Raw genomic sequence first — 72,089 nt, 5'->3', positions numbered from 1 at the left:
CTCGACAGACGCGTCCAACACGGGTTGGGGCGCGGTCTGCGAGGGCTCACCGGTGTTTGGCCTATGGTCAGTGCAGGAACAGCTCCTTCACATAAATTGTCTGGAAATGATAGCGGTCGAGTACGCGCTCGTGCGCTTCCTCCTGGTCATTCAGGGTCACCACGTCCTGGTCCGGTCGGACAACAGATCTGTGGTATCCTATCTAAACCGTCAAGGCGGTGTCAGGTCCAGGAACCTCTTCCACCTGACAGAACGCATACTGATTTGGTCCCAGTGCCATCTGCGCTCGCTGAGAGGGACCCATGTGCCAGGCCACCTGAACGACGGCCCAGACAGACTGTCCAGAGACAATATTCCCCCAGGGGAATGGTCCCTGCACGCTCTAATGTTATGGCGCCTATTCGGCAGAGCAGAGATAGACCTCTTTGCGTCAGAGGAGAACTCTCACTGCCCAGTATTTTTCTCGAAAAGCGAGGGCGCGCTGGCCCAGGACTGGCCCAACCGCCCGCTTTACGCCTTCCCTCCCGTCTCGCTATTGCCACAGGTAATACAGAGGATCAGGGAAACGCGCTGCTCGGTGCTCCTCATAGCCCCACGCTGGTTGAGTCAGACATGGTTTCCGGAGCTTACGCAGCTGTCACTGACAGCCCCGTGGCCCATTCCAGTGAGATCAGATCTCCTCTCTCAAGCTCGCGGCACGATCTGGCATCCCCACCCGGAGCGCTGGGCGCTGCACGCGTGGGTGATCAACGACTACCCGTCGCTTTGCCAGAGGGAGTTATGAACACTATCATACACGCTAGAGCTCCTTCCACGAGAAGACTCTACGCGTCCAAATGGTCTGTGTTTTTAAAATGGTGCACCGACAGAGATCTGGACCCACGGACATGTGGGGTTTCGCCGCTGCTCGTGTTCCTACAAGAGCTATTGGATAAGGGCAGGTCCCCATCCACGCTCAAAGTATACGTGGCGGCCGTCGCAGCGTTCGCTGAACCCCTGCACGGCCAGTCACTGGGAAAAAACGAGCTGGTCATCCGTTTCCTTAGGGGAGCTAGAAGGATGAACCCCCCGCGCCCCCCATCGGTTCCTATCTGGGATCTTTCTATAGTTTTCGAAGCTATGAAAGCCCCTCCTTTCGAACCGCTATAATCCGTGGATGTGAAATACCTTTCACTCAAAACCGTTTTTCTGACTGCCTTGTCATCAGTCAAACGTGTGGGAGACCTTCATGCGCTGTCTGTCAGCCCCTCGTGTCTCGAGTTTGGACCAAATGACTCCAAGGTCATTTTAAAGCCTAGACACGGCTATGTCCCCAAGGTGATCGGTACCCCGTTCAGAGCGCAGATCATTTCCCTATCGGCTCTGCCAACATCCGATAGCGAATGTGACGCCAATCTCAACAATGGCGTCAGGTGCTTGTGGAGCTCTGGTCGCAATTTTAGTTTATATGCTATTTTTAAGTGTTTTAGGATTTAGATTTGAACATCGTTGCGAGTATAATGGAAATAACGCATTTGTACGGGAGACTTTTGCTAAAGATTACGGATTTTCTGGGAACACAGATTGTGAGGATAAACGCTAAAGCTGTCGCATGTGACCTTTGTGATGCTTTTGTTCACATAAAATGTGGAAATATTGCATCTAATATCTATGATCTGGCCGTGAGGAGTAATTCTGACATTCCGTTAGTATGTAACAGGTGTTGTATGAATGAAATGTGTCATGCGAACGTCACTGACTGTCTGGAGGAGACAATGCATTGTTCTGGGGACAGTTTGGCTGATGCAAGGAATGACTGTGAGGTTGTTTTTAATCGGAAAGGGCTGCATTTTATTCATATTAATGCAAGGAGCTTGCTGCCTAAACTTGAGGAGGTCAGTCAACTTGCAAGTACCTCTAAGGCTGCTGTGATTGCCGTGTCAGAAACCTGGCTTGATGGATCAATACAGGATGTTGAAGTTGAGCTTATGGGTTACTCCATCTACAGCCACGATCGGAGCAGAAACGGAGGAGGAGTGTGCCTATTTATAAGGAACGATTTGACATATAACTCACGGGCTGATCTCCATGTGGATGGTTTGGAGAGTGCATGGATTGAACTGTTGCTTCCTAAAACTAAGCCCATTATTATTTGTGTTTGTTATAGACCTCCTAAGCAGACAGATTTTTATGAACTATTTGAAATGGTTTGTTGTAGGAGTAACGTATGTATCGAGAACGAATGTATCATTATGGGTGATTTTAACAAAAATGTCCTACAGCCTCGTAGTAATAGCTTGAAAGAATCTTTTTTAACTTTTTGCAAGGTGTCTGGCCTACAACAGTTAATCACTGAACCTACTAGAGTGTCTGTTAACAGTCAAACGCTATTGGACTTAATATTAGTTTCAGAACGTGAAAATATTTCTCAATCAGGTGTCCTTGATATTGCTTTGAGCGATCACAACGTCACTTTTTGCACTCGCAAAATATCTAAATCACTATTGAAGACTGGTAACCATAGTTCAATTAGGTACAGATGCACAACACATTATATAGCTGAGGAATTTAAAGAAAGTCTTTCCAGGAGGGATTGGTCAGATGTTTTAGGAAGCAATGATGTTGATGGGGCTTGGTCTTTGTTTAAACAGCACTTTTTAGCCGCTCTGGATAATGTTGCACCAATGAAGGAGACCAGAATTAAACAGAGAAGTGCAATTTGGATGACTTCTGACATTCTGGATCTCATTAGACAACGTGATAAATGGTTCAGAAAGTTTAAGAGGTCAACTTTGTCTTGTGATTACGAAAAATATATATATTTTCGTAATCAGACTAGTTACAAGGTACAGAAAACAAAGTCCGAATTTTATGCCAATGCTATTACGGCAAACTCACATCAGCCCAAAAAGCTATGGAAAGTTCTTAGTGATATGGCCGTTAAAGGAAAATCTAAATCTAAGTCTGGTAATATTGGGTTAGTTATTGAGGATAAAATGATTTTTGACAAACAGCAGGTTGCTTGTGTTTTTAATACCTTTTTTACAACAGTTGCTGCCAGTCTGGTTGATAAGTTGGCGAGTGTGTCAGGTAGATATGGCCCATCGTTTGTAAATTCTTTCTATAAAAATAAACATGTTACTCCTGATGCTTTTGAGATTGGCCCTGTCTCAGAGGAGAGGGTGAGATTGTGTCTATTAACATTGTCAACTAACAAAGCAACTGGACAGGACCTTATTCCGTCCAGATTTTTGAGTGATAGTGCAAATGTAATTTCTAGGGTACTCACCCATATAATAAATTTGTCTTTAAGTCAGGGTATCTTTCCAAGCGATATGAAAAGGGCTAGGGTAGTCCCCCTTTTTAAGAAAAATAGTAGGTCAGATGTTGGTAATTATAGGCCTGTATCAATTCTGACAGCCATATCGAAGGTGTTTGAGCGTTTGGTGTATGAGCAGGTTGAAGAGTATCTTGTCAAACAAAATCTACTGTATGAACTTCAGTCGGGATTTAGAGCAGCATACTCTACTGAAACCTGTCTTATTCATTTATATGATTATATTCGACAAAACTTCGATGAAGGAAAGTATGTGGGCATGATTCTTCTTGATTTGCAAAAAGCCTTTGATACTGTAAACCATGCAATATTACTATCAAAGCTACAAAGTATAGGCTTCAGAAATACTGCGGTGAAATGGTTCACCTCTTACCTCACTGGACGAACTCAAGTATGTGATGTTGATGGGACCATATCGGATCCTCAGGATATTACTAGTGGGGTGCCCCAAGGTTCAATCCTTGGGCCCCTTTTATTTTTAGTTTATATCAATGATATGCCAGCTGCAGTGAAATGTAAGTTGCTTTTATATGCTGATGACTCTGCATTGTTGGTCTCTGGGGATGATATCAGTGAGATTGAGAAGACTCTAGGTAATGAATTAAATAGTGTTAGCAAGTGGCTTATAGACAACAGACTTTCAATACATCTGGGAAAAACTGAGTCCATTTTATTTGGAACAAAAAGTAAGTTGTCTAGAAAAAATTCACTTACGGTCACATGCAATGGCACTGAAATAGTGTCTCAGAAAAGTGTTACATACCTGGGGTTAACATTAGAGCAGTCATTAAACTGTAAATCCATTGCTGACAAAATATTATCCAAATGTGCAGGTAAACTGAAATTCTTGTATCGCAGTACAAGGCATTTAGATTTTTCTATCAAGAAACTACTGGTCGTATCATTGATTCAATGTCATTTCGATCATGCTCTACTTGGTACTGTGGATTATCAGTTAAACTTAAAAACAGTCTACAAGTGATGCAAAATAATGTTATCCGCTACCTGTTAAAAGCACCCCCCCGGACCCATATTGGTAGAGATGCTTTTAAAAGGGTGGGACTGCTGCCAGTACATGTTAGAGTGGAGCAGTTAAAGCTGAATCATATGTATAATGTCATTAATGGCTCTGCTCCCAAATATTTATACTCCCATATAAAAACTGTTAATACACAGCATAATCATAACACTAGGGCCAGTGTTCGTTCTTGTAAAGTGCCCAGAGTCAATAATGCAGCTAGAAGTTCTTTTTTTTATACAGGTATAATATTATGGAATAACTTACCACTTTCCCTCAAAAATGTAAATACTAGAGGGGCTTTTAGACATCAGGTTAAGGCTTTTTTATGGAATAGAGTAGCCAATCTTTTTAATTAGAGTAGACTGATTATTTTATGTGATTTAAGAATTTATGATTTTAGAATGTTTTTTGAATTTTGGATGATTTGTGCTAAATGTTTTTGTCTTTGACTTGTAATAGGTATTTGTTTTGTGTTAAGTGTTTTAACACCAAGGACCATGTTGGAAATAAGTGTTTACACTTTAACATGTTTATCCTTTGGATTATGTTGTCTGTTAAATCCGAAATAAATCAAATCAAAATCAAAATCAATCTCCTCTGCCCTGTGAGAGCACTGAGATTGTATACTGCGCGCTCTGCCTCTTTTAGACGCACTGAGCAGCTTTTCGTTTCGTTCGGAGGGCGCACCAAGGGTCTCGCCGCCTCGAAACAGACACTGTCTAGATGGATAGTGGACGCTATTGCTGCTGCGTACGCGTCAAAAGAACCTGCCATGCCCGTTAGGCATTAGGGCTCACTCCACTAGAGGCATGGCCTCCTCGTGGGCGTGGTCCAGCGGGATTTCCATTCACGACATATGTGTGGCAGCGGGCTGGGCTTCCCCCTCCACCTTTGTCAGATTTTACAATCTGGAAGTACCCGCCCTGCAGGCAAAATTACTAGCGGTCTAAAACGCTACAGCTCTCCTGGTGAGCTGCACTGATGGGAAACTCTCCACAGACCGACACTGCCGCTCTGTCTCTCTTCCCACTATGTGCTTATGTATTACATATACACTGGCCCGCGCTCTTGCTGGCCAAAATGCTTTCCCCACTCATAGGGCTCCCCGGGGTTTTCTCCCCCTGGGCTCATGCTGTGGATGCTTGGCGCGCACGGCGTTGACAATGGGTTCCCGTAGCGTAAGCTAGCTTACGCAATACGAGAGAACCTCTCGTAAGAGAACGAATCGGTTACCTAACGTAACCTCGGTTCTCTCTAGATGAGGGAACGAGTATTGCGTAGCCGGCCGTGCTAGCGCCACGATCGATTTTCGCTTCATTCTATAAAAACCAGGGAAGCAGCCTTCGGACCTTGCTAATATACACTCTAGCCACGCCCAGTTTGGCGCGCTGTGACGTGATGAAGGCGCGAGCGCCTCTCATTGGACGCGAGTTCATTCTGTCCGTCCATAGGCTGCAGCAGTTGCCGCAGAGCAACCAATGAGCTCGCTAGCTAGCCCGCTCAAGGTCTGCAGCTGCTGCACTGCGTTGACAATGGATACAAAATTAAGGATAATTTTTGGCTTCAATATTTCAGAAAAGATTAATCTTTCCCGTAGCGTAAGCTAGCTTACGCAATACTCGTTCCCTCATCTAGAGAGAACCGAGGTTACGTTAGGTAACCGATTCGTTTTGACTGTTATGCCGATGAGACTCAGCTCTATATTTCTTTGCGCCCCTACGAAACTTACCAATTCACAAAATTAACGGGCTGCAGAGCTGATATAAAAATTTGTATGACTTTTTTTCTTATCAGTGCAAAAGAGACTTAAATAACTCTGTTGATTTTTGACATACATATAAGTGTTATGCATCATTCAAAACTGTTAAATGTCTAGTTTTATTTGTGTACACTCATAATAAAAACAATGTTGTGATTTTCGTAAAATAAAGAAAATAAACATGATGCATGTTCTGCCATCTCTCAGTGTGAAGTCTATTCTGAAACGTGACAGAAAATGAACTGTAACTCAGCAAATATTTGCAACACAGACATGAGATATGTCTTTAGAAAGCTTGAAGTGTATATTTCTAAATGATGTAATTCATGTCAAAAACAAATATTCTCTGTTTAAGTAATCCGTATGAAACCAAGGATAGAGTACAGCTTCTCAAGCGTTTGCTCTAATGTCACGACACCCATATGCGCGCACAAGCGACTCACATGCTAATTGTCCACGTGAAGGAATTCGAACCTGTAAACACCCCATCACCTCAAAACAGTTCATCAAACTTCATCAGTCCTTGGCTTTTCATCGAGTTTGGAAGACACGCTTTGAGTTTACCTTGGATTTACCTCAGAAGAAGAAGAACGCGATTTGAAGATAAGACAGATTTTTAAGGTAAGAAAAGTTTTTCACTTACATTAGATAGCGTGTTATTGTTGAATAAACTTCACATTGTACTAGTTGAATTGGTGCCAGACTAAAATGTATGAAATCTACAGAAACATGTTGAAATATGAAATATAGACAACCTTTAAATTCTAAATATACATGTTTTTATACCCTAAAATATAAAACACAGCATGATATAAAAGTAGGCTAGTATGAGTGTTTACACTACCATGATTGTTAGAATTTTTATTGCTTCGGTAAATCGCTTCAGTAAATGGTCTCTGCAAGCGCTGTGAGTTTGAGACACTCGTACTGTGTATTTGAAAAGCAAAACACACCAAACAGTAGTCTATGTTTTTAGTCTCTGTTTGACAAAAAACGGAATTCCTGCATAGTTTGCCTTTAAATGCTGCTTGACCAACCTAAATTTGGATGTCTTACCTCTGTTTTAATTTAATGTTACTTTAGATAAGTGTACGTGGGAAACCACGGCATGGCCGTTTAGTGACCGAAAACTGACGAGTTTGTGATCGTGAGACCCATGTTAAAGGCGTGAGGACCTCAAAGCGACATAGTTCCTAATATGAATGGGTAATATATAAGTAAAGAGTTGAAAAGAATAATCAAACATTCGCTCACATGTAATGATGCTCAGATATCATTAAAATATTTTTCATTTATGGAGTCAGATGAAATAACGAGGTAGGTGAGAAAATGTATTTAATTTAATCTTGTTGTGTTGCACGAAAGGAAAGGCAGTAACCTTCACCCGCTTATCGGAAACCGCCATTGGACCATTAGACGGGCTTACACTTGCCACCATGGCCGTAGCCAGCTATGAGGTCACCGAGGTCCGGACCTCGGTCATTTTTTTTACATTCAAAAATAAAATGTCAAGCTCTCTGAATGATTAATTAGCAGTGTTTAAACCACCTCATATGAGTGTTTGCAATTCATGTTGCTGCGAGAAGCTGGCGCAGTGAACTGAACGGGGCTTGAGAGCGCGTTGTGAACGCGGGTGCAGCCTCCGTGTTGCCAGATCCACCTAATAGAAAGGTGGCAGTAGTCACCTGTTTTTCTGATTTAATGTGACACTTTAGGAAGTTATTAATGTGGGAAGGTTTAGTGATATATTAACCTTATTTCCAAAACACAAGCTTTGAACTTATTTCGGATTATTATTATTATTTTGTTTTGCTTGTTTTTCGTAGCAATATCTGGCAACATTTAACTGTCGGCATTAATACATTTAAAAAAAAAGAAGCTTATAGACAAACTGTAATTGCATAAAGCTACCACATTCGGTAAGACAAACGCAATGACAATCGATTATCTGTAAGAAATGTATAACACTATCAAAAACAATAGCATAAAACAGATCTGTATGTTAGCCTACAGAATGAAATTTGCCAAATAACTTACTGGCCAGCTGGAAGACGGCTCATGCTGTTTAGTTAACCTTTCACAAAGCCATCATAAAAACATTAATTAAAGCAGTGTTTCTCAACTAGCAATCTATTCAGTCAGCATATTTGTGTTTGATCTGTGTGAATTTCGTCCGAATTTGACGAGTGATTAAAAGATGGCTAATTCGTAACAGTTCGTACGACCTCACTCGTACGAATTAGTACGATTTTTGCTAAAACGTACATATTTGACGAGTTGCCCAATTCGTATGAATTCGTACGAATGACCCTGACCCCGCCCCTAAACCTACCCATCACGTGGGTTTAGACAAATCGTACAAATTCGTACGAATGAGGTCGTACGAATTCGTACGAATTAGCCATCTTTTAATCACTCGTCAAATTCGGACGAATTGGTCGTGAGATTGCGTTGAACTTGCTAGACCTACTTTTTCTTTGCACAAAACTCTCCAGAAAGTGCCATTTTGGTTTATTTTTCACAAAAAAAATCCCGGGGGGGCAAACCCTCGGACCCCCCTAGTGAGAGACTACCCCACACATAATTAAATCCAAATTTAACCCCTGTATATATATATATATATATATATGCCAAATTCCATAAAAAAAAAGGGTCACAGCTTAATGTCCATTGGGAAATGTGGTTCCAATGGCCAAACCATTATTATAGCAAAATTCTTTACACAACACCCCGGACCTCACTAATTTTCAAACCCTGGTTACGGCCTTGCTTGCCACTGTCACCTTTGTCACCTTTTTTCCGCCTTTGTCACCTATGGCTTTTGGCTTGCTTAATTGGAGACATTTAATTTAATATTTAACAATATTATTGATCTGCCTGCATTGACACCTGTAACGTACTGCTCTGAGACACGAAGGGTTGAGAGTCCAAATGCAGTTTTTAATGGGAAAATCCAAGATCATAAACCGTACAGTGGTCAAAAGCACAGGGTAATCAGTCCAAACAATGACAGGGCACAGGAACACAGATGAACAGGGTAATCCAAGAGACAGGCGCACAGGGAAAAAAAAACAGAGAACAGGGAGATGATCAAAATGAACAAACACTGGAACGCTCAGAAATGCAGTGTTACACGTACAAGACTTTGTAGGGAATGAATGTGAAAACCAGGCTTATATTGGGTGAATAAACAAGATAATGACATACAGGTGTATACAATGAGTGCTTATGAGTCCAGGCAGAGAATTATGGGAGATGAAGTTTGTGAGGGAATAACAACATTCTGATGTGGACTGCCCTCTGGTGGCTCTCAAGGGCACTCCAGCTGGTGACCGTTACAGACATCATTATGCGAACGGAACTAAGCTGGACGATGACATCACGGTTTTCTCCAGAGCGGCTATATATATATATATATATATATATATATATATATATATATATATATATATATATATACTGTATATATATAGCTATAAGTAAACTAAATGAATTAAAAAAAAAAAAAAAATTTTACAACAAAAATTAACCATCACTAAACTTACTTAAAGGTGCTCTAAGCGATGTCACGCATTTTTTAGGCCAAAACATTTTTGTCACATACAGCAAACATCTCCTCACTATCCGCTAGCTGCCTGTCCCCTGAACACACTGTAAAAGACGCGGTCTCTGCAGACACCCCAGGCGTCACACACGGCAACAAAAACAATCTGTAGCGACCCGCGCCACGAAACATAACAAACTGATCCAGCCAATAACCGACAAGAAGGGTTTGGGGGGTTAGTGCGCGGATAGGGTTGCCACCTTCAATACAAAAAAATAAGGGACGCCTGCCGGCGGCCGCAGCGGGGGCCAAAGCCCTCAGGGCCACAATGACCACAGGCCCGACGGTATGCCAATGGTATCATAACTCAAAACATATTTTTCAGGAAAGTAATAAGATCATACCAATGGACATTATAATAAGCTATCTGCTATTGAAATCATTGTGAATAAATCACTCTCTATCACAAACAACGTTAACAAAGTGTGACAATGAGATTACAAAAAAAATGGCCTTTCGTCGGAGTTGTATGTGAGATGTTAACTTATTAACTTATTAAATTAACAGATCCATAACTTATTCACTATAAATTAAACAAATGTGTTGATACTCAAACAAATACTAAATTTGATTGGAAAAAACTATGACTTTAGCAAAGGATCTTGAACATCAAAAACATCAGTAGACCAGTAGTACTGTGCAGTATTGGACTATAGGCGTTAAGTGTACTTGTCACTCCATGCAGCACTGAGTAGCTGTTTCTTTCAAACATGTAACACCATCCAAACAGTGATACCACACATAAATAACCTATAATCTACAAACATTTCTAAATTTAATTATAACACTATTTTTATTATTGGTAAGAAAATCTATTTATGTATTTATTTATTTATGTATTCAGACCTATTGACCTATTCTCTAGATTTGTTAAGCATAAGTCATTTTCTTCACACATGCACATTTTTATTATTAAATATGTAGGCCTATTAAATATCTCTCTCTCTTATTTAAAAAATGCATGTGTCTGACTACCTTAACTATAATAAACAAATCATACCATAATGTATGGATATAATTCATTTACATTGAAACATTATTTCTTAGCAAATGGGCATAGGGTATGGAGCATATGAAAACGTAATCAATCAGAACATTATTGAGCTGATTAAAAAACTGTCATTACACTATGACTATCTGCTTCGGGAGATCCTTAACGTATGAAGAACTGTGAGACGGTGCTTTGATTTCTCTAAGCTAGCATTGCTATCAACTCTCTGCCAAAAGACCCGCCCTCCTCTGACTCTGATTGGCCCTGAACCTGATGTTATTAAACAAACCAATCAAACCAACAATGGCAGCGAGTATTACCCAATCAAGGGTAGAATAGGACGAGTCTTCACAGAATGCGGGTGTTATGATTTGCATGTGATGATGCATTTAAGACAACTCGGAAATACGGGACAAACCGCGTCCCGTATTGATTCAAAACGGGACGCGCTGTTTATTTCACAAATACGGGACGATTCCGTATTTTAAGGGACGGGTGGCAACCCTATGCGCGGATGAGGAGGAGGGAGGGTCTAGCTAGCCTCCGTTTTGTTTGACAATACTTTAAACGTCAACAAGTGACGTCACCCGACATCGCTTAGAGCACCTTTAAGCTGGACTATGACGCTATTTTCTTCTAGATCTGCTGTACAGCAGAAACAAACTTTGTAGCATTATTTTCCTGTTATCACTGTGTGAGATGTTGTTTCCTCTCACTTGGAAAATCCTTGGCCCAGTGTCTTCTTTCACCACAGTGTATAGCCGCTTTGAAACAATCTGTATTGTAAAAAGCGCTTTATAAATAAAGGTGACTTGACTAAATGTGGCCCTCAAGTTACCCTTCAAACTTAGGGAGAAATGGGATGCAAATGCATTTGAGCTGCAAGGCCGGCAGACAAGAAGGCAATGCTTGACTAAGTCTACTTCATTAAAACCCTGGTGAGCATAATTTCTGACCCAATTTTTGGAGATATACAAGATTAAAACACAAAATCAAAGTCCAAAGCAGCAATACAACCCAAATCAAAAGGCAGTTTCGCTACTAGTGTAACTAGTAAGTGCCAACAGTAAGTGCATGCATTTCAATAATATTGTTGAATATTAAGTGTCCCCAACTAGGCAAGCCAAAAAACAAAGGCGACAGTGGCAAGGAACCGAAACTCCATCAGGTGACAGAATGGAAGAAAAAAACAAAAACCTTGGGAGAAACCAGGCTCAGTCGGCCAGTTCACCTCTGGCCAACGAACAAACAGTGTATGATTATGATTCAGGCAGCATTAAAGGTCTTTCATTGTCAGGATCTGGTTCCATCTGGTTGAAGATCGGAGTCATCACGCCGGTATGGAGACTGGTTTGTTGAGGATCAGTGCCGATGGCTGTCATGTCGATGATCAGGAAGATTATTTATAAAGTAATCTTAAGTGGCAAAAGTGATACTTCTACCATATTTGTAACAGGGAGTCGGCTTTGCAGCCTTGGGTAAATTAAGTCAAGTATTTTAGTTTTTCCATTACGTTGCAACAGCCTCTAAGAAACAGTGCAAACTCCTGGTTAGCTCTTTGGTCTTCAGATTTAATTGTTGGCCATTTAATTGTTCTCTCCATATTATGCGCAGGAGATCTTATATTCATTGCCAAACTGTTCCTTCAATAGAACTTTTGCCTTCTTCTAGTCTTGTTCTGGAGACATGTGTTGAAAACTTTTAATGAGCTCTTGAGCTTTCTCTTTTGTGAACTGAAGGAGGAAGAGTAATCTGTCTTGGTAGTTGTCTGTCTTGCTTTCTACCATGTGCTCAAATGAATGTATAAAATTCTTATATAGAAAAATGTCTCCTTCAAAGACTTGCAAATTATCTTTAGGCAAAGTGGTTAAACTTTGTTGTTTCACTGAATGCTTGTCAATTCAATTTGTCTTTTTAGGATTTCTGTAACACCATAATTTCTTGAATCATGTTTTTGACATTCTTGTGTTGTGCCAGGAGGCCGATGTAAAGCAGTTTGATGCTCTTTTACGTTCACAATACTGCTGCCTTCTGCAGATGTCTGCTGTGGACTTGTATTATACGAATCGGGAAAATGAACTGCAACATCTTCTGTCAGGCATGTAACTGGAGCTTTTTCACCAATTGAATAGAACTCCATATTCTACATTTCAACAAAGTAAGCATTTGCACCATCAGTGTCATTAGGACCCGAGCACCAATGGTGTGACGACCCTATTGGAATTGCTCCGTTTATTATACAATGTACTTCCTTTAGCAGACATTTCTTCATTTTTTAAATAATTAATTTTGGCTGTAGTAGCTGCAATTTTTTGTTTGAATTTCAAGAACTTCTCTTATTCATGCAGAGGATTATTGCAGAGATGTTGATGATATACTAGTTCTTGATTTGTCAGATTTACTAAACACTGACCCAGCCACTGACACCTTGGCTTCTTCCTCAAAAAACTCATTTGATTTATCAGCAACACTGATTTCAGGTCAGGACGTTCTATTGCAGATAACCATTTTGTAATATCGTTGAGAAATTGATTTGTTCCAGTCTTGGTTCATACCAATTTTTCACATCCTCCATTTTATCCTTTTCATCTAACATTTCAACATACGATGACAGCAACAATTTGAATTCGTGAAACATCTGGTTGAATTTCAGCAGATTTCCTTCCACTTCATCATAGCACTCCTTGTAGAGAGTTAATTCAAATTCCCGAAGGACTGGCCGAGATGACGAGAAAGGCCACTGATGGCCTGGAGCTCGTGTCTAAACAGATTGTAAAATAGTGTCCCAAATATCTTCCAAATTAAATACAGATAATTTAATTTATAAAGGTCTCAGAAACAAAGTACAAGAATTACGGAAGTCAAAAGTATCATATTATACACAATTAATAGAGAGTGCCAAAGGTCAAAGTACAGCCCTATGGAAACAATTAAATAATTTTACAAATAAGACTCAAAAGCAGCAAACAATCAAAGAATTACAAATAGATGGAAAAGTAATTGATGATAAAGCTACTCTGGCACATGAGTTAAATACATATTTTATATGTTCAGTAAATGAACTGGCTCAAAATTTTAAATCAATACCATTAATAAATAAGGTGGAGGATGAGCTATCAAATTCATTTTTTATCAAGGAGATTGAAAAAAATAGAATTACTGAAATTGTAAAGATTTTACCAAATTCAACAGCAAAGGGTGTTTACAAGATATTAATTTGATAAAAAAATATAGCTCCTTGATGATAGCTCCGTTAACTCATTTGATAAATTTATTGATGTGTTTTCCCGAAACTTTGGAAAAAGGCTGTAGTTACACCACTCTTTAAATCAGGGGATCCCAGTCTGATTTCAAATTATCGACCAATATCAATTTTTATGTCAACATTTTTGGAGAAGGTAATAACCTCCTTCACCAACATCAATTTGGTTTTAGACCACAGCATTCCACAGAAACAGCTATTTGTTATTTCTTGGAAAAAACTAGGCATTCTTTGGATCAGGGACATGTGATGGGAGCAGTATTCATTGACCTAAAAAAGGCATTTGATACAGTTAACCACACTATTATTTTATCTAAATTAAGTGCATTTAATTTTAGTAAACTTTCAATCGAGTGGTTTACCTCATATTTAAATCTAAGAGATCAGTGTGTTAAAATTGAGGATACAAAATGTTTGTTAGTTTGTTTATAAATGATTTACCATGTTGTTGTCCAGATGTTAAATGTCAGCTTTATGCTGATGATACAGTAATTTATACATCTGCTAAGTCATCTCCCAAGGTTGCTGCAATTTTAAAGGAACAAATGGAAAGGATATCTATATGGCTCCAGGAAAATCATCTAACTCTGAATGTTAAAGCTGCAGTCCGCCATCTCTTTGTCGCCATCTCCGTTCGAAATCTGCAATTGCAGTCATTCGGAATTATCAACTTTACGTGAGTTGTAGTTCGACACGGCACAGCGCGGATGAACACAATGTTTGAGGAGAGTGCGCAGCTGTCAATCACCGCGCCGGTGTCGATACTGGCATTCAGAATCACAGATTATTCTTTTTGGAAGTATGACCAACATAATAATTTTCACCGGAAAATGTCATCTGAACAAGTAAGAAACATCCACTTTTGTTCTGGTTCTGACATTGCAGTAAATCGCGCTGATTAAATCTAACAATCGCTTATAAGTTATCATATCACGCAAAACCGTGCAAATTATACTTTGTTCTCAAATTGTAAATGTTAACAACGCCAGCATTGCGTGACTACATGTATTGTCCTTCCGATATTTATCATTGTTTTCGCATGGGTCCGGTTGCAGTCTCTTTTTTTCTGTAGCCACTCCGAAGTCCGAACGAAGTCTTTTGCATTTTACAGCGGGTGAATCTGTTGTCACTGGTGATTGTCGTTTGAACCTTTCTGGATCCGCCATCAAATTGATAAGTTTAATTATATCAAGTGCTGTGAGAAAAGGCTATAAATCTCCACCTCCAACATCCTCACACGCAATATAGCCTACTAGCCGAGACTCCTTCTTTATGTGATGTGACGTAATGACGCAAAGACATGCTCGAATCTCCCGCGGAAATCCACCATTACCACTGGAATTAAAAACATTATTACAAGCTTACCGTTTTGAATCGAGCTACGGCAAGCAGGCTGAACACTGGCTGGTTATGTATTTTCGCAAATATGTATTTTGGATAATTATTAACCCCAAAAAAGCCACGGACTGGAGCTTTAAGAAAACTGTTTATGTGCTTTTCTAATAGAAAGCAAAAAGAAAAAGTAACAATTCGGGTTTAATTTTAAAATAGAGTTAAATTTTTTAGGTATTGTTATAGATTCCCAACTTAAAGGGTTAGTTCACCCCAAAATGAAAATTCTTATGTTATGTTGTTCCAACCCCGTAAGACTTTTGTTCATCTTCGGAACACAAATTAAGATATTTTTTATTAAATCTGAGAGCTGGATCACTCCTCCATAGGCTTCAAAACTTGCCGGCCCAGAAAAGTTTAAGACATTGTTAAAATAGTCCAAGTGACTACAGTGGCTCAATCTTCAGTTTATCAAGCGACGAGAATACTTTTTGTGTGCAAAAAACAAACAAAAACTAACGACTTTATTCAACTATTCATTTCCTTCTCTGTGCATGGGCCGCGAGATTTCACGTAGTGTAACTGCGCAGCGCTTCTAGGTTGTACGTCACATGCATCACACACATGACCAGCGTCGGCCAATAGTTAGTCTACGTCTGACGTACAACACAGAACCGTTGCGCAGTTCCACTACGTGAAATCTCGTGGCCCACAGAGAAGGATCCTTACAATAGGTATAGGTCAGGTATGTATTTGAATGTGTAAAAATGACATGCTGTGTTAGTTTTATTCTATGATTAGTAGTTTTTTTTGTTTTTTTTTTACATATTTTCCAGTTTTTGACTGGATCATGTTTTTTTTGTACTGTTTTTTGTACTGTCCCTATACAAATAAACTTATAAATAAAAATAAATGTTAAATAAACGTGATGTGACTTTAGAGTGCCGAATTGTTATAGCTCATGCAAACATATCCACCCTGCTATGATCAGATGCTTTTCTTATGCTTTATTAAAAAAAATTGTGCTGTTTTCTCAATTTTGTTTTGTGTTTATTTTGTTTTTGAGAAGAAAGCGTTCAGCGCATTTACATATGTGGGCGGTGTCGGATGTTCGCCAAAACAAAGTATGCTGGTCACGTATTTCGAACTTCGTTTTACCCATATGAAGAATGAAAAAAAACTTCGCAGGGAGTATTGAAATGTAGTTTTAAGAGGCGAGAATGTAGAGAATGCGTCTGTGCGCTCTAACTAACTAAATAAATAAAAATAAATAACTAAATAAAACGCTGTTGAAACGTATGTAAAATGAATAGGCCTAGATACATTTAAGAACCCCCTCCCAAAAGTAAATTTGTACTTGGCGGGGCTATAGGCCTACTTTTAATAAAGATATGACATGAGTTTCCAGAAGACAATTGCGACATATGTTCTTTAAACGCATCCACAAGATTTAAAGTATTTTTTTTCTTCAGTATTTGTACAAAACGTCCTCCCACCGTCGCGGCCCTTGTGCGCATGAGCCAAGCGTAATAGAGTCCGTGAGCTTCACCAACACAAGCGTTAAAACGCGCAGGACTGAACGCCTCTATCACGATGGACAGTGAATGGCTTTTACTTCGCCATAAAATATATTGTCATTAGAAAAGTTTTTTTTCTTCTTCTTCTTCTTTTCTTTTCTATATTTATTTTTTTAAGAGGGAAATGTGGAGGCGCTACTATGCTTCAGCACTCTGGACAGCGCGCGCGAGTTGAGCCTAATGTGACTTATTAGGCTACTGGCTACCGTAATTATTTTGTCTCAGAGGAAGAATCATGCAGCTGATAACATTCATCACAAACTGGGGCAAATATATGGCAAAGGGGCTTCTAAAGTGAGAAATGGACTTTGCGGAAATTCTATTAGCTTTGTTCATCGTTGTGGTTGCGATTGTTTCTTTGGTGTCGAACTTACTGGTGTTGCTATGTTTCATCCACAGCAGCGAAATACGCCGACAGGTGCCAGGGGTGTTCACCATGAACTTGTCATTTTGCAACATACTGATTTCTGTCCTGAACATGCCATCCACTTTAATTGGGATTTTAAAGCACCAGCAGCCTTTTGGAGAGTGTCTCTGTGGCACGCTAAGCTTTCTGGAGACCTTTCTGACAGCCAACAGCATGCTAAGCATGGCAGCCCTCAGTATAGACCGCTGGATCGCCGTAGTTTTCCCACTAAGTTACTCTAGCAAAATGCGCTACCAGGACGCGTTGGTCATGGTGTGTTATTCTTGGCTTCACTCGTTCACGTTCTCTCTCATCCCGGTGTTTTTCTCATGGTTTGACTACAGTCCCATTTACGCATCCTGCACGTTGCATTTGAGCGAGGAGAGCACACGGATTAAGTTTACTGTGTTCACCATTGCCTTTCATGCCACCAGCTTCATGCTCTCGCTTCTGATTTTGTGCGTTACATACTTAAAGGTGTTAAAAGTTGCACGCTTTCACTGCAAGAGGATTGACATTATAACCATGCAGACCCTCTTCTTACTGGTAGATATTCATCCAAGGTATTTGAACATTTATTCTTAGTAAGCATCATTGGGATGTTTTACCAGGTTTCCCATGGTAAAATGTGTCATTAATATTTTGTAAAACTCTTTTGTATAGTGTTAAGCAGCGCTGTCTTTCAGAACAAAAGAGGAGAAAACAGCGCGCTACTAAGAAGATCAGCATTTTCATTGGCTCTTTCATCATCTGTTTCGCCCCTTATGTTATTACAAGGTATGCCGCTTATTATTTAAAAGCTTAACATTTTATAAACCACTAGGTACAAACACTTTGTAATAATCTGGGAGGGGTTGATTATCAGACAGTATGATACAGAGATCTGAATATAGTGAGGCTGATGAGGGACGCAACGAAGCGGTTTGCAGCGTTCAGTAACGTTCAATTGTGCATTATGATCTTAATTGCTTGCTTGTAGAAATGTTTTACTCTTGAAAAGACAAAAGTGCCTCGAAATGGCGTCATTTAATTGAGTCGTGACTCGTGAGATGACGCTGACAAGAAAAAAAATGTTTCCAAGAATAGCTCTTGTGCGCCAGAGGTGACAGAACACAATCACTTTTCGTCTCTGGGATTCGCTAATGATCTTGAAAGCTCACCTGATCTCAAATAAATAAATAAAAACAAAAACAAATTTTCTCATCCATATTTACTTCTCACTGCTACTATACTGTGTCTGTAAAACCTACTATCCTTACTTCTCTTCCCTTCAAATAAAATGGTCAAATAATGTCAAATCGTTATGTTAAACATAGGATCAGAACTGATTTTTAGTTTAGTTTTTTATCTTTTGACAGAGTAAAAACGAAACAATGATTATACTACAACAATAAAAGCATTTTATCATTAATTATTTTATATAGTTTTGTATATAAAGGGCCTATTTATTTTCAAAGATACTTAATATAACCATTATGTATTACACTTATGGAACAGTATTTTCCCATATAAATAGCCAAAATTGTCCATTGGTAAGCTACTCATTTCTCACATAAGAATGAATAGTTATTAAAATTGGAGTAATTTTCAGAGCAACACCTTAACATGCTACTTTTAAGGACTGAATAAATAGTGCTGTTTATCAGTAGATTCTTTGAAAGATATATTTTGTGTGAGAAACATGCAAAACTTATTATGGTCTTTTATAAAATGAAAAACTTAATAGGAATTAATCCGTTAGATAACTTAAGGGAAGTTATCTAACGGATTAATACCTATTAAGTTTATCATTATATAAAGGACCATGATAAGTTTTGCATGTATTTCACGCACAAAATATATTCACTGCTTAAACAGTCATGGTAAATGAATACTGAGTTGTGTTTTTGTGTGCTTCTTGTCTAGATGCTGTCATTATGTTAATGGATTTGTCTCTGTTTCACAGGTTGACTGAGCTGTTTCCCTTTGTGGATGTCAACCGACACTGGGGTATTGTCAGCAAGTGTTTAACATACAGCAAGGCAGCTTCAGATCCCTTCGTCTACTCCCTCCTGCGACAGCAGTACAAGAAGGTCTTGATAACAGTGGCCAATCGCCTGTTGAAGCGTGATTTAAACCCATCCTCTGGACACAGCAGCTCTATGGACACAGAGAATGACTACAGTCTTCAGAGAATCAGCTAATGGCACTTGCACAAACAGGAAAAGCCAAATGCCTTGTTAAAGGTGTGTGTGTGTGTGTGTGTGAAAGAATAGGACTGTGTGGTCACAGTTGGCGGCCTTTGCAATTTGGCAGCCAGTTTCAAACAGTTGGAACCCTCAAAAAGACATACAACATATATACGCAATGCGACGGCAATTACTTTATTATCTCTGTTGTATTTAACAATGTTAACTCATATTTCACTCTTAATAGTCTGTTTTTAAATGCATTCTATCTACCACCATCCACTATCTAAAAACAAAATCAACATTCAATCTTCATCACTCTCTCAGCCCCTCAGCAAGCACCTTGGACAGCGTAATTAAAAGGCAGTGAGAGCAAAGTCTAAAATCTAGAACATCGATTAAATAAGTGATTTAATAGGAGTTAATACAATATGAATATGAATAATCTACATCAAGAGAAAATATTTTACATTTAGGCCTATTCCGATTTTGACGTTAAGAACTTGGCTTTCCAATGGCGGAGACCTTCAAAAGCTCTGACAAGTTTATCCTTATTATCCAGTGAACTCATAACGTTGTGTTAAATTGACATCTGGGCAAGTTTTTTCTTTCTTGCAGCTTGGTGGACCGCATATATGATTTTATCAGCTTCAAGCACAAGATATAAATATATTGACAAAATGAAATTAAGGGGAAAAAAACGTAATGAAACTAAAGCTGCCCGTAGATAGCGGCAAATCATTGTCTTGACGAGTGAGTGAACCATTTAGTCAAACGAATTGTTCAAAATGGCTAATTCATTCAAGGACAATGCAAGTGACTGTCTTTATGAGTGAGTCATTGAGTCATCCATTAGACGGATTCTCAAAAAACGTGGATTGATTCAGTAACGAAACATCACTGTGTTGCTCGGAGACAAGCAATGGCAATGTGGATTTGTTTGGAACTATTTTCATTGACGAAATAGAGCAAAAACAGATGTTTTAAGTCTAAAATGAAAGCCACCTAATATTAATTGATTTATTGAACTTTTGTTTTCCAGAAAACAGCACACTATCCTGCAAGAACTCATACAGGGACATTTTTTGCCCTATATATCTCGAATTTTGGGGGCATTTTTATTCATTTTGGTGGTATTTCTGCCCTGAGCCCACATTCATTTTCTACCCTGGTGTGTGCACGGTGTAATGGTGGGGATTGGGGCTCTTTTTCGAGTGCAAGCGAAGGCCCCTTCTGTTGCGAGGCCCGTCTCAAGTGAAACGGGTGAAACACGGCAAAGGCCACTACTGGTCATAACAATGTAATGAACCACTCTATTGTAACAAGAACGCTGGGATTAACAAGGACACCAGCAAAGTGCAGAACATATAGGCTACATATACAGACTTACAATAAAATCTGCAGAGTAACATTACACCACATATTGTTAACTTTCTTGTTAAAAGAATTTTCACTCAAAATGCATACTGGACAGTGATGCATTTTATTATATCTTAGTAATTGACATTAGTGACAGAACAGCCAAAGCTAAAAATCTCTACTACTGATGTCAGAACTTTTATAGCTTTTAACATAACTCAATGTACTAGATTCCTATAACAGCTAATGCTAATACTCTGTGCTCTTTGGTGGGATGTTGCAAGTTGTTTTTAAAAGATGACTTTGTTAAACTCTTGATGTATAGCTACTTTGCACAGTACAAGAAATGTATAGTGTACTTATTTACAATGAATTCAGTTAAACTGTTTGCAGAGTACCAGAATTCAAGTGCTTTATAAAGCTTTATTAGTTTGTTAACATTTGTTCAATTCATTGTTTTGTGAAAATGGTGCAATAAAAAAAAATGAAATAATGAGTAAACCTCTAAATGGAAACATGTACACTATTTTACTAAATTAATAGGAAAATTGATTGATTAGATTATTTTATCAGATTTATTTAATCAATGCTATGTATTTTTTTCTACTAGTGCAAGTTTAAGGATGAAACTAGTTAGTGACTTTTATAGGACCTATGATCTTCTGATCATAAAGAAATAATAAATTGTAAGTCTTTTAAAACAAGCGTTAAAAAAAAGAAAAAAAACCAAGAAACAAGAAATTGAGGAGATGAAACTCAAGAGTAGGCGTTGTTCAAAGGTCGGTGTCTGGGCTCGGCAGAACATCGCTATAGAGGTTTTCATGTTTGCTGTTATATATATATATATAGTACTGGTGAAATGTAAACGGATATTTCCTACTGACACGCTAAAGCAAAGATATAATTAACTGTATTAAAACCTTTTTTTTGGGTGAAAACGTGCATGCCTAAGACTTTTGCACAGTACTATATAACGTCTCAAAGACCTTGAAGAACCTACCTGCAAAGCTGCTTGAAAAATTGTGTAAGTGTACCAAGGACAAAAGCGGTTTTAAATGCAAAGGGTGGTCACACCAAATATTGATTTGATTTAGTTAATAGAAGTTAACTGATAAATGAAATCTATTTATGACATTATTTTTGAAACCATCCTCAATTTACAGCTACCAGGGTGTGGCTTTGCTGGTTTCTTCAGGTGTCTTGGAGACGTTGCCGCAGTTCTTCTAGATTTAGTCTGTCTGAGTTTTTTCTGTTTCTTCATGTAATCCCAGATGGACTCGATGATGGTGGGATCAGATCTCCGTGTGGAAGCATACCGGATCAGACTCCTTGTGCATGCAAAAATCTTACTGGATTATTACAATTAATGGGAATTAATTGTAATAATCCAGTAATCCCCCCACTCCCGCCCCAGCAAATCAGGAACCAGAGGAGGGAAAAAGGATAAAAAATAAATAGATAGGTCAATTAGACATAATACAAAATAATATATTTATTGCACATTGATAGACATTATAATCTATCACACCTCAGCATATGCCCAGTGGTATGAAATCAATGATCAACAATCACCTTCAAGATATTTAAAAGAAAAATGACATCCAAATCAGTAAGAAAGTCTTCAGTTTACCAGCAATTTCATATCTAATCTTTTACATATGTAAAATACTGCTAAACTTTGTTAACCACATCTCAAATTTAGGTACAAACTCATTGTTCCAAATCAGAAAAATTGTCTTCTTAGCTATTGTCATCCCGTACTGAACCGTCTGAATTTGATTGAGATTGTAGGTCTCCAAACACGGGGCTCCAGCCTCAGATCTCAACCCAGAATCCTCCACTTCCTTCAGTTCGGGCACCACATACATGACCACGGAGGCCGTCACAGAGCCCCCTGCTCTCCTAGACAAAGCCAAACACCCCTTTCTCAGCTCTCAAGTCAGCTGGCCCTCCAGACATTCTTGAATTTAAATCTTAATAGAAAAATTTATTTTCTTAGTTTCTGCATGTGCTGTTGTTTTAAGTCATGAAACAGGTTTGTATTGCCTAACTTTGATGTGCAGTTTGCAATATTATATAATAATATAATTTTTATTATATAAGAACTTTTTGTTTTCTCTTAGAAATGCACATTTGACAGTAGCTTGAGTTGACAGTAGTAGTAGTAGCTTGAGTTAGGATGCAGATTTTATGTTCATTAAAAACGTGTAAAAAAAAATGTAACAATTTTTATATTGTAAAATTGTAATATTCTGTTTAAATTTTATTAAAATGAACCATTGGTCTTCCATAGTAGCATATATTTAGATCATGATAACCACAGTTAAACGACAAATTAAACACAATGTACTATTTTAATCGATTGCTGGACATCGTAATGTTATTGTACATAGGTACATCAGATTTATGATTTAGCATTGTATTAGCAGAATAGATTAGAAAAACCTGTTGAGTCCTCCAACACCCTCGGCCCGGACGTGGCGGAGCGTCCGGCGCCAGGCCTTTATCCGTTGAATCCTTGAAAAACGGGTCTAGGCTGGTTCCCATATGTGTGACCCTGCGGGGATCCCATATGTGTATTTCTTCCACGGCTGCTCCTAAACGGAAGCCTGTGTCTTTCCCTTGGGGTAAGTTACCCAGTATTTCATATGCAGTACAACCTTCGGGTTAGTCCATATGTATATAGCCACATAACTCCTTCGGGGAAGAATGTGGGTTCTGCAGCGTTCTCCTTCCTAACAATAATCTTACTGGGTCCGAAAACTTGGTCCATATATCAAACACGCTTGCATGAATTAGTATGAAACTCGGTACACATATTAGAGATGTTCCGATACTCTTTTTCCCTTCCCGATACCGATTCCGATACCTGGACTCAGGGTATCGGCCGATACCGAGTACCGATCCGATACCTGGGTCTGTACAGTATCTATACAGTTGCAATTCATACTAGCACTGTATGAATTGATAGAATTATTTTATGGTGTGCTTCAGACTTATCCCTTAATTAAACATGAACAAATACATAGAGTGAACCAGAGTATTTTTATTATCTGACATACATTTCACAGCAATATATTATTTATCTTTCTTAAGTGAAAAAGAACTTAAAATGCAGCCACACATCTAATACTGTAAACTGAAAAAAGGTATTTTAGATTTACAATATATAACTGTATAAAAAAAGTGCAACAAATAAATCTAGGAATCTAAAAAAATGATATATGAATAATATAAGAAAATTATCTCTTTATAATTTAAGGTCCATAAACAGTTTTGTTAAATAAACGGCATTTTAGTTTTGACATTGGCTGGTCATCCAGAATAATAAACTTAATAACTTACATGTTGTGTCGGTTATATTTATGATCGCTCGTTGGCTGTCTTTTGAAAACATTTCTCTTCGTTTGAATGAAGCTTTCAGAGATTGTTGATTCTGGCGCGGCTCATCCTTCTCTGCCCTTGCCTTTGTGTAATCGTGTTCTGCGGGGTTACTCGGTGTTACTTGAAGTTGCTAATACTTGTTCCACCCCTCGAAATTGCAGTATGGCATATGAGACATGTCGCCGTTTTACTAGCTGGTTGTCCAGTCTGAAATACTGCTAAACAGCTAAACTGCTAAACTACTGCAGGGCGCGCGCGCGTTTTCTTCTTCGCTGCTCTAAACAGTAGTTGCTTGTGTGGCAACAGCACGACTTCCTGTGTTGCCACAAGCAACCACTGTTTAGAGCAGCGAAGAAGAATTGAGCTCCGATTTGCAGCGTTATGCAAAGCTAGCGTGCATAACTAGTTATTGTTTAAGAAAATGGTATCGGATCGGTACGCGGATAGAAGTACTCGGCGATACCGATGCCAGAATTTTTATTGGTATCGGCGGCATTTCCGATACTAGTATCGGAATCGGAACAACTCTAACACATATAGATCACATCGGGCCGAACAACTTATAACTAAGTTATACACCAGCCCAACAGGAAGTCAGCTATTGTTTGGAAAACGCATGCTGTGGAATTTGATATACTCCTCCTATGAAATTCATCCGATCACCACCAAACTCGGTGTGCATGAAGTCAAGACACCGCTGTCGGTGTGTGAATGGGTGAATGTGAGGCAATATGTAAAGCGCTTTGGTGGCCATTGGGTCTGTGAAAGCGCTATATGAATGCAGTCCATTTACCATTGAGGATGCTAAATTGCCAGCAGATTTTTGAAATCTCGAACGGTTTGGCCGTGGCGAGGATACGAATTTATAGCAAAGAGAAACAGGAAGTGTTATAACTTCTGCATACATTAACTGATCTTGACGAAACTTCAGCAGTGTGTTTGTTGTAAGAGGCTGATCACAAGGATGTTCCTATTATGAGTCAAAGTTATAGCGCCACCAACTGGCAGCAGGAAGTGTGTCACTTTCAAAATACTTTTGACAAAAGTGGGGGGCTAGTATTACCTACAGTCACAAAACTCGGTATGTATATTGTTCTCATCGAGCCGTCTTACATTCTCACAGCAATGTCTGTCAATGCATTCGCAGTAGCAAGTCTCGGTACTTGCACTGCAGCAGCGTAGAGAATCTATTGCACCAAGACCAAATACATCAACATTGCCATATCCATTACCATGCAAATCTCTTATTATCATACCAATTTCCTAAGAGTTGTCATGACAGAATTGTGGTAATGGAGTGGCCAGGTGGGTGACATTTAAAAAAAAAAAGCAGTTTCTAAAGCAAAACCCAAAAAATTCACAGGAACTGTGGAATGTAGTTAGTTCCCCTTGGGCTAAAATACCAATTTCTAGGTGCCAGAAGTTAGTTGACTCGATGCAACGCAGATGTGCAGCAGTTTTCACAAATAATGGCTATGCAACTGAATATTATCTCAGTAAAATAAAATTAAATCTTACATTTATTCAGTTTATAAGTGTTTGAGACAAGTGTACCAAAAAACAAAACGGCAGCAGTGTAGCAGATGTATTCCGCCAATATCAAACATGTTAACATTGTCATAACCATTACCATGCCAAACACTCAAGCTGTCATGACAGAATTGGCCTCAGTTTAACAATGTTTCTCAACTGATAAAAACAAGTAAGAACAAGATAATTAACATGCTGATCAAGACTCAAGGCCTGTTCCACAAACACCTAAATTACAAAGGGTAGCTTTAACAGAATAAGATAAAGGGACAAGGCTGTCCATCACTTTCGGGAGAACACCAGCAAGAGGAGAAATAAGAACTTCTGGGTTTTTTTTCAGTATTTAAAGGGAGTACACCCAAAAGTGAAAATTCTGTCATCATTACTCACCCTCAAAATGTTCCAAACCTGTGTGCATTTCTTTCTTCTGCTGAACACAAAAGATGATAATTTTGAAGAATGTCTGTAACCAAACAGTTGATGGCCCCCCATTGACTTCCATAGTATTTTTTTTCCCTACTATGGAAGTCAATGGGGTCATTCAACTGTTTGGTTAACCATATTTTAAAATATATTTTGTGTTCAGCAGAAGAAAGAAATGCACACAGGTTTGGAACAACTTGAGGGTGAGTAAGTGATAATTTTTGGGTGAACTATTCCTTTAACGGCAAGTAATTATCTGCCATCCAATCTTTTATATCGTTTTTGCAATTTAGAAGAACAGCCAATTTTGTAATTTCATAAGGCTTAAAATAAATGATAATAAATGCATAATCTGCATAACAATGATAAACACCGTTAAATGTACGTATTAATTGCCCAAGAGGCAGCAAATATAGCGCAAAAAGCAATGGGGCCAAAACAGAACCCCGGGGAACACCATAGAACAGAAATGCTGTTGATGAGGCATAATTTTGAACTCTGGCTGAAAAAGACCTGTCTGATAAGTATGAAGAGAACCACTTTAAGGCTGTTCCAAAGATGCCAACACACTCAGTTTTCCAGGAACTTAGCCATGAAAGCTAACTTAGAAATAGGTTTATATACTTTTGGGGCAAAGATTGATCAAGATTCGTTTTCTTGAAAAGTGGTTGAACAACAGCTTGCTTGAAATACATTGGAACAGAACCAGACGTCAGAGACTTAATTATAGAAAGCATGCAAGGGCCATGGCGTCTAACATTTTTAAACAAAGCAGTGGGTACCAATGGACTAAGAGAAGCTAACCAGTTTGGTAAGATCTTCTTATGTTATCTGAGAAAAATTCTCCAGGAGATACAAAATATTTTGAATGGAAGTAGAATGAATAATGTTATTTTATATATTGTTTATCTTAGCCACAAAAACCAAGTAAACTGTTGCTGATGGTGTCAAACTGAATTTTGGGATTGTGTCTACTACTAGATGTGACTCCAATATTGTAACATTGCATGTGTTTAAGGGATCAGCCAGAAAAAACTTTTTACATCACATGTCTTATAAATCAAAATAAACTGTCAACAACGCAGGTACAGCAACTCAAAAGCATCAGCATAGATTCATTTTTACAAAATGCTTCTGATACCCCAAACAGAAATAATGTAATTTTCAATGAGGGTGTTTGAAGCAGGTTGACAATCAAAAATTGTATGCTTATCCTGAATTCTTGTTTGACAAGCAAAAGCCAGTACTTCAATTTTAAATATAATTTAAAGAAATTATACCCCAAATTATACCTCAGACCCCAAACAGAATCCCCCATTGAACTATTATAAAAACGCTTTTGAAATTCCTTTTCTATTTGTGCAGTTAGATGCATCAGGGTTAAGAAACAGTTTTTGTTCGCTTCAGATCTAATATGCAATCACAAACTCAACATTAATCTTTTATTTTTTACAAATATATCCTTACTGGTTTTACAAAAGATAACTGAAGTAAAGTAGTAAAGCATTTGCATGTGTGAATAAACATGGAAAAACTGGTGACACTGGAATAAGGTAAGGTACACGACAGATGAATAGAAGTCAAATTAGAAAACATTTTACTTGAATACTAATAAAAAATATATATATATAAAAAAATTGAGCATGTAAAAAAAAAAAAAAAAAATGAAATTCAGAATGTTTGAAACTTTGGCATCTAAAAAAAACAAAAAAAACAGGTTACCCCACCTTCAGAACAACGAGAAGCAGAACACAGATTTTTTTTGTGCATATAAAATAACATTTTAAAAAGCCATTTATTCTGAATCTTTTAAGATTTGCCACTCTTCGGCTGCAGACAGGATTGATCATGTTTTGAGGCGTGTCTAGAGGAGAGATTAAAATAAGTAAAAAATAAAACTACTTATTTGGCATGTAAAAATTAAGGAAATATTAACTAGTGTTACAAGGAACAAAAACAGAGACCAACAAAATGGCTGTCAGGAGTCGTACCGTTTTTGTCTGTACTTTTCTTGGTCAGCAACAGGCATCATGTGCATAAGCTCCAAACTAGCGTTTATAGTTTTCAGCATTTGAAAACGCTCTTTGCCCCGTACCTAGAAAACAATGAGGAAAAAAAAAAACCTTAAGAAATTCATGAATTGTCTTTTTGTAAAATAAGTTAATTTAAAAATATTCCCATGCTACACACATGAAGAACGTAGAGGTCTTCGTCAGAACTGGAGTCAGCCTTGATCTTCTTGCACGCAAGACCAGCAGCAGGGAGCGGCTCTTTTAACTGATCAGAAACCTGACGCTCTGGTGTGATTGGGTTAAGGTGAATAAGATTTAACAGATAAAATAGTTACAAATAATGCACATAATACTGGGATGGGTTAGATATTACCATTTTTTTCAATTGCTAAAACACTAAACCCCATTCTCTGGACCAAATGCTCAGTGGCCTAAACATGTTTGTCAAATCACTCTTTAGGCAAAACCTCCAACAAGTTCAGTTAGACACTATTTGCAATTCTTATGCACTCTTTTTGCAAAACTCTAAACACATTCTCACTCACTAAAGCATTTTGCACTGTGCTGGAAATCAAAAGTTGAACAACTACAACACAGTTGTCATTGTTTACACACAACCACTTGTTCACATTTGTTTTTTACGATGTGATTAAAACAACTGTACAACATATAAGCCAGTTCAGAGTGCACAGGTGCACTGACGTTGATACAAACAATGGATGCAAACTATCTGAGAGGGAGAGGAGGAACTGTACGTCTAAGAGGTGATGGACGAGGAGGAAGAGGATGAGGGCGAGAAAGAGCTGGCTCTGGCACACCAGAGGGTTTTTCCCATTGCCTAGCAAGGGACATCATTGCCTGTGATGTGAACAATGTCCTCAGGATGGACCCAGCACAAAGACGTGATGCTGAGGAAGATTTAATCTAACATTGAACTTTTTTTGCAAAATATTATTTTTGAGTGTACTATAACATGAAAACATTTGGAGTTTTCTATAACCTTTTGCAGTTGGGACTACTGCATTTTTACAGTATGGAAATGCTGAATAAACAAATTCAATCCTACACAATATTCACTACAATATTATACTTGCAGTACACAATATATTCAGCTAAATTGCAATAACAATACTTTACCTAATTGCCAAATTGGTTTACTGTATCCAATATTCTTTTTTTCTGCAACTACGTGCTCTGGATGCAGTGTTTCAAATTTTTTGATGTAGTGCATCAATTGTCTTCCCTGAATTAGGGCTGTTGATTTAATGCATTCATTTAATTAAAAGGCACAATATGTAAGATTTTTGAAATTAAAATATCCAAATACCACTAAAACTGTTAAATATTTTGTTGACTTGTCTACTTACATTATCCTAAATGTTTCCAACATTGTTTAAATCCAGAGAAATAAGCTATTTTAACCAGTGTAACGGCCCGTGTCATTGTGTCACCCGTCAATAACGTCATATCCAGTTTTACTTCCGTAGAGACCATGGAAACACTAAAGACACTTTAAAGGGATAGTTCACCCAAAAATGAAAATTAGCCCATGATTTACTCACCCTGACGCCATCCTAAGTGTATATGACATTCTTCTTTCAGATGACTACAATCGGAGTTATATATAAAAAAATGTCCTGGCTCTTCCAAGCTTTATAATGGGAGTCAATGGGTATATTTTTTTGGAAGTCCATCAAAGCGCATCCATGCCAAAGTGCTCGACACGGCGGGTTAATAAAGGCCTTCTGAAGTGAAGCAATGCATTTGTGTAAGAAAAAATATCCATATTTAAAACTTTATCGACTAAAATAACTAGCTTCCGGTAGACAGCCGTACGCAAGTCGACTTACGTCAAGAGTAACACTTGACATATGACGTAGGAGTAGCGCAAGCTTTGACACCTCTCGCGGTTCAAACAAACAGGGCAAGCGCGTTCGTCATTACGTTGTGCGTCAAGTTCAAGGGTTACTCTTTAAGCGCAAGTCGACTTGCGTACGGCCGTCAAATTTACATTTTAACGTCTAACCCTAACCCTAACCCTAACCCTAACCCTAACCCGAACAAAACGAACTGTTATTGGTTGTGTTACATGTCAGTTAAACGTCCTCTTGGGCAGTCCTTGGCCAATGAAAGCTGCGATAGAGTCCAGACTTCCTGCTGTAAGTCTAAAGGTCTGGCTACACGAGACTAGTTTTCCCTGAAGAGATACAAGTTGTTGTTGAAAACAAAAATTAAAAAGGGACGCGCATTCATTGCGTTTTACAGTGAAATGAGGGTTCCATGTCTTTAATAAAATCATCACATTAATTTCCCTCTCATCCAATCGCAACCCACCCCAAAATTAATTGGAATTTTATGTTTCATTACTTGGCCCGACCGACCCGTGGATTATTCCGGTGTCCGGAATAATCGTGCTCTGCGCATCACTATTGTGTGCTCCCGCAGAATGTCCTGAGCCCCGGCTCCGTTTGAGACCAGCAAGTTTTGAACCGATCTTTCTGGACAGGAACCGCCTTTCTGCAGTGGAAATGGGTTCAACGGTTCGAGAATGGACACAGGTAGTGGTTTTTTTTTGGTGTTTAAAGTTGTGAGAAATGGTTTAAAGAAATGTCTTAGCAATTGTACATTTTTTTAATTTGAGGTGGTATCCATCTTATTTTCAGCCTCCTCATTTAAACACTTACTTCTCTTTGTCCTAGGAACCATCTCCCCATTAATCTTTTTCAGGTTGTCTTCCTCCGTTTTGCGGTCACGGCCTGGACATGCACACACTCGAACTTCAAAACATCGGCGACCAAGGACCTGTTTGCTGTGAATAAAGAACACCACCAAACATTCAACCCTGATCTCAAGTACTGCCAGTAGGGGTGGGAGAAAAAAAATCGATCCATCGATGCATCGCGATTCTCTTTCCAACGATTCTGGATCGATTCTGAGAATTCCAGAATCGATTCTGAGCTTAGTTTTTAACCAGATGTGCGATGACATTGAGTTTGCTTTAGAAACACCCGTATTCTGCTTGCTTCCAATTCCTCACACACATACACCACTCGAACCTTCCGTAAAATAATCTTTCATAAAGTTCGGAAAGGTTGAAGCGAATTACAAGGACATTCACAGGCTTCATTGCACAGGATACGCTATGAGAGACGCGCGCTTTCTTTGATGTTACACTTGAAGTGTGCTGTTGCCCGTCGGTATTTTCCTTACAAATGCTCTACGAAGTCATCATTTATGTGGTTTGGAAGGCAGTGGACTTATATATTTAAAATATGAACCTCACTAACAGAAGGCTGCTTTCAATTTCAAATGCTGACGCGCGCTTTGTTTGTGAGACTGCTCGCGCATGCGGCTGTGCGACTCCGTGTAGTGGTTTAATGTACTTGTGCAAAATTAACGTAAACACAGCCAGTTATGTCTTAAGGGATTAAACGGACAGGACACACCGCATTACTTCTTTTATTTCAAAAGAGATGCGTGCGTGAATGCAGCTTAATAGATCTCCCGCAGTGACAGTCTATGATGTCATAGTAAAAAACAACAGTAGGCTAAAGATGAAGAAAAATCACTCACAGTTCTTGAATGGAAAACGTTCAGATAATCTATAGGCTACTGAAAGCACTTTTTGTTTGTTGTTTGTCATATTTTTCTATGCTCCTCTTTATTATTTGTTATATTAGTTTAAAATTCTTAACATACAACTGTTTTAATAAAAACAAATTAATTTGTAATTATTTTTTAAAAAGTACTTAATTACTTATGTAAACTAATGAATTAATAAGGGGTGGGGGGAAAGGTAGATAAAGAATCGTTCTGGAATCGGATCGTGACTCCCAGAATCGGAATCGGATCGGATCGTGAGGTGACCAAAGATTCCCACCCCTAACTGCCAGTACAAACAAAAGAAGAGAAAATAGGAGAGAGGGACTCACTCGAATGTCTCCAGGGTCAGTATGGTGAGAATTGGCCTCCTATTCATCCCACCCATACAGCTGCTATTGCACATGAAATTCAGTAGTATGGTGGTTACCACTGAACCCAGCTAGAGGGACAAAGACAAAATACAATCAATGAAGTTACAGAGAAGCACCGGATCCCCGGTGTCCTGGCCAAATTCCTCCATTAGCCCTTATCAATCATGACCTCCTAATTAATCCCCATCCTTTGAATTGGATCTGTCACTCCCTCTCCATCTATAGCTGGTGTATGGGGAGCGCACTGGCGCAGTTATATTGTGGCTGCCATCGCATCCTCCAGGTAGATGCTGCACACCGGTGGTGGATGAGAAGAGATCCCTTTGGGGCTACACAATTAATCATATTTTAATCGCTATAACTTAAATGATTTCTGCTTTTCTGAAAAAGAAAAAAATCGTTGCGATATTTGCCCAGTTGATTATTTGTCCTTTTTTATTTAGACATTTCCATTATCTTGCATTGGTAACAAGCATACACCATCTTGTATGGGCTTGCCAGATGTCAAGAGAATAAATCCCACAAACAGGGCTTTTCTCATAAAAGGATAAATTTTCTGCCCTGATGATCTGACAACACAGACAAACATGGAGTTTAACAATGTTCATTGTGAAATTATTTTCGTATGAAAGCGTCATACAGCCAGCCTGTGTTCCTTTATGAGGCCGTGTGTGCGATTTGCTGCTACTAAATCTGAAAGCGAATAAGGCAGCAATAAAGAACACTTTAAAATCTAGTGTTCATGTGATTTTATACATTGCATAATGTATGCATAATCGTGAAACCGTGATTATTAATCATACCAACAAAATCTATAATCGTTGCATCTAATCGACATAACACACATTTCCGAGGACAGCATTGGGCAGGATATGGAATAACATTGTTTAAAATAATGGATTAAAATTAATTAATTTTTTTTAGATTTTCCATCCGATTAAAGCTGCTGTAGGTAACTTTTGTAAAAATATTTTTTTTCCATATTTGTTAAAACTGTCAATATGTCCTGACAGTAGAATATGAGACAGATAATCTGTAAAAAAAAAAAAAAAAAATAAAAATCAAGCTCCTCTGGCTCCTCCCAGTGGTCCTATTGCCATTTGCAGAAATATACCGCTCCTGGTCAGAAACAACCAATCAGAGCCAGGAGGAATGTCTTAGCAGTGTCAATCACGCTCGTGTACGCGCTGATCACACCCCTCTCTAGCACAGTGCGTACCAGTCGTTCAAACTCAAGATTGGCGGAGAAACAACCTAAACTGCCAATTTCTCGAGTGGCACCTGCTCACAAAACAAAGACGGGTAAAAGGAAAAAGACAGATGACGATAAACAAGCGAAAAAGAAAGAATTAGAGCCCATTGACTCGGTGTCAAAACTCTAGCCGCGTAACATGTAGATAAAATGTCACGCACACTGTGCAAAGCAACAATTGAAACCTGCTAATTCACTGGCTTGTCATGTTGCTGAAATAATGTTGTGGCGAGCAGGACGAGGCCGGTGGCGTGAGTGATAATGAACGACACCTGTGAGACGCACCAGTCTCGCATCTCTCACGGAGGAACGGAAGCATAAAGGAGGAGCGACGACAGTGGAGAGAGGAACAGGCTTGATTTTACATTGTGATTTTATGTTCTGTTTTGTGTGCCAGCAGTCGTCCGTGAGGGTCCCTACTAGTGAATGTGACATAACTGTTTATCCGCCGTCATCGGTGGCCCTGCTTACTAGCCTGCACGTTCACGGCAGGCTCCGCTGTGGGGGAGGAACTGTGAAGGGAGGGAGCAGCAGAGAGCAAGGGGGTGGGACCTGTAAGTTGTGCTTGTACAAATTTTCAGGCTAAGTCAATGTTTTCTCAAAACTCCCTACTGCAGCTTTAATAGGGAAAAATATAATTGACAGATTAATCGATTATCAAAATAATTGTTAGTTGCAGCTCTTATCATTACGAAGCTTACATCACTCTGCTGAACAAATTGCCTCATATCAGCTCTAAAAATCATACAGCAGGGGTGCAAACCTCAATTCCCAGAGTTTAGTTCCAACCCTGCTCAAACATGCATACCTGTAGTTTTCAAATAAGCCTGAAGAAGTTGAGCTGGATCAGGTGTGTTAACCAGCACAGCTTTTGTAGTCTTTACGGTAGTGGTTTAGTGGATGAGGAAACACACAGACCAATTGCATGCGAGTTAAGCCATCCCACGTGATACTGCTCAACCAATCAAGTCTGTGCATTCCAGGCGGTAAACATTGCGACTCTACAGTGCAGACAGATGAGAGAGCTAGAGGCAGATGAGAGAGCTAGGAGGCAAGTTACACATGAAAAGGTAGGAAAAAAAAACAAGATAGGGATACAAACGACTGAACCAGAGAAAATTGAGAAGAAAGACGAGTGAGAAAGAGTGAGAGAGAGAGTGAGAGAAACAGTCTAGTGAGACGGAGAAAGGGAGAGAAAAATAAGCTACAAATGGTGCTCTCCAAAAAAAGAAATGCGGACAGTGATAAAGCAAGAAGAAACCATGGCACTTAATAAAAGTGCCAATATGAAACACCTTAATGAGACAAAACAAAGGTTATGAACAAACATACCCACTCAAAACTGAAGTGAGATCACAGAAAATAAGTAGTCTCAGAGCCCAATATGACCAGTCCACCAGGATCCTGAGCCACACATTCACTGCCCAACAACATGCTCATGAGTGTTCCCTCAGAGTTGCTTGGATTTTGGGTCAACATAAAAAGACATTTACTGATGGAGGGGTTGTCAAAGAATGCATGAGTGCAGTAGCTGAAACTACTTGAGGGAAAACAAAAACAAGAGCTTTGTGATAAAATAAAGCAAATATATCATCTGCCACAAAGAAAAGTGACATTAACTCAGGACGTGCTAACCCAGCTAGATGAAGCCATGCATAAGGCATCATGTGTAGGCTTAGCTGTGGATGAGTCCACTGACATCTGACAATGCTCAGCTGTTAGTGCATGTCAGGTTTTTCAACAGACCAGAAAGCATTCTGTGAAGATATGTTAGGTGTCACTCCCCTTCAGACCAGTACAAGAGGAGAAGTCATCTACCTGGCCATTAAGGAGATGTAGAGGAATAGAGCCAAAACAAGTGGTTTCAATAACCACAGATGGAGCCCCTGCTATGATAGGGAGAGATAAAGGAGTTGTAGTACAACTGAAAGAGGACAATCCTGAGCTCATAGCTTACCATTGCATCATTCATCAATCAGTCCTTTGCACCATTCATCAATCAGTCCTTTGCACCTCCCTGTCAGATGAGCACGCTGAGGTGATGAATACAATGATGAAAACTACACATTTTCTCAGGGCATCCTCTTCTAACCAGCATCGTATGCTTAGGGAATTCCTCAGAGAAGTTGATGCCAATGCTGATGATCTTTTGCTGCAATGTGAGATGGCTCAGCAAAGGCAGGGTGTTAGGGCGCTTTTGGTCCATCAGGAGGGAAGTAGCATCTTTTTTGGCAGAGCTAAGAAGTCAAAAGGCAACACAGTTTTATCTCTTTTTAGAAAATGAGAAACAGATGGATAACGTGGACTGTTTGGTTGATATCACTTCACATCTGAATGAAATGAATTTGAAGCAACAGGGCAAGGACAATTCAATTTGTGAACTGATGACAGCTGTCTGCTCCTTTCAGAGGAAACTTGAGGTGTTCAAGGAAGACTGTGCACACTTCCCAGCAGTGCAGGAAAAGGTTCAGGGACAGAGAGATGTGTCTTTTGTTGACTTTGATAAGTTGATTGTAAACTTAAGCAAGCATTTTGACAGCTTCAGCTTTGGACAGCAGCTCATCATGTTCATTCAGAACCCATTTCTCATCACAGATGTCAAGGGGTTCTCAAAGGAAGTCACAGCACTTTAAATGGGTAAATGCTGGGCCTTTCCAGATGCAATTGGTTGATCTCCAAGCAGATGTGGCCCTGAAAGAGCAGTTTGTAATAACTGACGCTTCCACTTTCTGTTCTAAATGGTCCCCGAGACAGCTTTCCCAGGTCTGAGGAAAGTAGTCATTTACATCTTGACCATGTTTGGCTCCACATAGAACTGGGAGGCAGCTTTCTCCACAATGAACAATCAAAACTAAATATCGTTCCAGGCTTACCAATGAGCACCTCCACGTATACGAGAATGGCCCTGACTCCATTCAAGCCCAGGTTTAAAATCCTGGCAAGACAAGCTAGCGCTCAATTCTCTCACTGAGCAAAAAAGTGGGGGAGTGGGATATAAGAGGGGAAGGAAGTGATACTCAAACTTTTCAATTGTTAAAATGTGTTGAGATTTATTATCTGTAAAATTGGTTGAGACTGTTGAGTCAAGATGTGAAACAGAAAAGGGGAAATTCAAGCTTTTCCTCCCTTTATTTGTCTGAAGTTAAAGCTGCAGTCCGTAGCTTTTTTGGGGTTAAAAATGATCCAAAATACATATTTGAGAAAATACATAACCAGCCAGTGTTCAAAACTCTATGCTTGCCTTAGCTCGATTCAAAGCGGTAAGCTTGTAATAATGTTTTTAATTCCAGTGGTACTGGTGGATTTCCGCGGGAGATTCGAGCATGTCTTTGCGTCATTACGTCACATCTGTACACAAAGGAGGAGTCTCGGCTAGTAGGCTATATTGCGTGTGAGGATGTTGGAGGTGGAGATTTATAGCCTTTTCTCACTGCACTTGATATAATTAAACTTATCAATTTGATGGCGGATCCAGAAAGGTTCAAACGACGATCACCAGTGACAACAGATTCACCCGCTGTAAAATGCAAAAGACTTCGTTCGGACTTCGGAGTGGCTAACTTACAGAAAAAAAGAGACTGCAACCGGACCCATGCGAAAACAAGGATACATATCGGAAGGACATTACATGTAGTCACGCAATGCTGACATTGTTAACATTAACAATTTGAGAACAAAGTATAATTTGCACGGTTTTGCGTGATATGATAACTTATAAGCGATTGTTAGATTTAATCAGCGCGGTTTACTGCAATGTCAGAACCAGAACAAAGGTGGATGTTTCTTACTTGTTCAGATGACATTTTCCGGTGAAAATTATTATGTTGGTCATACTTCCAAAAAGAATAATCTGTGATTCTGAATGACAGTATCCACACCGACGCGGTGACTGACAGCCTCACAGTCTCCTCAAACATTGTGTTCCTCCGCGCTGTGAGGCGTCGAGGGTGTTGAAGTACAACTCACGTAAAGTTGATACTTCCGCGAATGACTGCAATTGCAGATTTCGAACAGAGATGGTGACAAAGAGGAAAAAACGCCAGACTGCAGCTTTAAGCACTTTAATGAGAGAACATATATGCATGACTGCAGATATGTATAATGTTCAGTTCTGTGTTACATGACAAATATTGTCAAAAAGTTTTTGAATTGTACTGAATTCATTTGATTTGACAGTCAGGCATTGATTACATGCAGATGTTGATAAAACTCCTTGGCTACTTAAATATATACATCACACTAAATAGTTAGACAATATGATCTTCCGGAGCTTTGCTTCAAGAAACTGGACCTCTTTAAATTTTAGTTGAATATCCCTGAACTAAACTATGTACATCATTTTTTTACCTTTTGTTTCATAATAGATTTGATTTATAGAATACTTTTGCTGATTTTTTAAGTGTTACATAAACAGGACAGGTACCATCTACACAATATACATAGAAGTAAAATGTAAAAACTTACATTTTTGGAAAATTTGGATTATCTACTCTTGGAAACAGTAGATAATCAGTTGTTTTAATTGTCATATTCGAATTCACCACACCAAAATACATAATAAATAGCACATTTTATCTCCGAAGTAGATGACTTCGAAGATAAAAATTGTAGACCAGTGTGCAGTTTAAGCATTTTGAGTGAACAGTAGAACAAAAAAAAAGTGCTATATAATTGCTTCATTCATTCTTTAATTTAATCAAGAATTTAAGCAGTGTGCTGAATTCTAGCGTACCTGCGGGGACTCGTAAGGCAGCGTCACACTATGCCTCTTGGTGTTTAGATCCTGGTGGTACTGTATTTTTTGACTACCCTCCACACGGATGAGATGACTACGGTGAGAAATACCTGAGAAGAGGAAAGGACAATCAATATAGAAAAAACGTCTCTGGTTACTTGCGTAACCTATGTTCTCTGAATAGGGAACGAGACGCTGCGGAAAGCGCAGTGGGATATCCTCTGGATGTGCCGATTGCCTGAAGCCCTTTAGAATCACGTCAATTCTTTGGCTGATGGCGCTCGCGCAAAGCTGGCTCCGCCCCGACGCTCTTACGTTGTAGCATGATGAACGCGCGCCATCCTCTCCTCAGATTTCTCTGCCGAAAAGAAAAACTGTCGGCAGCGCGAGGAGCTTGGCAGCGAACGCAGCGTCTCGTTCCCTATTCAGAGAACATAGGTTACGCAAGTAACCAGAGACGTTCTCTTTCATAGGTTCACTCAACGCTGGGGAAAGCGCAGTGGGAACGAAATACCAAACTCGTCAAGCTAAGCGCTGCCATAACTGGTACCAGACCAAATAATAATAACCATGATCAGTTCAAGCAGATAGAACCTGGGAACCTGGAGTCATGTCAAGATCTAAATTACAGAACCTCACAAAGGTGTGCGGAGAGGACCAACCTGCCGCCACACAAATGTCTTCCAAGAGGGCCCCTCTAAAGAGAGCTTGAGAGGAAGCCACACTTCTGGTGGAATGTGCCATGATGCTAAGAGGTGAAGGCAAACCACGCACCTCGTAAGCCAGCAAAATAGCGTCCGTTACCCAGTGGGAAATCCTCTGCTTTGATGCTGCAAGCCCGCGGCGGCCAGCACCAAAACATACCAAGAGCTGGTTTGATTTCCTCCAACCGCCTGAGCGATCTACATACAACTTCGAAGAACGGACCGGGCAGAGCAAGTTAAGTTTCCTTTCTTCCTCAGAGGCAAAAGGAGGAGGGTGGAAAGCGTTAAGGTTAACAACCTGAGAGCGGAACGCCGTGGAAAGAACCTTGGGTACATACCCCGACCTCGGCCTCAAGGTAACCCTAACCAGGCCAGGAGCGAAGTCCAAGCACGACTCACTAATAGAGAGAGCCTACAAATCCCCCATCCGCTTTAGTGAAGATAAAGCCAACAAAAGAGCAACCTTAAAGGGTCACTTCACCCATTTGCATTAAGGTTTGTATTGTTAGAAACCCAGTCATATATTATAATGATGGTGGAATTTTGCTTGTTTTTTTTCTGAGATGGGAGAAAAAAGGATTTAAGTGTTTTACTTCCGTCCTATCGTGACGTAAATATCGTCATTTTGCGTCACGATAGGACGGAAGATAAATTTCATTGCATATTAAGAAAACTACAGCCTTTAGCTCATTATTATTCAAGGGCGTGGGACCCACTCACCCCACCGGCCTATTACAGATCAGTGGGTGGGACTAAACCTGAAGAAACTAAACTTTTAATCCGCCATCTTGCTTGGAAGACAGCAAGCTAAGCTAACAAGCGCTCAAGGAGTTAGATTTACCATAATGCCTGAATTTACGACACACGATATGGAAGACGAGGATTTTGAAAATCTTTTGCTCGAAACTGATGTTCGTGGCTATTTATACGAGCCACAATATAGCGAAGAGCAGCTGAGGCTGATGGAGGAACAAGAGGCGGCGGCGTCGGCTGCGGCAGCGGCCGCCGCAGGAGACCAGCCCGGCGCAGACGAGAAGCCCGGACTGGCTCGAGCTGGGCGGACTGCTGGTGCCTACATGTCGTGCTCTCGGCTCTCGCTGTGCGCTACGGACACAGATAGAGTCCGTCTGCTGCAGAGAATTTCAACGATCGCAATATCACCTGGACGAAACCTCTGAATCAGACGAGCACACGGACGTTTGTGTTGTGATCCATCCAAGTTTCGCACCGCATATGTTCTGACTGAACATCCAGGTAACTTTATCATCATCATGCAATAATTCACCATATAGAAAGAAATACAAACGAGGAGTAATTCACTAATGAGTTTGCCAATGTAACGGGGTTCGTTGTTGTGGGAAGAATGAGGCGGGAACCGGCAAACATTTAAACATTTTAATAGTAAAATAAACAAATACAAAACAAAAATATAAGCGAGCAGCCCCTCACTGCTGGCCACACACAACAGAAACAAAACACAACATAAAATCAGGCCTGTTCCTCTCTCGATCTGCCCTGTCGTCGCTCCTCGTTTTATGCGTCCGCTCCTCGGTGAGAGACGCGAGAGAGACCGGTGCGTCACAGCTGTCGTTCATTATCACTCGCGCCACCGGCCTCGCGCTGTCCTATCACATCCCTCGCCCTCGTCCTGCTCGCCACAGCCAACTAACTAGAAATTTTGTGTGAAATGAATTTCTAACTCTGGTGGCAGCTAACGTTAGCCTTGTAGACGGAAAAGTGATTTCTCTGATGTTTGCGCTGTTCTGGATTAGTGGGAGTGGCTTGCGGAGCTGTGCAATGTGGTGCATTGTGGGAGTTGTTGTCTTGCATACAAATGCGCACTAAAGTTATTTTCTGTCTTTTCTCGGTCAAGAGGGCATCAAATTCAAAATTTCTTTTACATTTCGACTACATATATGACCCACTTTCAATAAAGATTAATGTTGAAATGGGTGAAGTGACCCTTTAAGAGTCAGAATCCGCTCAGGGGCTGACTCCAAGGGCTCGAAGGGAGCCTCTGTCAAACCCTCCAGGACGACTGACAGGTCCCACGAGGGAACACTAGGGAGGCGAGCCGGTTTCAGGCGGAACGGAACCTCTGATAGGCCAAACGTACAGCTTCCAAATGTCGGGGCGAGGATGCCATATCCTGCCCTGAAGCTGGGAAAGCAGGTCCTCCCTGACCGGGATCTCCCAGGGGGAGGATTCCAACAGAGGGTTCAGCTCCGAAAACCATGGCTGGGACGGCCAGAATGGGGCTACCAGAAGGAGGCGGACTCCGCTCTCCCTCACTCTTGACAGAACCGCCTGGATCAGCTTGATGGGCGGGAAGGCATAGAGTTTCTGCATCGGCCATGGGTGGGCGAATGCATCTATCCTCAACGGAGCTGGAGGGATCAGGGAGAACCAAAGCGGGCATTGGGACGACTCCTGAGATGCAAAGAGGTCCACTTCCGCTTTCCCGAACATCTCCCAGATCAGGGCCACCGTCTGGCGGTTCAACATCCATTCCCCAGACCTGAGCATCTGCCTCGACAGGAAATCTGCTGCGAGGTTCAGAATCCCTGGGACATGAACTGCTCTCAGAGAGAGGAATTTGTCCTGGGACCACAGGAGAAGGTGACGTGCATGCCTGTCTAGGGTACGCGATCGTGAACCCCCATCTGTTTACATGGGACACTACTGCCATATTGTCCATTCTGACAATGACATGGTGTCCTTCGAGGAAAGGGAGAAAGTGGCAAAGAGCCAGGAAGACAACCCTCAGTTCCAAGCTGTTTATGTGCCACGAGAGGGTCTCGCCAGTCCAAACCCCACACGCTGGCCTGCCCTCGAAAACCACTCCCCAGCCGGTCAGAGAGGCATCCGTCGTAACCATCTGGCGACGGAATATCGCACCCATACCGACTCCTTTCTGAAGGAAGAGGGGGTCCCGCCAGATTGACAGGGCGCGAAAGCAACTGCGCGACACCTTCAATAGGCGAAGGGCTGGCCCCGTGGGCCGAGCCCCTGAGAGCTTCATCCACCACAGAAAACGTCTCATGTAGAGTAGCCCTACAGGTAGCACAGGGGAGGCCGCGGCCATAAGGCCCAGAAGTCTGCGGCAGGTGCTCATGGAAACATGATGGCCTAGCGCAAAGCGGGACAGACATGTCACCAGACTGGAAATCCGTGCAGGAGCCAAACGGGCCTGCATAAGAACGGAGTCCATGCGTACCCCCAAGAAAACCGTGCTCTAAGCTGGAATAAGAACGCTCTTCTCCGTATTCAACCTCAAACCGAGAGACTGAATATGACGGAGGACAATGTCCCTGTGGTGAGTCACCAATGAAATCTCCTGCCGTAGTACAGAAGCCTGAGCGGCGCTGTCGACTACAGTAGGAAAGACCCCGTTGAAGCAGGGGGGGTTGCGACAAAACTGAAGCGTGTAGCCGAGCTGAACTGTGCGAAGGATCCAAGGCGATACCCCTGGTAAACGCTCCCATTCTTGAACGAAATGTGATAGAGGGAGAGGAGTGTTGCAGTGCAAGGGACATACCTGAGGTAGGGTGTCGCGCTGGTTCCCATGGGGAGGCGTGGTTGACAGTGGAGGAGAGCGCTTGGCGTCCTGACACGTACTGGGGGTACCACCGCCTGGATAGAAGTAACTGGGTCCGCCTGCTCCAGAGGAAAACAAACTGTGCCTCCGAGTAAGCGATTGGCGGGTGTAATGTGCACCGGGATCGAGGGGAGAAAGCAAGACGGAAAGCACTCCTTCCTCCTGCGCCGGACTGGGTGAAGAGAGTGAAACAGGACCTGCACTTCGAAACACACTGGGTGGCGAAGGTGACAGGGTTGGAGGAGGAGAGCCGGTTGGAGGAGGGCAGAAACGCTTGCACAGTCTGTCCCAACCTCGTAGATCTGGTGAGGCTCTCCTCCTTCTGACCTGCGGGTCAGGAACGGCTCGAGGAGGCTGGAGCGGTCGATTTGTTGGACCGCTTCAGCTGAAGGCGCTTGTGAGGGCGCTGGCGGGGAAACGGACGACTTCGGGCTCCCCAGACCGTAGTTGGTGGGGGGTGAGCCGGGTCACTCCTAGTAGGGAATTCAGCCCTATGAGCAGAGCGTTCTAGGGTTTGAGAAGGGGGAGGGTTGGAGTCTCTTGGCTCTCTAAACCTCCTGGGCATAAACTGCCTGAACGTGGCCGACTGAGACTTAGCGGCACGGAACTTCTCAACCACCATGTTGACCGCCTCCCCGAAAAGACCTGAGCGTCCAGGAGAAAACTCTTATCCTTGTCTCGGATCTCCGTGAGATTCAACCAGAGGTGGCGCTCTACGGCAACCGAGCCCACCATAGAGCGACCCACAGCCCGAACAGTGTGTTTGGTGACTCTTAGGGCCAGATCTGTGGCTTTGCGAAGCTCTTTGACAGCTTCGGGCGTCAGTCCCTCTCCATCCATGTCCTTCAAGACGTCCGCTTGGTAGGCTTGAAGGATGGCCATGGTATGCAGGGAGGAATAAGAGAGGAAGTAGTCCTACAAGCCTTGGAAGGAAGGAGGGGACGCGACTTCCAGGATGGTGCAGACGACGGGGCGAGGTGGTTAGCCAGCGTGTCCTCGACCGCTGGAATAGCGGAATAACCCTGCTCCACAAAACCCACAAGGTTGGTGAAGTCAGCGGCTGCCGCATTAGTTAGGCGTGCGGAGAAAGGCTGCTTCCAGGATCTGAAGATATCGTGATGCAGATCGCTGAAAAAGGACAGCTTTCTTTGCTCTGGCCTAGAATTAGGGCCACGTAGGAACCTTGTCGAGTTTGGACGATTGAGACTCGCGGGGCTCATCAGGCCAGAGAGCTTCTGTGTAGCGCGCGACAGCACGTCAATAAGCTCAGTGTAGTCCGGAGTAGGCCGCGCGTCCTGGCCGCTAGGCGGGATAATGTCATCAGTCAAAGCAGCCCCGAAATCCTCGGAGTCGGAAGCTGCAGTGTAAATCACGTCATTCAGACCGAAAGAAACCGATTTGCGGGCTCCCGGGCTGGGGCATAAATAATCATGCGCGAATTCAACCGCGCCACGTGCGTGCTCGGGAGAGGGAGGGAGAGAAAGGGCGAGGCCCATCTGCTCATACTCAATATCCTCGAGCTCAACATCCGAGCCCCAGGCCGAGGATCCACGAGAGGCGTCAGCAGTCTCGGGAGCGCGACGAGGGGGAACGAATGACTCCTTCTCAAAAACCGCGAGTCTAGAGCGGAGGGTTTTGAGAAGGAGACTGTCACAAAATTTACATTTTGACAATCCTAATACAGCCTCACGCGCATGCGAAAAACCCATACATTTAACACACTTACTGTGAGGGTCGTCGTTCGAAATAAAATGAACGCATGGTGGAGAGCAGCATCGATAATCCATGACACTTCACTGTAAGGAGAACAGAGTTCCACTTATACCAGTCGCTGAAGTGTCGAGACGAAAGCTGTAGTTGAATTTAGAATAATTCGGGCTCAGAAAAACCGAACGAAGGGCAAGATGTGACCGCTTCGTGAAGGCAGAGAAATCTGAGGAGAGGATGGCGCACGCACGTTCATCATGCAACGACGTAAGAGCGTCGGGGCGGAGCCAGCTTTGCGCGAGCGCCATCAGCCAAAGAATTGGCGTGATTCTATAGGGCTTCAGGCAATCGGCATATCCAGAGGATATCCCACTGCGCTTTCCGCAGTGTTGAGTGAACCTATGAAAGAGAACTGAATACTGACTGGCATTGCTGACTTTCTAATATCAACTTGTATTATACAATATAATAATTTGGATTTGTTCTAACAAATTCATAAGACTTTCTAATTTAAATTTATTTATTTTAAAATTCCTTTTTAGGCAAAGTAACACAATCATTAATGGGGTGACCAGTGTGCAGATTCTTAAACATTTGATTCACCCTAATATTCAGTATTTAGTTTAATCCCGGTCCAGTGAGGCCAACAACAGCTCTTACATCATCTTATCACATCATTTGCAATTCAGAACACACATGCTCATGCAACATTCTATAAGACTGGTTTGACATTATTTTTTTTTTTTTTCTTTCTTCATCTTTTGGCTCTTCCTTAACCCTCTGGGGACCAGAAACGCGCCGGCGCGTTTTGCTCGTTTTTTTTCACATAGCAGAAAAATAGACTTAAAGTACTACCATAATTTCTGTTCATATAGAGTTAAGAAATATGAGAAAATAATCTGTTAAATGTCTACTTTTTTATGTGCCCACATACAATCGAAATAAAATATTGTGCTTTTGTAAAATAAAGAAAATAAACAGGGTGTGCGTTCTGCCTCTCCGTCACCGTGAACTTTTTTTCTGGAGCACGTCTCTAATCTTCAACACAACTCAGCTAATACTATTCACCCAGCCATAAGCAACATATCTTTTAAATCATTTGAGTTTGTACTTTTAAATGATCCGATTCAAAACTAAAATAAATATTCTCCGTTTATGTCATCTATATAAAAAGAGAGACGTGTCAGCCGTTCTAATTATCTTTCTCTCAGCTCATTATCTCTGGTAATGTGACACGTCCACGGAGAGCACGCGCTATTCAAACGCAAATATGTGAAGCAACACATTGAGACGCGTTAACGCCCATAAACTCTGAGAACACTATATTTTTTAGTCAGATTAATCTACTGTCGTCTTGCGCGGCTATATGAGGAACAATCCTGGGACATTTACCACAGAACAAGTGCTGGTTTATTTTCACTTCGAGGATGAGCAACAGATCAGCTGAGAAGTAAGTGTTTTATGCAAGTGCTTTGTTCTAATCGCGATATAGAATAACGTTAGTTATTGGAAAAATGGAAATGGAAAAATAGCATACTGTTTAAATGTGAATCATGTTTGTGAGTGAGTGAGTGAGTGAGTGAGTGAGTGAGTGAATGAATGAACACACAGATACGCACTGTTACAGACTAAATAAAAGACAACATTTCGACTAGTTTTGGATAAAGTTTTTACTCTAAAATAGACATCAAATAAGCTTTTGTTAGGAGTTTCTGCTCATATGTTAAATATATAGTATGTTTTGTCAATAAACTAATCAACTAAGATGTTAAAGTGTTTGTTCCAATGCAAGCTACATCAAAATAATGAATCCTCAACTTTGAAATATGTATGATCAAACTAAGACATTTATGGAAAAAGACAATTTTCTTTTCAAGATGTTTCCAACTCTAACTTTGAACTGAAATAAAACCATGTCTATATGGTGAAGGGTGTGTGATAGAAGTGTCCAGACGTATGCACCCTGTATTTTAAAGAAGAACATTTAATTATTTGCGATACATTATTCATTCACAAAGAATTCAAGGACATTATTCATGTCCCTAAAGGTTGGAGTTTTCCTCATTTTTTTAATTAAGGCATTAAGATTTTTTATTCCTCTTTTTAGTCAACTTTAGCATGGGTGTGTTCACTTATTCTAAGCAGTGTGTGTGTTGTAAATAAATCCAAACAATCTAAAAGGCATTCTTTTTTAAATCTCCTCATTCTTTGTGCAAGGCTCCTCTAATGATATGGCCTGATAGCACCTAATAGGGCCATTATGGGAGGGTCTTTGTCTTTCTGAGGTGTGGAATGCCACACATATTAATGAGAGATCACGCCTCCTCGCATAAAGCTTTCTCAAACAAAACACGTCATTAAAAATGTAAAATACTTTATTGACTTATCTGAATGAGTAGTCAGGATGATTCTCACATAGTTTTGGAGCAAATATTCTAGACTATGTGATACAATTTTCAAAAGTCTTGTGAAGAAATAATCAATATGTGTTTTGTGGCCTTATTTCAGAAACTTTTATTTTTAAGTTTTTCAATAACCATGCATAAATAATATTCTCTCAATATTCCCCGTTTGTGCTATATAGAGTGAATTTACACCTTTGCCATTAACATGTATATAAATAACTGAAAAAAGCACAAATGTCAGTGCATGTCAAAACATCCCAAGAGCCCCAAAAACACTCTGGTCCCCAGAGGGTTAAACAGCCTTTTTTTTAGCCATTTGAGAAGCTTGCTAACTTTTAAACATTACATGTTTGTAGTTTTATGGTTATACTTTCCAAATAGTGTGATGCATACTTTAAAACATTAATGATGCTGCCCTCTTGCCAACCAAACTTCCATTGCAACTTATGCATTTGTAGTGTATATGCATTTCTAAAACTCACAAATTCAGCTGTATTTAAAACATACAAACCTTCGTTATTCTCAGCAACACTCTGGTGGTGTGGGCAGCGGATTACCACCTCAGAAACATGCTCCGATTTCTTATAAATTGCTGTGGCTCTCAGCATGGCACCATTAGGTGGTTCTCTGCCCACCAGCACATCCACAGGACATGTTTTTGCAAGCTGACAGTACAGCTTATTCAGTAGCTGAGAATACTGTGGGAAAGATAGGTAGAGGGTTACAGCAAGACAAATCTCACCTTTTTGCCAATATAGTATTATCTGTTGGGAATGACATAGTAAATTTGAAATTTGATCAGAAAAAAAAGACCAGGGGAGAATTTTTTTCTTTCTTCCAATGAATATGTATAAAAAAAAACACCTTTTCCTCCCACTCGTTTTACCTTAGAAAGCCAAAAGTTTAAAATGCTAGCTTTACATTCAGACATGCAATTTGGACAACATTTTACCTAATCTATGCAATGTGCTCAGCTTTGCGCAAATTAGTCTTACAGACTCGTAAGTAGGATTGGAGGGGGGGTTTGTTAGGACTTCATCGGCATGACAGGCACAGGGCAGAGCATTTCTCTCTATCAGGCCATGCTTTAACCTTTTTCTTGCCAATACACATGGTAGGGGTGTTCCGATTGATCGACTACCGATCGCTATCAGACGATAATCACTTCTAATGACTGGATCGACGATATCTCAATTTGTCGATCTCATGCTGACGACGCATAAAGACGTGCGTCTGCTGTGAGGTATGGCATGACATGCTCCAGCGGTTTCTGTCTGGCGTGGGCAAAATTATAATCCTGAATGTGAGGTACAGTTCATATTTATTTATTAAATAAAGTCATCTGAAAACTTTTTGTGAGACGTAGTTTCACAAACAGTGTGAGCTGATCACTGCATGCTCTCTCTCTTTCCATTTCAAAATACGTAAATGGCTTCACATCATCAGATCGAATCTGCACTATAACCGAGCTGCACAGTTGACGGAATGGTCACTTGTACAATCGAGGCAGTCGCATCGTTACTAAAGATTATGATTTCTATTTAAAATCACCCACAAGAGTCACCTAAGGGAGGGATTCACCACATTTTCCAAAATGAAATTCAGGCCCTGAATTAATGTCTGTAAAAATCCTGATTAAAACATCCCTATAAATAATTATACACGAAAAAAGTAGATTTCAAATAGATCGGTATCAGCTTCCTGTGATCAATGACCGGCTCCAAAAATCCTGATTGGAGCATCCTTAATGCATGGTACAGCCTTTAGAACAAGCCCACTCATGTTGTGTTTCAAGTGTCATCCTCAGACATCAGGGGCAGCAAAATGCTCACTTGATCTGCACTCTCACTTCAAGTAAACTAAGGGCAAGCTTACACTACAGGACTGCAAGACCACCTGAATTGCTGTGGTGCGCACACTACACAACAAGGTTTCTTGTCATCTGTTGTCTTGTCAGAGCACCAAAATGAGAACAGATCCAGAGGTTGGACCTTGCAAGACCTTGGAATTATGTGTGCGACAGCAAAATCCAGCCAAAAGTTGTGTAGTGTGAGCTAGGGCTGCATGATATATAGTTTTAGCATAGATATTGGGATGTACGCATCCACGATAGTAAAAACGCAAGATGTGTGATGTCAAGTATAGGGATCGTAGTTGATCTGTGTGGGCCAGCTGCCCCCCGATTCGGAGCGCATGTGATTCACGATTAATTGAATTAACTTCCTTCCCTTTACACATTCTTCTCTTCACTCAGAAAGATCGGTTTAAAAACAACGGATGATCAGTGCCGATTATATATCCTGTCAATCAAAAGAGTGTGATTGACCGACATAAAACATGACCGACAGCAACTCACACTATGTGTGAAGAAAACCTCTCGTGTTGAGTTAGTTAAGGCAAGTTAATGCGCATTAACAGCAACATAAAAGAAGGCTCTATTTGACCCTATGAATCACCCTTAATTCAAGCAGTTTTTCCCCTATACTAAATATTATTTGTAGCGCACCTATCACCCAATAATCGCAAATAGCTCTGTGCTTTGTTACTTGATAAAATGGACAGAATTTGAAAGATGACACTTTTTTTATATGAAATTCAAACAATAAAATGGCGTTTTGACGCTCTTAAATGTGATCTGATAGATTGCTGTAGCGCCTCAGTTCAAGCAGCAGCGAGAGTCTATTCTCCCACTTTAATACAAATTATTTCTAGAAAAACATGCATGAATATCAGAAAGTAACTTAAAAGTTACAGTACAACTTACCAAAATCCATATCATGTCTCATGTAATCACTCAGTGTTTCAACCGTGGAAAGATGTCAATAAAACTTGAAACTTGCTTGTGAACAATATCACTTAATGTTGCATTTACCTCAGGAAAGTCATCCGTTTGTTAGTTAGCTTTAAAAAAAAAAAACTAGAGAGGAGCTTATTTACTGCTAATTATATATGCATGTTTGAATAAATTTGCCATGAAGACAAGTGCTTATGTACAGTTGTATACAAACATTTCAGCTTTTATTTGAATGTAAATATTATATTTAGAAATAAATAGCAGATGAATATAATAGCTCTGTTGTTAATTTTAACCTCTAATATTATAGAGTTCCAATGAGAGGGTTCTCTGTATAGTTTGCAGAATTATTTGGGAGAGATTTTTTTAACCATAAGAAAAAAACTATCGGCATTGGCTGAGAAATTTCATATTGGTCCATCTCTAATAAAAATTATATTGTTCTATGTCAATGCAAGTGAATTAACAGTCATGTTTGGTATCATTTAAAATGTCACTGTGGAGATGAGACCATTGTACCAGTCGCACTGAGGTAAACCAAAAGGTAATAAAGGTTTGTACTTTGCTTACTGTGGTGGCCCTGTGCCCCTTTCTCAGGGTCCTCCATCCAAACTACAAGGTGCGATGCGAACTTCCTAGGTCTCCCTAGTCAATGCAAATTCCTATTGTAAGTTCATGCCCCACATTGGGGAATGTTTTGTCTTGGTCTGGGCATTTAAAGAAATGCTGAAAAAGGCTTGGGCGATTTGTAGTCAGCTAAGCCCGTAATGCTGAACATCCTTGGACACTCAGCATTATGTATCTATCTATAAATTACAGGAACGTCTGTCTGTCTGTTAATCGCATATCTCATGAACCGTAAGTCCGATGGATTTCAGACTTGACAAGTGTCTTGCTACGGGCACGAGTAAGTGCAGTGCCAAGTTTAACGTTGTTTGGATTAGAAATGCAAAAGATATCGTTAAATATATCGGTAAAAGCAGCACACATTGAAGTTGTGGTTTAAAAATAAACATTCTGACATTAGATAGGGTTGTGGTTTAAAAATTGTGGTTTAAAAATAAACATTCTGTCAGCTAAACATTAAGGCTTAATCCCAATTCACCCCTTGGCCCTACCCCTTGTTTTCGAGTGTACCCCTTGGCCCTTAAAACAGAGTTACAAGGGCCAAGGGGTTGAAATATTCCCCTACGAAATGGAACAACCCTTCATGAACCCGATACGTCATCAGTCGTCGGTGATGGCTCTGCCGTTACGGAGTTTTTAAAGGATTTCTCCATGACAACGACTGACAATCAGCGCAGCTGCTCTTAACTTTGAGGAAACATGATGCTTATAACGTTCTTTCCTCGAAACGTATGTCTTTTCTGTTTCGGAAAGGTAATTTATTATACAATTTCTTAATTTAAATGACTATATCATTATTATAAGAGTAAATAAAGTGCACGGTGGTGTCATCTGGCGCTAAATTTAAATGTTTAACCGTTTGTGAAGCCATCTCGCCGGTGATTCGCGATGTATTCTGCGAACTTTCTCGTAGCCCTCCGTTTGGAGTGTGCCTCTGAAAAATCTCCGTTTCGAGGGCTATGTAGCCCTACCCCTTAGCCCTACCCCTCGATCTAAACAAGAATCGGGACACCCTACCCCTTGGAGTGAACGCGCAAAACGGAGGGGTAGGGCCAAGGGGTAGGGGCAAGGGGTGAATTGGGATTGAGCCTTAGTCAGCTACACTGTTTACTTCTGAATATTGTAGTTATTCAGATGTAGTTAGTTGTCAGTAGTTAGTTATAGGCTATGTAGTTCAATTTTCCATATTTATTGTATGTCATTATGTCAGTATCAATATTTGCTTTCTACCATGCACAAATAAAAATATCACTGAACTTTTGCTGTGTAATTGTAACAATGAGCACTCAAACACACCAAACCAACAATTACTAAAAACACACAAAAACTGATTTTGCACATATATACTGTCAAATCGATTAATCTCGATTAAAAAAATATACAGCACACGTATAATATACAGTATATATAAATATAATATATAAACAGACACACATACATCTATCTATAAATTACAGAAATGTCTGTCTGTGTGTCTGTTATTCGCATATCTCGGTAAAAGAAGCACAGATTGAAGATGTTTAGATGAGGTTTAGAAGGTTGTGGTTTAAAAATAAACATTCTGACATTAGAGAGTTGTGGTTTAAAAATATCTTAATATTATATTTTATTATGGTGCGCTTAACATTATTGCTACTGTGTAATAGTAGCCTATGCTATTCACAAACTAAACATAAAAGACGCCTTTCAATGTATCTAATTGTAATCTGCACAATGACAACAAAGTTGACACTAATGTAAATCTAATCTAATCTAAACTCCTGCTACCTGTACACCCAAATACATGTCACCTAATATCACCATTATAAATTGTTTTGCAACCATGTAGTTCAATTTTCCATATTTATTGTATGTCAGTATCAGTATTTGCTTTCTACCATGCACAAATAAAAATGTCACTGAACTTTTGCTGTGTAATTGTAACAATAAGCACTCAAACACACCAAACCAACAATTACTAAAAACACTCACAAAAACTGATTTTGAACGGGCATATCTCGCGAACCGTTAGTCCGATGGATTTCAAACTTGACAGGTGGCTCACACTGCACACTGAGTGGCCACTGCCCCTCTCACACTGCACACTGAGTGGCCACTCCCAATCGATTTTCGATTCCCAACCATAGTTATAATGCTACTCTGTGTGTTCGCTCGGTGGCTACTATGAGACACTTGTGGCACACTCCAGTGAGCTAGATCGATATTAGGCATGGTAAATATGGTACTCGCTGTAAATCAAGAAAACGAGATTTAAAAAAAAAAAAAAACTGTTGAGCTGTATAACAATGATTCGTTTTCTGTCAATGAATGCATCCAAACAGTTGCTCACCTGTCTAATAAAACACATAATATATTAAAGCGTCTTTGGTGTTTCCATTGTTTCGCCAAAATAAAAATCGAGGGTAACGCGGGAATGTCATTGATAGCGAACGCACGGACACGGTCCGTGTCCTGGTTAAAACTGCTTATTTCTCTGGATTTCTCTCCAAACAAAATATATAACATTGTTCTAGTGGTTTTTGGATATTTTGATAAAAAAAAATCTTACATAGTGTGCCTTTAAGTACATCTGAAAAGTCATCAAAAATACACTCACCTAAAGGATTATTAGGAACACCATACTAATACTGTGTTTGACCCCCTTTCGCCTTCAGAACTGCCTTAATTCTACGTGGCATTGATTCAACAAGGTGCTGAAAGCATTCTTTAGAAATGTTGGCCCATATTGATAGGATAGCATCTTGCAGTTGATGGAGATTTGTGGGATGCACATCCAGGGCACGAAGCTCCCGTTCCACCACATCCCAAAGATACTCTATTGGGTTGAGATCTGGTGACTGTGGGGCCCATTTTAGTACAGTGAACTCATTGTCATGTTCAAGAAACAAATTTGAAATGATTCGAGCTTTGTGACATGGTGCATTATCCTGCTGGAAGTAGCCATCAGAGGATGGGTTCATGGTGGCCATAAAGGGATGGACATGGTCAGAAACAATGCTCAGGTAGGCCGTGTCATTTAAACGATGCCCAATTGGCACTAAGGTGCCTAAAGTGTGCCAAGAAAACATCCCCCACACCATTACACCACAACCACCAGCCTGCACAGTGGTAACAAGGCATGATGGATCCATGTTCTCATTCTGTTTACGCCAAATTTGTCTGCGTAGTTTCCTTGTGTCTGTATTAGTGTTTTTTTGTTTTCTTTTGCTAAACGGGTTACCTGATTTTGGAATAATTTTCATCCTGTGTCTCAGGATTTTCATCCTGTGTCTCAGAACTATGTTTACAAACTCTATCGTAAACAGTAAACAATAATATAGCCCACTTTATCAACGAAACAAGCTGGTCTGGCTACAATAACAACATGAGGCTACCAGTTTACCTGCTGCTCGCAGTGCTCGCTTGTGTGTTGAGCTCACGGACTGTAAATACTCTGGGATTATCTGGCGATGGATTGTTTGCTTCTTCCCGAATTGTTCTTCCAAATTCTGTGACTATGCTGTTTGATGCCGATGGCTTTACATCAGTCCTTATGGCTTCATCGGTCTGCACCCTGCATGGGTATGGACTTTTCAATTGGGCAGAAGTACGGCGGTTCCAGTTTAACTCCTGCAGGCGCAATCATCGAGTCGGCAACAGCCGCCCGGCCAGATCAGTTTGGATTATTCTACTCCTGTTTCTTTCAGGTAATGTCCATCCAAACCCAGGCCCAAAACTGCTTGAGCTTCTGAGCCCTGACGATTTAAAGGATAGCAGTGGCTTGCGTTTTATTCATGTCAACGTGCGCAGCCTGATTAATAAAACCGATGCTATTCGTCTGTGGGCTAAACTGACAGAAAGTGACATAATCGTCTTGTCAGAAACATGGCTCAAACCATCAATCACGAGCAATATGATTCATATTGAAGGGTATAATCTCTTTAGGACGGATCGTTTGGGTAAAAGGAGGGGGAGTAGCCATATATGTTAAGGCATCGTTGGAATGTTGTTCCATTGAATCAATAACAAAGCCAAAATTCTTCGAATTATGTGCCATTAAATTAAAGGGGGGGTGAAATGCTATTTCATGCATAGTGAGTTTTTTACACTGTTAAAGAGTTGGATTCCCATGCTAAACATGGACAAAGTTTCAAAAATTAAGTTGTACATTTGATTGAGTATTTCTGTTCTCAAAATACTCCTTCCTGGTTGTCACAAGTTTCGGTAAGTTTTTTTCGAGTATGGGCGCGTATGACGTCAGATGCGCCGGAATTTCCTTATACGGTCCTAAGGGCACTTCTCTCGGAAGGGCGCGCGCGCAGCTGTAGAGCGATAGCCGTAACCTATGCCCATCAAAGCGCTGTGCATCGGCTGCGCTCGAATATGTCACCAAATAAGTGTGTTTTCGGTTGCCAAGGCAAGACAACACTGCACAGATTCCCAAAGAATCAAGCGTTAAGGGACCAGTGGATGGAGTTTGTTTTTCCAGAACATCAACACAGTTGTGCAAGGGTTCTTGTTTGTTCCATGCATTTCGAGGATGATTTTTTTATAAACAAGGCCCAGTTCGAAGCCGGATTTGCTAATCGTTTAGTTCTCAAGGATGGAGCAGTCCCAACACTAGGTTAACGGTCTTGCATTGGAACCGCAGGTGGTGAGTAGAACTGCTTCAAATATCTCTGTGTCTATCGGCGTGTAACGTTAACTTAGGCTAAACAACATGATCACGAATAGTTAATGTATGGAGCATGCGATGTATGTTGTGTGTTTGTTTAAATACATTTGTTTAGGTGGCTACTGTAGGTGTCTGTTTGTTTATTGTAAAACCAAATCATGTCTTCATAAACCACGAGTAGACACAAATGTTCTAAAACTTCGCGCGCTCGTGATTATTTAGCTCCGCCCAAACGGCACGCATCCACCCGCTCGGCTTTTTCCGGAAAGACTCGGTACAGCCTATCTTTCTTTTATAAATATAATAAAACTAAAGACTTTTTGGAGATATGATGTATGCAATATTACTCTATAGGTACTCAAGATTAACATGAGATTGACTGAAACTGAGTGTTTCACCCCCCCCTTTAAATCTCCCAAATGGCGCTTTTCTGACTGTGGTAGGATGTTACCGGCCACCCTCGGCTGCAGCTGGAGCAACTGCTCTACTGTCTGACTTTTTGCATAAACTGTCAAATGAGTATATTCTCCTAGGAGATCTGAACTGGGACTGGCTATCACCTTCATCAGCGTTAAGAGACATATGTGATGCTTTACATTTGACGCAACTAGTACAGTCACCTACACGTCTAAATCAAAAAAGAATGGACAAATCGACATTAATTGACATAATTCTGTCTAATGCTCCACATAAGTATTCGGCTACTGGAGTTTTCTGTAATGATATCAGTGATCACTGTATGGTTGTGTGTGTTAGAAACTGCAAATTGACTAAAACTAAACCACGGTATATTTTTAAACGAAATTATAAATGTTTTAATGAGCAAGCTTTTCTTCATGAAATCTATCAGAGTGATTAAACTTAGTTTGTGATATGGATGATGTTGAGCTGGCCTGGAATTATTTTAAAAATACTTTTTTAGCTATAGTTGAAAAACATGCCCCTATCAGAAGATACAGAGTGAGGGGTAGAGACAATCCTTGGTTTAATGACTCTACTGCAACAGCTATTAGAGAACGGAATAAAGCATGGATTAAAGCAAAAGTAAATAATGATAAATGCTGGGTAAATTATAGGGTATTAAGAAACAAATGCACAAGACTAATAAAAAGTACAAAAAGTGAATATTATCTGAATTTATTAAATGAAAACCTTAATGACCCCAAACATTTTTGGAAAGTAATTAAATCTTCTTCGGGAGACGTACCCCCTCCAACTATTCCAGAAGTTATGATAGCAAGTCAGGGTGAAGTAAGGGGTAAACAAAATATAGTAGATACATTCAACGAGCATTTTATTAATGCAGGAATAGATACTCAGTCAAAATTCCCAACCAACCCCACAGATAGTGTAACTTCTATCACAAACTTGTCTAATGTAAATTTGAATTATTTTAACTTTACTTCAATATCTGTCTCTGAAGTGCAAAAGGCTCTGTTAGGCCTGGACTGTAAAAAGTCTGCTGGGCCAGACCAGATTGAGCCATTTTTTCTCAAAACTGCTGCAAATTTGATTGCTAAACCCATCTCTTCCATTTTTAATCTTAGTTTATGCAGTGGTTCTATCCCCAAATCATGGAAATCTGCATTTGTCCTCCCACTATTAAAAAGTGGAGACCCATCGGCCTTAGATAATTATCGGCCAATTTCCAGATTATCTGTCTTGTCTAAACTATTTGAGTCTCTTATAAATGAGCAAATAAAACATTTTTTAGCTGATAACAGTATTTTAAGTTCCACTCAGTCTGGTTTCCGGAAAGGACACAGTACAATTACGGCTGTAACCTCTGTTACAAATGATATTGTCAATGCTTTAGATGCCAAAAAGTCTTGTGCTGCTCTATTCATTGACTTATCTAAAGCTTTTGACACCGTTGATCATAATCTCCTTATGCAAAGATTGCAAAACATAGGTTTTAGTAGCACTGTGCTAAACTGGTTTTCTGATTACCTGAGTGGTAGAACACAGTGTGTGACACTAGATAACTGTACCTCATCATTGCTAGAAGTAAAAATGGGTGTCCCCCAAGGATCAGTTTTGGGTCCTATTTTATTTTCTATTTATATAAATAATTTAGGTGTAGGTCTGAATCAAACAAAGGCTCATTTTTACGCAGATGACACTATTTTGTACACCTCTGCTACATCATTGAAGGAAGCAATTTATCATTTACAGTCTGCCTTTAGTCAGGTACAAAAATCTTTGGTAGGATTAAAGTTGGTATTAAATGCTAAAAAAACTAAATTAATGGTCTTTACACGTTCACATTCTCCTATGGATTTCACTATTTTAACACAAATTGGTACTCCAATAGAGAGAGTGACTTCTTACAAATACCTAGGTATTTGGATTGATGATAAATTGTCTTTTGGGGTCCATATTGAGAGCCTTTTAAAAAAACTCAGACCTAAGTTAGGTTTTTATTTTAGATTAAAGAGGTGCTTTCCTTATTCAGCAAGGAAAAGGTTGGTGCAGAGTTCATTCTTAACAGTTTTGGATTACGGTGATTTAATTTATATGCACTCTACCTCATTTTTATTAAAAAAACTAGATGCATTATATCACTCTGCCTTACGTTTCATTACAGATGCAACAGCTAGGACTCACCATTGCACTCTGTATGAAACTGTACAATGGCCCTCCCTCTCTCTCAGAAGAAAATTTCATCTATTGATTTTTATTGGCAAAGCACTAATGGGTAAATTACCCATTTACATTTCAAATTTACTTACTTACCAAAACAGTATTTACAGAACAAGGTCGTCAAAAAAAAATATTATTAATTATTCCATCAACAAAAACAGAATTTGGTAAAAAAAGCTTTTTCATCATATGCACCAAATGTCTGGAACGAACTCCAAAACACCTTAAATTTAGAATCACTTCCATCTATTCATATTTTTAAAAACCTTTTAAAGTCAACTTTGACTGAACGGTGTAATTGTTTTTAACTAGGTACCCTTTAAATTATATGTTTGTATTTACTTAAGTTAAACAAAATGTCTTGTTTGTATATGTATAGTCTATGTATAGAGATTTGTTGTGTAGTATGTAATTTTTTTTTCTGTTTCATGTAGTATGAATGTTTTTTTTTTCTTTGCAACTTTTTGGCCGCCTATCTTGGCCAGGACTCCCTGGGAGAAGAGTTACTGTAACTCAATGGGACTATTCCTGGTTAAATAAAAAAAAATCCCTCCTGGGATGGTGCTGCTCTTCTTTCTAGAAATATGGCATATAGTCTTAAGAGCCCAAACTTGACAATCTGGGGCTCAGGTCAGGAAGCAGACAGACTGGCTAAACCGACCGTCTGTCAGCTGTCTCACGTCAAGTCAAGTCAAGTCATCTTCATTTATATAGCGCTTTTAACAATGAATTGTTTCAAAGCAGCTTTACAGAGATAAACATATAATTTAAGGTAACAGATTGTTTTGGCGTTATAGCGGTTCTTGAATAATGTTATTTCCAGCTAAAGTTAACTTTGATTGATTCACCTCCATCGAAATGATCAGACTTTAAACGCGAACCTGTGATTAACGCTGACGGCGTTCACATGCTCATTCAGAATTCTATAGTTATGTGCTTTCTAAAACATGTGCGCAGGTTTGTAACCCATACAACCCAGCCCAAACAAACCACTCTTCCCGCCCACAAATTTTGACACAGAACCCCGTTTTATTTAATCACTTCGGGGCACGCGAGCCGGAACTCACAGCGCGTCACTGAGGTCAGATAAATCCCATCACATAGAGACTCTTTCACCTGGATATTATCGTATAGAGACTGTGTCTGTTCCCCGATCTAGGAAATACAAAAAACTCCCAAACCCATTTAAGAGTAAAAATTTGATTGAGGTTCAACAAGTAAAAAATGAATATAATGCAGATGAACAAATGATTAAGCTCGAGTTGCTGAATATTCAATTGACAACAGAACCGGAAGAGAATACAATGCTGAATAAAGTCGTAGTTTGTTATTTTTGGACCAAAATGTATTTTCGATGCTACAAAACATTCTAACTAACCCACTGATGTCACATGGACTACTTTGATGATGTCTTTATTTCCTTTCTGGACAAGGACAGTATATCGTACATACATTTTCAATGGAGGGACAGAAAGCTCTCTGACTAAATCTAAAATATCTTAAACTGTGTTCCGAAGATGAACGGAGGTCTTACGGGCTTGGAACGACATGAGGGTGAGTCATTAATGACATAATTTTCATTTTTTGGGTGAACTAACCCTTTAAATGAGTCCACCCCCCAAGATTACTACTATAAACACAAGGCTCGTTTAAAAGGAAATGGGGGAGGTATTGCTGTAATTTATAACAATATCTTCAGTATTACTCAGAAATCTAGTTTCAAATATAATTAATTTGAAGTGATGGTGCTTTCTTTAACGTTATGTAGAGGAAGTGATAAATCCCGTTCGACTTTTTGATAAATCCCATTTGAAAAGATTTTATCAAAGAATTTGCTGATTTTCTATCAGAGTTAGTACTGGCTGCAGATAAAGTCCTAATTGTTGGTGATTTTAATATCCATGTAGATAATGAAAAAGATCCATTGGGATTGGCATTTGAAGACATTCTGAACTCTATTGGAGTTAGACAAAACGTGTCAGGACCTACTCATTGTCGTAATCATACTTTAGATCTAATATTATCACAAGGAATAAATATTAATGCCGTTGAAATTCCGCAGCAGAGCGATGACATCTCAGATCATTATTTAATCTCATGTGTTCTTGATCTAGCCAAGGCTGTAAAGCCGACTCCGTGTTACATAAATGGTAGAACTCTCACTTTTCACGAAACGCACCAATTCACAAAATTAACGGAATGCATAGCTGATATAAAAATTTGGATGACTAGAAATTTCCTACTACTAAATTCTGAAAAAAAAAACAGATTCTAATTATTGGCCAAAAAACATCCTCACTTAACCTAGAATACTGTCTAACAATTGATGGCTGCTCTGTCAAGTCTTCGTCATCGGTTAGGAACCTGGGTGTGCTCTGATACCAATCTTTCATTTGAAAGTCACGTTTCTAGCATCTGTAAAACCGCATTCTTCCATCTTAAAAATATATCTAAAAATTACGACATATGCTTTCAATGAAAAATGCAAAACAGTTAGTTCATGCATTCATGACCTCAAGGCTAGATTATTGTAATGCTCTACTGGGTTGTTGCCCTGCACGCTTAATAAACAAACTACAGCTGGTCCAAAACGCAGCAGCTAGAGTTCTTACTAGAACCAGGAAGTATGACCATATTAGCCCGGATCTATCAACACTGCATTGGCTCCCTATTAAACAGCGTATACATTTTTAAATATTGCCGTCTACTTACAAAGCACTAAATGGTTTAGCTCCCCAGCACTTAAGCGAGCTCTTAACGCATTATAGTCCTTCACGTATATTGCGATCTCAAAATTCCGGCCAGTTGATAATACCTAGAATATCAAAATCGACTGCAGGCGGTAGATCATTTTCCTATTTAGCACCTAAACTTTGGAACAGTCTCCCTAGCATTCTCCGGGAAGCAGAGACACTGTCAGTTCAAATCTAGACTAAAAACACATCTCTTTTACCTGGCATTCACATAGAACATTATACATTTCTATTATTCAAATCAGTTAAATGATTATTAGGCTGCATAGATTAGGTCAGCCGGAACCGGGGACACTTCCCAAAACACCCGATGTACTCGTTACATCTTAAGAAGAATGGCATCTACGCTAAAGTCAGTCTTGCCATTTATTCCGAGGTTTACTAAAGTCAGCCGGATCCGGGCCGTATCCAGATCAGATGGTGAACCTGCGCCTGGACACGACCACAACGCATCACTCAAGTGCCAGCCTCATCAGCCCTGTGAAGGCCTCATGGACACCTCTACAAACTCGTCTCCATACCGGCGTGATGACGCCGACCTCCAACCAGATGGAACTGTATAATATTGTGAATGTTCTGATCCAATTTACAGACCTGTAATGTTGCCTAAATCATAATCATACACTGTTCGCTCGTTGGCCAGAGGAGAACTGGCCCCCGACTGAGCCTGGGTTCTCCCAAGGTTTTTTTCTCCATTCTGTCACTGATGGAGTTTTGGTTCCTTGCCACTGTTGCCTTGGCTTTTGGCTTACTTAGTTGGGGACATTTAAAGGGGGGGTGAAATGCTGTTTCATGTATAGTGAGTTTTTTACACTGTCCATGTTTAGCATGGGAATCCAACTCTTTAACAAAGTTTCAAAAATAAAGTTGTAAGTTTGATGGAGTAATTCTGTTCCAAAAATACTCCTTCCGGGTTGTCAAAAGTTTCGGAAAGTTTTTTTTCGAATACGGGCGTGTATGACGTCAGAGTGGCCGGAATTTCCTTATACGGGTCTTAAGGGCACTTCTCCCGGAAGGGCGCGCGCGCATCTGTCGCCTAGTGCGTGCGAGAGTACGCCTATGCCCATCAGAGCGCTGGGCTCGGTCGGCTGCGCTGCAATTAAAAAAAATGGCACCAAAAAAGTGTTTTTGGTTGCCAGGGCAAGACAACACTGCACAAATTTCCAAAGAACCCAGCGTTAAGGGACCTGTGGATGGATTTTGTTTTTCCAGAGCAGCAACGGAGTTGTGCAAGTGTTTTTGTTTGTTCCCTTTATTTCGACGGTAATAGTTTTATAAACAAGGCCCAGTTCAACGCCGGATTTGCAGATCGCCTAATACTTAAAGATGGAGCAGTCCCAACGATAAAGGTTCACGGTCGTGCGTTGGAACCGCAGGCGGTGAGTAAAACTGCTTCAAATGTCTGTGAGTTGTTAACTATCGGCGTGTAAGCACAGCAAGTAAACAACATGATCACATACAGTTAATGTTATCTATGGAGCATGCGATGTATGGTGTGTGTGTGTGTTTAAATACATTTGTTTAGCTGGCCACTGTAGGTGTCAGTTTGTTTATTGTAAAAATAAATCATGTCCTCATAAACCACGAGTCTGTCTGTTTACAACACACAAATGTTATAAAACTCGCGCATGACATGGTGTTCTAAAAACACTGCGCTCAAGTTCAAATCATTTCTATTTTTTTTAAAAACGCTCGAGACCTTATGGTTTTCACCCATTTCACTGCCCATCTCCGTTCTGTATGAACGAGCCCTTAGTATTGTTTAGATCCTTGTTCTGCATGGGATTACTATCTGATTGTTAGCCATGGTTTATTTTCGAATGTCACTCACAGCTTCCAGACGCTCTCAACGCAAAAGCTTTGCGCGCTCGTGTCGTGATTATTTAGCTCCGCACACACGGCAAGCCTCCACCCGCTCGGGTTTTTCCGGAAAGACTCGGTACAGCCTATCTTTCTTTTATAAATATAATAAAACTAAAGACTTTTTGGAGATATGAAGGATGCAATACTACTCTATAGGTACTCAAGATTAACATTGAGTGAAACTGAGTGTTTCACCCCCCCCTTTAATATTCAACAATATTATTGATCTGCCTTACTTCAGGTGGACGATGAAGCAATTTTATTCTAGAAATAAACTTGTATTTATTTTCATGTTATCACTGTGAAGCTGCTTTGATACAATCTGTATTGTAAAAAGCGCTATATAAATAAAGATGACTTGACTTGTTGCCGTCCGCCATGAGCGCAGTCTGGGCTGCGAGGGGAGATGGGGGTATGTGGCGAGCAGGACGAGGCCGAGGGCCGTGAGAGAACGGCGCGAGGCCGGTGGCGTGATTGCTGATGAGCACCACCTGTGCGCTGCACCGGTCTCGTATCTCTCACAGAGGAGCGGACGCATTAAAAGGAGGAGCAACTACAGTGAAGAACGAGAGAGGCCAGGCCTGGACTTTGTTGCGTTTTGTTTCTGTTTTATTATATATGTATATTATATAATATGCGTTTTATTATTTACTTTTGGTTTGTTTTTTTATTGATTGTTATTAAAGTCTTTAAAATGTTTGCCGGTTCCCGCCGCCTCCTTCCCATAACAACGAACTGTGTTACAGTTACCATTTTGAATGCAGATGCACTCCCCTACAAAATCACTCCAATCATCCTAAAATGATTAATTCTTAACAAATAGAGCTATTCAAATTATCTGGTGAAATTTTTTTTTAAATCGCTATCTATATATATATATATATATAATTTAAAAAAAATTTAAACGCAGAAAAACTAAATAAATATCGCAATATCAGTTTTTTCCATTATCGTGCAGCCCTAGTGTAAACTTACCTTAAGTAGCACAGAAACGAATCAGGACAAACTATGTGCAGATATCTTCAAACTACATTTAAGGAAACCTTTTTCTCTCAGTGTTCTTGAGTAAAAGACTCAAGAACAAAGGACAAGGTAAGAGAAAGAAAGCTCTTAAACTCTCTCATCAAGCATAAAGGCTCACCGAATTGATAAAAGGGAAGAAGTTTATACAACATCTATGATGTGTTTTAATCCTAATAATGAGAAAAGGATCCAGTGGAATACTGTCTTGTCTCAAATCTGATCATTCTTGCCTATTTTTATTTCCTATTCTTTGCCTATTTTTATTTCCTAAGAAAAACATTAAACATTGTACAAGCAATAGAACCGATATAATAAACACCTTGATACGATTGAACTAATAATTGACATTCTGAACATCTTCAACCACAAAATAATCTGGTTCTAGAAAATAACTGACATGACATTTCCAATTACCCTTTGCAGTCAACAAAAAACTATTCATCTTATGCAGATTTGGGGAGGAATTAAAATGGTTTATATTTAAATCTTTCACTCATCACTCACTGTGGATGTGGCTGACTTTGCAGTGCTGGACTGATTAAAGCGTAACTGGAAATCATATTCCCCAGGATAGTCAGAGATGGAGGGCACTACAGTTGCAGGAGGTGGGAGGTTGTCCACAACTGGGGCCACATCAGGTGCAGGAACAGCAGTGTCAGTGTTCTCTGGGAGATCCAGGTCAAAGCCATCTGTGAAAGCAGGGCCATCGGGCAATGCCTGATGTAGTGAAGAGAGTTTAAATTTAGGTATGGATGCTTTGTGACGTTTCATTCTGTTCTTGAATTTAGAATAAGAAGCAAAAAATAAAAGCAGTAGTTAAGTTTCAGTCAAAAAAGCTGTTGGACCTTTGGTAGCAGATATCTGGTAATCATTTAAAGCAATAGTTCACCCAAAAATGAAAATTCTGTCATTTACTCAGCCTCAAGTGGTTTCAAACCTGTATGCATTTATTTCTTCTGCTGAACACAAAAGAAGATATTTTTAAGAATGTGCATAACCAGACAGTTGATGGACCCCATGGAAGTCAATGGGGTCCATCAACTGTCTGGTTACTGACATTCTTCAAAATATCTTCTTTTTTGTTCAGCAGAAGAAAGAAATTCATACAGGTTTAAAACAACTTGAGGCTGAGTGTCATATTTAAAAAAAAACATATCAAAAATGAAAATACCAGCTTACAGCAGTAAGCCAAGCATCACTGTTTGTACGAGGCAGCTCCTTGATCAGCTCACCAAATCCTCTATGAATGAAAAGAAATACCATAAAACAGTTGTTTTATGGATGGGGATGCATTTAAGAGTTTTAATTATCTAAAATAAAATAAAAGACATACATTCAAATGTAAAACTTAAAGGAGAACTCCGGCACAAAATGAACCTTTGGTCTAATAAAACATTGGTACCTAGTCAACCGTTCTCTGAGATTTGTTTTCATGATAATCGAATGTAAAGAGTTTTATCTCTAAAAACTGTTTAGCGTATAACGCTAGTAATGGGGGCATTTAATAAGTAAAAAGAAATCGCTAGTCAATACCACTAACAAGGCTCAAAATAGCCCCACACGAACACAGTAACATAATGAGGGTCCCTACATGCAAAACGAAGCATTGAGAACTTTGTAAGTGTACAGACCGTTTAATAAGAAGATATTTTATAAAGACAGTCCACTTCGTGTATACAGACAGGAGCCATCTTTGGAAAACAGTCTCGACTAGTCAAACCACAAACGACGTGCTAAGTGAGCTGAACTGTATGAAGTTCAGTGAACATCTGAACTGTATGAATGGCGTTCAAGGTTTGATTAGTCGAGACTGTTTTCCAAAGATGGCTCCTGTCTGTATACACGAAGTGGACTGTCTTTATCTTTATCTTCTTATTAAACGGTCTGTAGTGTACACTTACAAAGTTCTCAATGCTTCGTTTTGCATGTAGGGACCCTCATTATGTTACTGTGTTAGTGTGGGGCTATTTTGAGCCTTGTTAGTGGTATAAACTAGCGATTTCTTTTTACTTATTAAATGCCCCCATTACTAGCATTATACGCTAAACAGTTTTTAGAGATAAAACTCTTTACATTCGATTATCATGAAAACAAATCTCAGAGAACGGTTGACTAGGTACCAATGTTTTATTAGACCAAAGGTTCTTTTTGCGCCGGAGTTCTCCTTTAACATGGATGACTGAATGCACATGCATGATCCATTTTGTTCACTTGTGCAATATGGTGTATGTTGCTAGTTTACATTCTCATTTTATTGTTAGACTTCAACAAAAATACATTTTTATAGTGAAATGGACTTACAGGTGCCCCCAAATCTGCTCAAACTTGCCCTGGCTCAGGGGCAGCTCTATCATCTCCCCATCACTCATGGCTCCAGTGCTCCACTATAGCCAATAAAGAGGGCACTTTAGACCGCAGAAACAAACAAGTCAAGTCAAGTCAAGTCACATTTATTTATATAGCGCTTTTCACAATACAGATTGCATCAAAGCAGCTTCACAGTGATAACATGAAAGTAGTACAACACAGTTCAATAATATTGTTGAATATTAAATATCCCCAACTAAGCAAGCCAAAAGCAAGGCGACAGTGGCAAGGAACCAAAACTCCATCAGATTGGATGGAGAAAAAAACCTTGGGAGAACCCAGGCTAGTCAGGGGCCAGTTCTCCTCTGGCTCCTCTGGCTAATGCTAAGGAGCATTAAACAAGCAGGAACTGTGACAGACAAATCACATATTTGGAAAGAATACACAAAAGTCAAAACAATGTGATGATGTCATTACAGGTCCTGTGACTGATGGTAAAAAAAAGACCTAATACCAAACCCCAAAACTCACAGTAACCCGTCACCAAAACAAAGAAAGTTGGCACACTTAACTTCACTGTTATCAAAGACATCTCATGGAAAATACTGATAAACTAAGAGGCGTGAAGTGTGTTGACGTCAACACAAGAAAAAAAAATTCACCTCTCCGTGTTTAAACAAAAAAGTGTTGGCTATCATGTCTTCACATCAGGCCCAAATCTAAACACTGAGAAATCGAATTTCGACTTTCACACATGCGTGTTAATTAATTAGCGGATCGATCTCGCCTCAAAATGAAGTTCCTTTCCCAAATCTATACACACTTACCACTTTCTGATCTTGAAAAAACACACGTGCTGCTTCAGATAAAAGCTATCTTGCAGTTCAGTCTCTCTTCCTTTATTCATCACAGTGAAAGAGAAAGAGCAGCACAGTCACGTGGGAGCGGTCATATGACCAACCAGAGGCACGTATTATCAAAGTGCATTTTTTGAATTCACAATCAAGAAAGAAAGATTTTTTTCCATCACGGAAAAATATTTTTAAAAAAGGTAATTGCGATTTTTTTCTCTCGCAATTTTGCAATTTTTACTTTTTTTTCTTAGAATTGCCAGATATAAACTCACAATTGCTAGTTATAACGTTGCGAAATAAACGTGCACTTGCGAGTTAGTCAGAATTACAGAACTCGTAATTGTGAGAAAAAAAGAGAAAAAATACTTTATATCACGCTATTGCGCTAATGCAGTGAGATCCAGTTAGACGAAGAAGTGATTGATAAAAATGATTTATTTGTAAGTAAAGAATAAAATTAATAAATAAAAACAATATGAATAGTTAAATACATTTGTATAATCAGCTTAGTAAACGACAAAGTGCCAATACACCAGTCTGTAGAGAGAGCAAGAGGAACTTTGCAAAATAAATGTCAAGTCACCTTTATTTATATAGCGCTTTTTACAATCAGTTTCAAATCAGCTTTACAGACATAACAGGAAAATAATTACAAAGTTTGTTTCAAGAAAGAAAATAGTGTCACAGTCCAGCTTAAGTAAGTTCAGTGATGGTTAAGTTTAGTTGTAAAAACGTTATTAAATTTAATTCATTTATATAATATAGCCGCTCTGGAGAAAACAGTACGTAATCTCATGTATGTTGTCAATGCAGGCAGTTCAATAATATTGTTGAATATTAAGTGTCCCCAACTAAGCAAGCCAAAATCAAAAGGCGACAGAGGCGACGGTTAGCCTGGGTTTCCCCATACTGCCTTACCGCAGCGCGATTCAATTCACGCTGAAAGGCAGTCTGGATACCATGGCCGGATTTTTCGCCTCATTTAGGGAACCAATCACAGAACGGGGAGGGAGCAGCAAGACGATGACGCGTCTATGCGACACACCGAAGCAGTTTGTTTATACCTATGGATCAAACATGGCAGTAGACGCGAAGTTACCTTTCGATGCAGCCTTACGGCCGTTTCACATATAGGTTTCACACCGCAAGCGTGAGCGGCATTTGAGCAGCGCGTCAGCGTAACTACATCGCCACTGCAGCTGCGCGAGAGTATTCACACTGGAAGCGTTTGTACAGTGTCACAGCAGCGGCTCCAAAGCTACATATCGTTAGCCTCATAGCATAATTGCTTAAGTCATTTTGTGTTTTCCAAAGACATTGAAATATGACTTCGGCATTATATATAAGCGAGCAATTCTTTACAAAAACAACTATACATTTGTTTTTAGAAGTTGGTCATTTTATAACATTGATAGTCTTGAAAGTTTGTAATGGGGAGGTGTACAACATTCGCATATAAGTTAAATGTAATACAACAAAACAACCCAGAAAATGGCTCCAATCTATTAGTTTCAGTCATACTTTCGATGTTTACAAGACCGCAACTCCGCGGATAAAAAACAAAACACACAAATAAACCACACACTCGGGTTTGATTTGGGTTGTGCTAGCCTGTAGCTGTCTGTGTGTTAACGTTACATGAACTAAAAGAACGTTTATATATAATATTTTCTGGCTAGTTTACTTTAGTTTTTTTTTATTTATATAATACACAACTTTCACCCAAACTGAATAATTAAAAACAAGTTTTTACCGGGTAAATCTTCTATAAATATTTTAGAGTCTTTATTTTCTTTTATTTGCCTACTCAAGTTCTTGTTAAAACTCACTAGACATGCTAATTCTGTGCATTTTGGGCAATTTTTGTGTGAAATCGCATTTATTTTTGTCCATCAAAAGTGTGCTTTCACTTTAATTTAGCGTGAGCAATGCAGCAAAAAACAGATTCGAAACCCCCGCTTCACTGCTGCTCACGCGCTGCTCCCGGTAGTGATGTTACGTATGACACTGAAGCTTCGATGTGCGTATCGCGAAAGCGAAGCAATTTCTAGTGAAGCCCCGTATCGGAGTGTGTATTGGTTTCCCAGAGGTCACGTGATCGATGACAAACGAAGCCTCACTTTCTGTCCAATCACGTGCGCGTTTCGCTTTGGGCGTCAGAAGGCTCGAACGCTCGAACGCTCGACCCCAGATCTTACTAAACGAGTCCTTGTTGGCTCAGTCTGGTTGATGGGTTTGTGAGGAGAGTGCTGTACTTTGAAAGTTAATCAATACATTACATTTAAATAACCAAAACTACTTATTATTTTGTTGTTGTTGTTGTGTCTTTTTGTTTTTGTAAGACTGTTGCACTTTTGGTGTTTTTTAGGTAATTTGGTGTTGGTATTTGGGTGTTTGGTGAAGGGTTTGTATTTAGGCTACAGCAATGGCAACAGCCAAAAAAGGAAGACTTCCCCTAACTGGGAATATTTTGAGTTTATGGCTTCCAATTAATGCATTAAAAAAAAAAAAATATATATATATATATATATATATATATATATATATATATATATATATATATATATATATATATTTATTTATTTATTTATTTATTTATTATCATTTTATTTTTTATCATTGACACATCAACGGTCAACAATTATACAATTGTATTGTATAATTGTTGACCGTTGATGTGTCTTATATTCAGTCAATGTACATACAGTAATTCCCAACACAAAAAATTCTCACACTTCTGAGGTGGAAACCTTTGTCTTCTGTTGGAAAGTGCTGTAGACCAGCACAGACAAAGCTCAAATGCCACTTCTGATGCGATCGTAGAAGTGGATAAACACCTTACAGAGACAAACATACAGAGCTGAAGATCAACTTGGATACTGGAGAATGCAGAAACATGTCTACCCCCGTCTATATACATTGGCATTACAGAATAATTAAAATCTTTATCACCTTTCTGTCATTCCTACAGTTACATAAGCACTATCACTGCCAAGTGTCAGATGAACAGATGATCCTATCACACAATGTACTTATTCACTATATGTATATGTGTGTGCAGAGCCGGATTAACGCAAAGGCAAACTAGGCACGTGCCTAGGGCCCGATTGGTGGGATGGGGCCCAGACAGAAGGACAAAAAAAAAAAAAAAAAAAATGAAAAAATGTCCTATCTACAATTTATTTCAATATTTATTAATTAACTAAAAATAGTGACGATGTTTATCTTAACCATAGACTGTTACATTACGTCACATTAACGCCAGCCCATCAGGTGCTGCGAAGCAAAAGCCTAGGCAGGCACGCAAAGAAGCACAGCTCTAATGCAGGTGTGTGAGTTGTCGTCGTCTATTTTGGAGTGATTGCAATGTATTCCAAATATAATCTTGTACTGTAGATCAGCGTCATTTCTGGAAAAAATCATTCACCGCTTTATTACGAGTTTAAAAGAGCGCGAGCGTGTTAACGTGCCCAGACTCGACGCTTTGAATTTGCGCGTACAATGAATAACATCGCGTCGGGAGCTGACTAAAAACGCTACAAAAGTGAAAGACAAGACGTTTGTATTCAAAGTTAAAAAGCCAACACGCTACAACATTTTAAATGTTTCAAATAAAGGATCTCATGGGTCTCTAAATTCGGCTGATGATTAGATTATACCCTGTCTGACATCAGCCTACTTTCGTCAATAATATCAGTTTAGAATGTTTTTTTCTAATCAGTAGCGATCGTGTCTTTCTCTTCCACTTGATTTGTGTATAGCATATTTAAGCTAGCAATGCAATGCATAATATCATATTTACTTATATTAATAATATGACAATATCTGCAGTCAGTATTGATTAAATGGGAGGGGAAATCCTGCCCATACCGCAGCTATGAAAAAAAAAAATGATAAAAGCATACATCACTGAAGTGGTATTCTGGAACTGTGAATAAATTGAATAAAACAGCAAAATAACAATAACAATAACATCTTCATTAAACAAAAAAGAGATTACCTTAGATGAAGTTTGATTAATATGTACATACAGTAGCCTACGGGTAAAAAGTCTATTTTTAACTATTACTATAGTACTATTTTTAATGTTTTTGAAAGAAGTTTTTTATTATGCTCTACAAGCCTGCATTTATTTGATCAAAAATACAAAAAAATACAAAAAAAACAGGAATATTCAGCAAGGATGTGTTAAATATATAAAAAGTGATAGTGAAGACTTTTTTAAAACAACTTTTTAATAATAAAAAAAAATCCTGAAAAAAAGTATTACAGGTTATAAAATAAATATTAAGCACCATTTCTAACATTTGATAATAAATCAGAATATTATAAAGTTTTCTGAAGGATCACGTGACACTAAATTCAGCTTTGCATCACATAAATATATTTTAAAGTATAGTAAAATAGGAAAACCATTATTTTAAATTTTGATAATATTTCAATATATATTATTTTTCTGTATTTTTTTATCAAATAAATCCAGGCTTGATGAGCATAAGAGACTTCTTTCAAAAACATTAAAAATAGAAATGTGTTCAAACTATTGTACTGTGTAAGTAAAAACATTTAAAATTAAACGTTGTATAAATTAAAAGGTTAGGAATCATATTTGTTTCAAGAGTTTTTTATTGGGGGTGGGGGGCCTCCAACATGAATATTGCCTAGGGCCTCCAAATGTCTAGAACCGGCCCTGTGTGTGTGTGTGTGTGTGTGTGTGTGTGTGTGTGTGTTTGTATAGAGAGAGAGAGAGAGAGAGAGAGAGAGAGAGAGAGAGAGAGTAGGCCTACATTAGATCTCATTAAATAATATGCTCATTTTATATTTTATTGCCACACTTTAATGGGTAAAATAATGTATTTATTAATGGACAAATCAAACACAAACGTGTAAGGCTTTTTATTTGTACACATAACATTGAAATTATGGAGTGTGTAGTGGTTGCTTCATCTGAGCTTTTAACACAGGCTTCTGGCTGCTTTATTTTAAATAAACACCAGATGGCGCTGTTCTCGACACTCTCGAAGCTTTGAATCTTTTCCCGGAACAGTCAGGGGAAAGCCTCATTGCTTCACGAGGCTTCATTTCCCCATCCCTAGCTCCCGGTGTGAATGCACTCATTGCTTAACATGCACGCCGAAAAAATACGCGCCGCTCACGCATGCGGTGTGAAACGGCCGTTAGATACACGCCATCGTGTAGGCTACACATAAATCTCTGACCCATCGGCCATCGTCGTCTCCCTCGCTATGCTCCCTCGTCTAATTTCTGTCGCTCTACATACGTCATCTGGTATAATCGAAACGATTGGCTATGAGCTACGTACAGGCGCATTTGATAGACATTCTTAGCACCCAATAAACGGCTCTGGGCATTCGTAAACCACGCCTCAAATACGAGAAAATGAACATGTGGTTCCCAGACCCAATTCTCAACGAGATTGGGTCTGGCGTTAGCCAGGCTAATTTTTGGGTGGAATATCCCTTTATGTATTTATGTAAATTCAATGCGTGGCTTATGGCGTGGCTTACCCAAGGGCGACATCTTGTGGCCTGAACATGTCACATAGTTTACATCGTGATTTTCTCATGTCTATTCTGTCAAGCTTCAAGGCATCCAGGGGCCGTTCTCTGATTTCACTGTTGACGATTTGACATGATCCAGGATTGTTAGGTTTTTCGAAGCTCATCCCTTGGTTGCTGTCATAGCAACAGATCCGTAAACTCAAACCTGCTCGCGAGTCGTGGGAGCAGGCACAGTTCTGAGAACATTCATCCAAATTAGTTATATTCATTATATTTAGGAATATAATCTTGTTATAGGCGTATAAGCATGTAAACAGGATTATTGCATCTTTTTAAGCAGAGGTGATATTTAAAGTCTGTCACAGCCGCACTGCTACTTTCTTACAATAGGCCTACCTTAATGATCCAGAGACAATAAATAATGATTTAAAATAATAATACAAATTTGAGAATAATATTAAAATTTTGTGTAGTCTACCATAATATAGACACAGCCAGTTTTACTCATTGAGAGATTTATTCGTGAGAGG

General features: G+C 39.7%; 2 protein-coding genes across 4 annotated transcripts; one reads left to right on the top strand and one right to left on the bottom strand.

Annotated features, from left to right (window-relative positions):
- Nucleotides 1–16,780: 16,780 nt before the first annotated feature.
- On the top strand, nt 16,781–19,469 carry gpr78b (G protein-coupled receptor 78b). 3 transcript variants are annotated; one of them, XM_056242129.1, is made up of 4 exons: nt 16,781–17,156; nt 17,262–17,831; nt 17,932–18,045; nt 19,214–19,469. In XM_056242129.1, the coding sequence occupies exons 1-4, from the start codon at nt 17,098–17,100 to the stop codon at nt 19,449–19,451; spliced, it is 981 nt and encodes a 326-aa protein (XP_056098104.1). In that variant the 5' UTR covers nt 16,781–17,097; the 3' UTR covers nt 19,452–19,469. The 3 variants fall into 3 exon arrangements, with proteins under 3 accessions (XP_056098104.1, XP_056098105.1, XP_056098103.1); XM_056242130.1 differs by having other exon boundaries at nt 16,781–17,541; nt 17,746–17,831; XM_056242128.1 differs by having other exon boundaries at nt 16,783–17,831.
- Nucleotides 19,470–27,845: 8,376 nt separating this feature from the next.
- LOC130076855 (cellular tumor antigen p53-like) lies at nt 27,846–65,299 on the bottom strand. The gene is made up of 10 exons (XM_056242127.1): nt 65,178–65,299; nt 64,056–64,116; nt 63,381–63,593; nt 47,031–47,217; nt 38,103–38,215; nt 32,077–32,186; nt 30,829–30,953; nt 28,323–28,429; nt 28,124–28,227; nt 27,846–27,996 (listed from the first exon to the last, which is right to left on the bottom strand). Exons 1-10 carry the CDS (start codon nt 65,243–65,245, stop codon nt 27,942–27,944), a joined length of 1,143 nt encoding a protein of 380 aa, XP_056098102.1. The 5' UTR covers nt 65,246–65,299; the 3' UTR covers nt 27,846–27,941.
- Nucleotides 65,300–72,089: the final 6,790 nt, after the last annotated feature.

This window comes from Rhinichthys klamathensis, unplaced genomic scaffold (genome assembly GCF_029890125.1).
Source record: "Rhinichthys klamathensis goyatoka isolate OS25496 unplaced genomic scaffold, OSU_Roscu_1.1 h1tg000695l_1, whole genome shotgun sequence".
NCBI lineage: Eukaryota > Metazoa > Chordata > Actinopteri > Cypriniformes > Leuciscidae > Rhinichthys > Rhinichthys klamathensis.
The sequence above is the reverse complement of the archived record's forward strand: the minus strand, read 5'-3'. Positions and strand labels throughout refer to the sequence as shown.

Bases quoted from the DNA above. Each gene is read 5' to 3' on its own strand.
- gpr78b (XM_056242128.1), top strand. From the start codon at position 17,164: ATGGACTTTGCGGAAATTCTATTAGCTTTGTTCATCGTTGTGGTTGCG. The intron at 17,832-17,931 runs GTATTTGAACAT...TCTTTTGTATAG, and splicing joins CTGGTAGATATTCATCCAAG to TGTTAAGCAGCGCTGTCTTT. The intron at 18,046-19,213 runs GTATGCCGCTTA...TCTGTTTCACAG, and splicing joins GCCCCTTATGTTATTACAAG to GTTGACTGAGCTGTTTCCCT.
- LOC130076855 (XM_056242127.1), bottom strand. From the start codon at position 65,245: ATGAGTGATGGGGAGATGATAGAGCTGCCCCTGAGCCAGGGCAAGTTT. The intron at 63,594-64,055 runs GTAAGCTGGTAT...TCACTACATCAG, and splicing joins GTGATGCTTGGCTTACTGCT to GCATTGCCCGATGGCCCTGC. The intron at 30,954-32,076 runs GTGAGTCCCTCT...CTTTATTCACAG, and splicing joins CTGACCCTGGAGACATTCGA to CAAACAGGTCCTTGGTCGCC.